At 39.9% G+C, this 72,089-nt stretch overlaps 2 protein-coding genes across 4 annotated transcripts; one reads left to right on the top strand and one right to left on the bottom strand.

Annotated features, from left to right (window-relative positions):
• Positions 1-13,280: 13,280 nt before the first annotated feature.
• On the top strand, positions 13,281-15,652 carry prr35 (proline rich 35; the record flags this gene model as incomplete). Its single annotated transcript, XM_083903363.1, has 2 exons — positions 13,281-14,671; positions 14,857-15,652. 2 exons carry the CDS (start codon positions 13,281-13,283, stop codon positions 15,650-15,652), a joined length of 2,187 nt encoding a protein of 728 aa, XP_083759489.1.
• A 16,365-nt stretch (positions 15,653-32,017) lies between these two features.
• Positions 32,018-71,179, bottom strand: LOC310938926 (myosin phosphatase Rho interacting protein). Of its 3 annotated transcripts, XM_083903565.1 has the most exons (15): positions 71,057-71,179; positions 70,592-70,648; positions 70,412-70,480; positions 70,230-70,319; positions 67,804-67,913; positions 47,191-47,866; positions 46,187-46,303; positions 40,722-40,869; positions 39,843-39,948; positions 36,848-37,007; positions 36,652-36,762; positions 36,462-36,548; positions 36,222-36,384; positions 36,018-36,103; positions 32,018-34,727 (listed from the first exon to the last, which is right to left on the bottom strand). In XM_083903565.1, exons 1-15 carry the CDS (start codon positions 71,108-71,110, stop codon positions 34,662-34,664), a joined length of 2,100 nt encoding a protein of 699 aa, XP_083759691.1. In that variant the 5' UTR covers positions 71,111-71,179; the 3' UTR covers positions 32,018-34,661. The 3 variants fall into 3 exon arrangements, with proteins under 3 accessions (XP_083759691.1, XP_083759689.1, XP_083759690.1); XM_083903563.1 differs by lacking the exons at positions 46,187-46,303; positions 47,191-47,866; positions 67,804-67,913; ... (2 more) ...; positions 70,592-70,648; positions 71,057-71,179 and adding an exon at positions 42,175-43,567; XM_083903564.1 differs by lacking the exons at positions 46,187-46,303; positions 47,191-47,866; positions 67,804-67,913; ... (2 more) ...; positions 70,592-70,648; positions 71,057-71,179 and adding an exon at positions 42,175-43,567 and having other exon boundaries at positions 36,652-36,759.
• Between the last annotated feature and the right edge of the window lie 910 nt (positions 71,180-72,089).

Genomic DNA, 72,089 nt, shown 5'->3' with positions numbered 1-72,089 from the left:
TTAATCCCTTGCTTGTTTTGTGTTGTTTTATTTTGCTGTCTGCACTCTGTTTTTGCTCCTGTAACATGAATTTCCCCTTAGAGGGAACAATTACATTTATCTTATCTTATCAACACTTGACTAAGTAACAGGTGTGACAGAACAAGTGACCCAACAACATCATTCAAAACCAAAGATGACGCAATTTTCCTTGAAACAGTAATGCCCTTCCCATCTTAGAGAAGATTAAATCAGTCTGGTCATACCAAGATATGAATTTTGTTTGAGTGACCTGGTCAACTGTTATTCCATCTATGGTCAGGTAAAGGGCAGTTCCATTGACACGAGCATTCTAACAACTACATGTGTAAAAATAATTTGTTAATTTTAACCCATTTAGTGATCAAAAGTAGTTCAGCAGGTAGATTCTCACTCAGCTCAGCAAAATAGATTTCAGTATATGTTACTACACTGGCATTTTTGACAACATGACAGATCTTTTTTTTTTTTTAATAAAAGTGGTCCCAAGCAGCTCACTTAAAAGGAACGCCACAATATATCCTTTAATGTATGAAAAACTGCCAAAAATGTCTGCTGTTTTCAACTAAGCAAGAGCTGCACATGTGAACACATAACATTTGAGGTTCACAAGTGTACTCAATCAATCAATCAAACTTCATTTATAGAGCATAATTATAGATTTTTCAAAAATGTTAAATAAAAAATCTAAAACAATAAAATATACAAAAATATAAAATTGAACATTAGTTAAAAGTGAGTACTTTGAGTACAAAGAAAGAGAGAAAATTACATGGAGAAAAAAAGCTAAACATCAAATACTAACAACATAAAATGCAGATTAACAAGAGGAGCTGTGCATTGGACTGCACTGGAGAATCTTTCTATAAAAATAACAAAAGAAAAGTTTGCTTGTAAGGAACTCATCATACCAGATACCAGACATACAAATCCATTAGCTCCTCTACAATGGTAAATGCTATTGGTTTGAACAGGTAGGTGTTGTCACCTGCTGGGCTCTAGGCCTGCCGCACCTCCACCGTTGGCCATTATGCTCGTTGCGACGTCATCAGCCGGGGACCACCATTCACAAATGTTTCGCCCCTTAACCCAGAACATCTCCTGGTGGCGTGGCAGTGAACAGGGATGTCTCCCAGTCACCCCCCGTAGCTAGCAGGAGTTGCTCACTCCCCACGCCTTGTCCCGCCTCCTTAGCCAAAGCCAGAAACTTGCCTTCTCTGCCTCCTCAGCCAGCTCCTTGGTGGCTTTGTGTAGCCCCTCAGCCCTAGCTCTTTAAGTAGGCGAGTTGTTGAGCTTCCCACAAACCTGCCCACTTCCACTTTGAAGAGTCGTGTGGTCCAACCATTCTCCCTGCATTCTGCTACTAGGTCGGTATAATTCGCCCTCTTCCTCTCATGGGCTCCTTCCACCCCCTTCTCCCATGGCATGGTCAGCTCTAACAGTAGCGCAGACCTCTCTGCCTTGGTCCACAGCACCATATTGGGCCTTAGTGTGGTGCTGCAGATCTCTCCTGGGAAGTGGAACTGCCTGCCCAAGTCCATCTCCATTTTCCAAACCACACCTGGCAAAAGAAGGATGGGTGCTGGTCTCCTACTTGCAGTTTACCCCGCCTCCCCTTCCCTAAGCAACTGGGTCCACTGTTGTATACCCGGCTGGCTCCCATTGCTCGCCTCTTGCCTTTTCCTCTATACCACCTCTGCCATTTTCCTCAACACCTGATCATGTCGCCATCTGTACCTGCCCTAAGAGAGCGCGGTCTTGCATCCTGAAAGGGTTGTTGTAGGGAAGCACTGATCCCACAGAGGTTGCAGACCAGTGCCCAGCCACTGCTGGAGGTTTCGGGGGGAGGGCAGAGTATCATAGGTTGCCCTGAGGAGGAAACTGAGTCGGGCCTGTGGCTGTTTCCAAAAGTCTGCCCAGCTCACCTCCCGACCCACAACCCGCCTCCCACGTTGTCCAGCGTCCCTGCTGCCCCTGTGCCACTGCCTTGACCCTGTACTCTTCCAGTACTCTTAATATTGATATTATATTAATATTAAACCAAGATACATACACACATTAGGTTTGGTGGTGAATAATTGATAATGGCTAAGCCCAATATGAGTGCAGCAGCATCAGCTAGGAGAGGAGCTGTTAGCTATTCCACCGAATTGTCTTTTAATGTGTTTTACTTTCGAATTTGTGTGGTTTCTGCAAACACAAATACAAATGCATGCACACATAGTGATTAAAACTAAATGATTAATGAACTCTTCACTAGGGGGTGCTAAAACTGCACAAACAGGAACTACAGCTTGCTTGGAACCTTGTACTAAAAATAGTACCAGGTAACTGGCACTATCGCTAACGCAAATGCAAAATAACTGCGCAATGCAAATCGAGTAGCGCTACTGGAAGCACACCATGAGAGCAGTTCTTGGCCTGGGATGATGTCTTCTTTTTGCCTGAGTTGGCTCAACAGGCAAATGTTTTACAACCCTTTAGTGCTGGCATTAGCATCTGGCAGGACCAGATAGGCCTTGGTGATGACCCAAAGTTAATCAGTCATTGGCCACTAACCCTAACCCACAGGTGATATGTCTTAAAGAGTAATCAGCAGACTCCAAGTGGGATAAGTCCCTGTACATATGGAATATGTAGGATGGAGAAATATTCTCTCCACTCAGAGAAACTGCGTTACAAACATAACCATGTCAAGAAAACAGACTAAAAGTGTAAATAAATACTTCATGTGAGACAGCTGGAGGCCTGCACAGCACAGAGCAGATATTAATTCACTGGTGTTTTGGAATTATTCTTATTGAAACGCATGGCATAAACTGCACTGATATATCATTACATTTACTTGCATTTTATGTAAATGTACATTCCTGCCATCATATGTCATACATGATTATACACACATACAGTATATATTATATATATCATATATTATATTAGATCCCAAAATCCCTGACTTTTTTGAAGTGTGTGGTATAGATAGACAGACAGACAGACAGATAAATAGACATAACATTCAGTTGAAATAATGGTACAGATAGGTTAGGTGGAGGCATGTCTTTGTAGGGGTTTGGCTGTAGATAAAAAAATGACTTTACTTTACTGTGTGTGTGTGTGTGGGTGGGTGTGTGTGTGTGTGTGTGTGTGTGTGTGTGTGTGTGTGTGTGTTGGGCGGGGCATCTGCACAGCTGGATCTCCCTGGTAGCAGTTCTACTGAAGCCCTGGAGTCTCTTTCTCTGAGTGTTAATTGACTGCTACTGTCAGCCTCCCCAGATGCCATTCCATAAGGTCCAACAATTTTTCCAACTCTTGCCAGGAGAGTTCTGTGTTCAAATTATTCAAAGCAAAATATGCAAACTTTTTTTGTAAGGCTGCATGTATTTGTTAATTTTGGGAGATGTATATTGAGTATATTGAAAAATTTCAGTTAACTGAAACATTTTCACGATCAATGTTCAGAATGTACATACTTTTCCTTATATTTGAGCATTTAACATACATACTGTACATACATACCTATGCATAACCCTTAAAGAGTACAATCTAAGATAAATCATTACTCGTCATTCCATCAATCATTATTTTCACAGATCTCATATTTTTCTAATGTGTATATTTTAAGCTGATTTTTAAAGTGTGCCATACTGTATGTTTGCTCTCTTTGATCTTATCAGGTAAGTTGTTCCACAAATTCACCCCACAGACAGATATGCACATGCTTTTCATTGTTTTCATTGTTTGTTGCCTCAGATTCAGTCTCCCTCTTAAATTACAATCTCCTATGTCACTAAACCATCTTTGAATGTTTCCTGGAAGTGGGTTGATTCTTTATTTATATATCATTTGTAATGTTTTAAAAGTCCATAAACTTTAAAGTTTTTAGCTTGAGAAATAAATGGTTAGTGTGATCATAGTACCCTACAACGATCTGTATTGTTTTTTTTGCATATTGTCTATAGGGGTGCTTTTGTAGGAATTACCCCAAACCTCCATACAAGCTCAAATAAGGGGTAAACAGTGTTCAGTCCAGTGAATAATGTAATCTTGCATTCATTATGTGTCTTACTTTGACTAGTATCCCTACACATCTTGCCAGTTTTGAGTGTACACGAGTAACCTGAGGTTTCCAGCTGAGCTCAAGGTCTATTATTACAGGGTTCTCTAACACCCTTTCTATTTTTATATCATTAATCATTAGCTGAATGGGTGTGTTTGCTTGTGTATTACGTTTACCAAAAACCATGGATTTGGTTTTCTTTATGTTTAGTGATAATTTATTTGTATCAAACCATAATTTCAACTTGGTTTGCTCAGAGACAACCTCCAACAGCTGTTTGAGGTTCTGTCCCTCACAGAATATATTTTTTTCATCAGCAAAAATAAAAAATTGCAGGATCGTAGAAGCATTACTTATATCATTTATATATAATATAAATCGTTTTGGTCCCAATATTGACCCTTGCAGCACACCACAAGTAATATTAATTTGGGAGAACATGTTCTCCCCCATCTGTACAAACTGTTTTCTTTGTTCTATGTAGCTTTTTACTCAGTTAAACCCTCTGATCCAGTTTTTGTAGCAAAATATCATGGTTTGTTGAGTCAAATGCCTTCTTCAGTTCTATGAATTGCATTAATTTTTGCTTGATTTTATATTGTTGATTTTGAATAATTAATTGTTAATTTTAAATTGTTTAATGTTTTAAACTGTTTTAATTTCATAATTGATTCTTGCATGGATTGTGTTTTCATTTCAAATGATTAGAAGTTGTTTGATGTTTTAAATGGTTTTCATTTCTATAATTGATTTTTTAATTGTTTGTGTTTTATTTTAAATGTATTTCCTGCCTGTAAAGCCCTATGAATTGCCTTGTGTCTATACAAATAAACTTGCCTTTCCTATGAAGACCATTATTGCAAACGTTTTGTTATCTATTGTGCTTGTCAGTTCTTCTACTTGGTCCATGATTGCCAATAATGGAGAACAGTTTGTCCTAAAACCATAGTGACTATCTATGAGTAAATTATGTTTGCCTGTCCAAACTAGAAGCAAATATTTTTTCCCAAATTTTGGAAAACTGGGAGAGCAGGGAACTGGTCTGTACTTATTGAAGAGATTTTTGGAATTTGCTCGTTTTCTGCTTTTCTGAATTGGACAGCTTCTATCATATAACATGTAGAAATAATGGTATATAAGCTTCTACTGTGCATTGCATCCATGAATTCCTCTATTGATGTTGCAATCGCCACAGAGGAAAGTTACCTTTTGCTCTGTGTTTGTAGTCATACTCTCCATCACTTCCCTGAACTTCTCTATACTATTTTGTTGGGAGCCCTGTACGCGTAGCTGACAATGACATTTTTCTTTTTCCCCATATCGATTTCAATAGTAATACATTCTCATATATCCTAAATTGCAGCAGTCATACTTTCAACAATCTTGTACTTGAGTCTTCTATCAACATAAAGTGCTACTCCCCCCTCCCCTTTTGCATCTGTTCACATGTCGATTCAATTTCATTACAATTAATCCAGCTCAAAATCCACCCCTTTCTCCAGGCTAATCCAGGGGTCCATTTCACAAAGCAGGTTCAACTCTGAGTCTAAACCTGAAGTTTGTTCAACTCGGAGTAGTTTCACCTGAAGTTAAAGGGATACTTCACCGATTTGAATGTGGATTTGTATTGCTAGAATAGCAGTAGTATTTTTTAGAAAATGTGCTTCCCTCCCTCAGTTTTCCCCCGTTTTGCATCACAGTAGGGCAAATTTTGAAAATGGAAAACAGATTTTTTTACAACTCAGTGAAAAACTGAGGGAGGGAAGCACATTTTCTAAAAATACTACTGCTATTCTAGCAATACAAAGCCACACTCAAATCGGTGAAGTATCCCTTTAAGCACGTGCACCACAAGTATAAAATGACAGCATCAATGGAGCCCCGATTTGACGAGTAGCGGAGGAAGCGGAGGGCTACGTTCTTCACCCACTGGAGCTGTGCTCATATGGTGAGTTTGAGCATGTTTTTAGAAAGAAGTGTAACACCGCTGCAGCAGCAAAAGAGAGGGAGACGGCGTGGGAGAACATTGCTGCTCGAATCAATGCGTAAGTTTGAATGTAGTCCTTTGCACAATCACAATAATATTATAGGGGGAAACTGCTTGAGTGGTAGCCTATTAATTTACTTCATAGTGCAATCCCACGGGGGAGAAGCCCACTTGGCATTAGTTTAAAATGAAAGATAACAACATTGTTCAAACAGGTAACACCGCATAATCTCATGGGATTACCTCATTTTGATCATGTTTTACATTGTAAAGTAAATATGAAGTGGCTGTTTGACTGTGCAGTTGTTTTATCCCCAATATAATGCTGTTTTCACACACATAAATTACTTCTCATTTATATCATGTTCAAGTACTCTGCTTCTTTGACGTTGTAAGTTACCTCTCTCTGTGAAACAGGCTAGAGTTACGCCTCTTTCCGAGGCCTACATTGGGATGGCCAAGAAGCGATGCAAAAGAGAGAGAGCGACAGCAAGCACTATTGATAACCTCAAACTGGAGAGTTTTAACTATGTTCTAACTAGGGGTGTCAAATTATCGCATCTTTACGGATGCCCTGGTACACGCAGTGACAAAAACTTTAAACCATATCTAACTTTAACAAACACAGACATGCTGCATACCCACAGAAAGGTCAGAAACTCAACTAAAAGCTCATATAAACAATTCTTATGTTCACGAAACACAGTTAAAACACCGATGGATCAAACCAGCAGTAGCGGGAAAAAACCGGTCGGCTGGATAGTGGAGACTCCACAGCTTCTAAAGCGAAAGGTGTATAGGGACGATTTGAGCGACACCCTACCAACTAGGACAATTTAGTACAAATATTGCGTTCAGCCGTCTCTGCCAGCAAAAGTAGTTATTATCGGTGTTCTAGACATAATCTGTCATTGTCCAATCAGAATCCTAAGATTCAAGTCCTGCCTCTTTCGGGGGGATTGGACTGACGTGGAGAATCGCCCAACAATTCTCCCATTGACTCTCATGTTTAAAAAGTTTTTTGCAAAAACATACGCTCCAATGCATTTTTAATGAGGATTTATGTGCATGCACAAACGTGCTCACTGGTGGCAGCGCTCTAAGCGAAGCTCACTTTTTTAAAGATACACAGAGGATTGTTCTCGTTTAATCGGTCCCAGCATGACCTGATAAGTACACGTAGTTTGACCAGTGCCACAGAGTTAACGCTTTCATACGTGTTAGCTGTTTATGGCTCGTAGCAGCGGACACAGCAGTCATTTGAAGCTACGTTTCTTTACCTTGTTTGCTAACATTGTTGATGTTTGTATCGCTCAGGGTTTAACTGCAGGTTTAAACTTCACGCAAATCAGACAATCGGACTGTTTTGTGTAAGAGAGTATTCTAAGATATTCTAAGCATTCAGCAACACATCTAAATAATGATTTTGACTGATAATTTGACTGCACTATCTTGTCATATGTTTGTTGTATGTGGTCAAAATTGTGAAAGCTCTTGATCCTCTTGATTCTTGGTCAGTCAATAAATACTTGACTTAATATGCTGCCCCTGTCTTTATGTGGTTGCTGGACACATCTTGTGTCTTGTTTAGCTATTTTACGTAACACAACATTAGATTCATGTAAATAATTTTTACAGTTTTGGCAGAGCGATCCTGCTCCGTGGTTCTTGATGCTTGGGTCGCACGTTTCGGTACCCTGTCGGACATCATCTCTGACAGAGGCGCTCAGTTTATTTCAGAACTCTGGTCAGGACTGGCAAGGTCTCTGGGCACGTGGGTTCACCGTACTACTGCGTACCATCCTCAGGCTAACGGCGTGTGTGAATGTTTTCACCGGTCTCTTAAGGCGTCGTTGCATGCCCGCTCTCGGATGCTAACTGGGTGGATCGTTTGCCTTGGGTGATGCTCGGGTTGCGCTCTGCTCCTAAAGAGGACCTGGATGCTTCACCCGCGGAGTTGGTCCTCGGTCAGCCGCTCCGTGTCCCGGGGTAGTTTTTGCCTGAGAGTTCGGCCCCCCTTTCATTTCCTGTCACGCGTCTTTCGTCCTAGGCTGCTTTTGCTCCAGTGCCAGTTCACCACTTTACTCCTCAGTCGATTTTTTGAGTTTGACAATAACACAGCAGAATGTAAATTGCTTTGTCAAAAATTACAAAAAATTGGTAATTGGTAATTGGTTACAAACAGTAAGCATGGTAACATTTGCTTAGTGGGACAGAAGAAAGTACTCTCACCGGGGCAGAAGCTTATTTAATGAATTTGACATGTGTTCAGTCAGAGAAATGTGACACATCAGAAAAAAAACAGAAATTCTATGATAATGTACCTGATTACTCCTTCTCAATTTCCATTGTATCCTCAGTGCTTTTCCTAAAACAGTGGATAAACACATGTGTCTTTTTGTAGGGAAAAATTATCCTCCTCCTCTTCAAGTTGCCACATTGATTATGAAAACCTAAGATAGCAGTATCAGGAATGTTTTGATACTATTGTGGTACTTAACTACAAAAAGAAAAACATTTCTATAACACATACTTTTTGTGGTAACGGCGTTACAGTAAATTCACCGGTTGAGGTTGGTGAAAATGGTAGAAAATGGTAGAAAAAATAAAGTAGTGAATATGTTGCTGTGTGACATTCACATCTGTGTGAAACCATGTCAGCCATATTTTCTCACATCTAACCAAGTAGTAATATTTTGCTTCAACTCAATTACCTCTCAGTGTCATGACAGAGGCTCTGATGAAAACCCTCCTTCCAATTCACAGTTTAGGATTAAAATGCCTGGATATCATTTTAGTAATTTTACTGTTTTACTTCAAGGGAACATTATCTGTGAGAGATTGAGATTGTCAGATAAAAAAAATGTATGTATGTTGTCTGTGTATGTTTATTAACAAAATACTTTTTTTTTCTTTTTTCTTTTTTAAACATTTGTGCTAGGTGATATTAATGTAGCATCTGATGTAAACAGACACTGACAGTCATGCTGAATATATAACAATGAACCCTGCAACTGTCGGTTTCACACCACTACTTTTGTGGGTAATACAATATTGATTCATGGATTAGTCCATTATCTGTATTACAGACAGTCAAATGTTCCAATAAAATTAATTTAATCTGATCAGCTCCAAAACTTTTGAATTTCCTAGTATCCTTTATGGCGATTATAACACTGTCAAGTAATCTCGGTTATAAACCCATTTACTTGGTCATGGGCTGCCAATTAAAGTTCCACTGCAGTTTTAAGAGAGTCAGGGTGTTCAAGTGTAAAGGCCTTGTACTTGTGTTTTTCCAAACACTTTACACCAGGGCTCTCAAACTCAAATGACCTGGGGGCCAATGCGCATCTATTGTGGTCAAGAGGGGGCCGGCCTAAGTGGGAAAAAAGTGGGGAAAAAAACTACTGTTCACAATATTGCATCATGATATTACACGTACAATTAATAATACTATTTATGATGCAAAATGAATGTATTAACAAGAAACAGACATTTATTTTAAATTACATAAATAATAGTGTGGACAACTGTAATTTAAATTCATACATGATGCCCGCTCTGATTGTTTTCCACTCATCGTCATTTATTCGTTTCTTCGCTCCGCGCTTGATGTCCACGGGAGGGTGCGTAGTCATTTGCATACAAATTATTTCCTGTCCCCCCGATAAATATATATCTACATATGTATATAACTTATTTGCAATCCCGTGAACGTACTTCACTCATAATTAAGACAAAATGTCTTATGTTGATTAAAGAAAAATCATGAACTATTTCTTTGAAATGTATTAATTATCACATTGCAGGGTAAATACCGTGATCGACAGTGCGTGTGTGTGTGTGTGCGTGGGGAGGGGGTGGCTCCGGGCATTGCTCCCAGTCAATATATATGTGCGCACTCACTCCTGCTGCGGTCCCATTTGAGCGCTGCCTGCCCTCTCAGTGCTGCTGCACAGGAGCTCAGCAGCCACACCGGGACGCTCTCCAGGTACGAATTCATTCATTTCGTATCTTACTTTATGTAGTCCATTGCACGCGATCGGGTTGAGGGATTAAGATCAGGCGATATTTTAAAAAGAAATTGGAAAGAGCCCTGATGCACGGAGCCATTCCCTTCACGGGGAAACGGGGATACCTGTAATACGTTTTGTATCTTGAAAACATTAAATCTTAAAGCTGAATTTCTATTTAAAAAAAACAAAAAAACAAACAAACAACAACAACAAAAAACAAGTATCTGAATTATAAAATGTTTATTATTTTATTTTATTTTATTTTGTAGTTTACCTTTGCTTTTATCTTTAATTAAATCAGTTATGTTTTACTAATGGTTCACATTTGCATCATTAAATGTAGTTGTGATGCCTATTGCGTCCATTTTAATTTGGTTAAAAACCTTTTACTTCACATATGCAATAAATGCAAGGCTTTTGTTTGTAAAAAAACAAAAAAACAACAACTAAACTTTATTCTTTTTTTCACCCTGATCTTAACTCATTTAATTCCAGTTATGTGTTTAAAAACCTAAGTGTTTTGCTTTGTGTGCAGTTCTGCATATTGTAAAATGACAGTAGTCTGTCCCAGCTACTGACCCTGCTATACAAAGCGTTTACTTTGGTGAACCTCCTTAATTGCAGCAATAGATGTTCAAGTGGGGAAGTTAGTTCGATCTGGAATCATAAAAGCTTTGGGCTTGTTTAGGGCAAACTGCACAGTAAGAGGAAAGTCCAGTAGATACCAGTGGCCAGGAGACAGTAAAAAAAAAAAAATATATTTATTGATTGCATTGTAACAGCAGATGCTCGGCTCCATTATGAGCTCTAAGCCCAGGCCAGAGCCCTGGGGGCAGACAATTGAGCCATCAAATGACTGGAGAGAAACAGGCCAATTTTGAGGGTCCGGTTTGGAGCGCAGTAGGCAACAGTCAGTGCTCCTGTGTTAGATTAAGTGGGATACGAGGAAAAAGACCTTTATGAGTAAATCACTATAAATTAATAGGTCAACTTTAAGGGATAAAGATAAGATTTCTGTGGTGAAAGTTTTAAATTAGAAATACAAAATAGTATTATATGAAACAAAACTAAAGAGCAAGTCAGGTTTTAGTTTTATACTTCATTACTAGGGAACAAACTGTGAGTCAATTATTATTATTATATTATTAGTAATAGTAGTAGTATTATTGATAGATTTTTTTTTTAGGCTTCTGTGAACCATCTCTAAAATAGTTCTTTTTTATATTAAGTAAGAAAACTGTACAGACAGTTTGGACATTTGAACATGAAGAGGCCAATGTCAATGGTCCGGTTGGGAGAGTTAATATTCTGCCGTTCTATATTTGATTCACCTCATCTGTAGGCTGAGGCTTTTATTGAGGAGATTGTCAGTTGTCATTTGTAAAGCATTTCAGACATTGGCCTCATACGTGAAACCAATTCTCTGATTAGACAAATGCTGGATTGTTGTTAAAAGTGATAATTCAATAAATAATTTAGGAATATTTTAATTTAATAAAAAAATAATTACAAGAAGTTAATCACTGATCAGAGTAAATACAAAAATATTAAAAAGTGGGGTGTGAAAGACATGTCAAGAAATGTTTTTGGAGGATGGATGTCACAATATTGTGAGCAGAGTTATTATAATTAAAATATAATTTTGTTAAGCTAGTTTTTGTATCAATATTTTTTCAGAATCATAGCAAATGTTCCTGCATTGCATCTGCACAGTGCGCAGTGAAAGCTCCACTTTTTTCTTCCAGTGTATGTTGTGTAAAACAAATGTTGGCATAAATAAACTCTTGTATTCCGACGTCAATGATAGACAGCCACAATGTGAAGTGTGTAGAAAACTGCTTAATCCCAGCAGCATGTGGAACCATAATGTGGAAGATAATTATTATGTGATGATGATGACTAAGAGGATTCTCAAGCATGTCTTGAATAAATGTGGTATAATAGACCTTATCCACACCTCATATTTCTTGACATGAAATAGTAGGACAGACAGTCTTTTACAATAAGGTTTCACTCCAGTAGTAGAGACAGGGTCATGTTATTGTTTGAGTCACACTACATACATGACACGTGACTTGGAGAAGCATTATTTTGTCCATGGAAACATTTATTTTAAAACTGCATAATTGTTTACCATATTTTCTAGATGTGTTCCAAATAAGTATACTGTTTTGTCATTATAGCTTTGCTAAAACAACAATTCTTATGGTTGCCTCAGACTTTTGCAAAATAATGTAGTTATGTTGAGAAAGAGTTTTGTGTAGCAATGGGCATCTTGGGGACAGGGATGTTTTCAGAAAGTTGTCATATTCTGGGGACAGAATGTTTCCAAAATATGGAAATATGTTGTAATATAAGTACAGGCGATTAGTTGAAGTTATGCACCATGTCCTGACCCAGATCCAGCAGGCCTGGCACTAATGATGCCCTCTAGGTATGATGCCAGGCACTCATTAGGAACCAGGCCTCAAACCCCCAACTCTCTCTCTTCCCCACCCGCTTCCATGCAATCCTAAGCCTGGCCACTGCCTGTAGCCGACCTCCAAGGGTCCAACCACTAAGCTCATGTAGGCCTAAAAGTGTTGTCAGGACCCCCTGCACAGGTGCACAATCCCCTGTGATGTCTCCAAGAGCTCTTCAGCCCTGGGCCTTGCAAGCGCCCTGCACTGCACTGGAACTAATGAGTAGTGGCAGGTAGAGTGAGAACACAGCAGCATGTGCCTCCATGCAGTTAGGTTAGTGGAAACCCTCCGCTTAAGCACACAACAAATGTGCTCTCATAATATATACACGTATATAATGATCCATATTTCAGTGCATTCACAACTTTATCTTAGACATTTTTGATTTCAGACAGTGCTTTTCATTTCTTCAAGGTGTCTTTTTTTCATCAGTTCAATTGAGGAAGTGGAAAATATGTGATACATGCAATGTGATACGAAGATTAAATATCTAATGTTTTATCTGTTTTTTTTTTATCAGTTGTTGCTTTGTAGTTTCACTCAAAAATACTATCTTATTTGTTTCACAGATTTGGCTTCACTTTTAACACGAAAATGCTTTTTCAACCCTCTCCCCGAAGAGAATTGATAAAAAGTCCATGCACATTAAATGCGATGTACAGGCACACAAAATAGTCTAGACTGACCTTGAATTAATTACTTCAAAGACAGGCCAAAAAATCTAATACCAAGACTCAATCATGTCCAAGGATGAAACTTGCAAAGTGACGTCTGCCAACAAACACAAGGAGCGCAAGCCTAAGAAGCCTCACTATATTCCTCGACCATGGGGCAAACCATACAACTACAAATGCTTCCAGTGCCCCTTCACGTGCATGGAGAAATCGCACCTATATAACCATATGAAGTATAGCCTATGTAAGAACTCTTTATCTCTGCTAATAGAGTCTGACTGGCCTTATAAAAAAGGCAACATCCTGCACTCAGACCAGCTTCAACCCTTTAAGCAGGCACACAATTTCCATGCTTCTGGAAAAGATGAACTACAGGCAACACAGAATGAAGAGAGACAGGGGCAACAGAGGAACTTAGATGAGGAAACAGAGGACAGGGAAAAACAGGGACAAGAAAATGAAGAAAACCGAGGTCGAGGTGAGCGAGGGGATTTTGCTAGGCTGGCAACAGAAAGTCTTAGTAACAATAGGAGCACAGGAGACACTGCAGATCCCTCTGCCAAGAACATCAAACAACCAGAATCAGTACTTCTGATGTCTGACATGCTCTCCCTAGAAGACCACCTGTTACGAGCACATTCATTAGAAGTAGAGGATCAGCTTAAACATTATAAACTATCCAAGAATTGTCTAACAGCCCCTGAGCTGCTCACTGAACAGTGGCGACGGTTAACATCTGGCCACACTAAAACCAAATCAGAAGGATCACTGCCCAGAGTGAGTTCTATTCCCTGTTACCCTCCTCCCCAAAACCTAATTGACTACCAGGATCCCTCTGGGCTCAATCTCTCAGTGCTTGGGGTGGGGTATCCCATCAGCCCCAGCCTCCCTTCCTACATGAACTCAGTTCTTTCAACTCCTGCCACAGTTGTGACCGCCCAGACCCATGCACAGCTCACGCAGCTTCCCTTCCTGGCATCAGCAGCTCAACTGATGCACCCAGCTTCCACCATGCACACAGACAGAGCACTAATCCCTCCTCGCCTGTACTACCCATTCCTATGTGAACACACATTCAGACCAGCCTCCTGCCAGAGTGAAGCCAGCAAAACTCTGAAATCATCAAGAAACAATCCCCAATCTACCTTCCAGCCTAAAGTCAGTCTGTGGAAGGTGCCAGCTTTGCGACCAGGGACGACTGCTGGCTCCCCTACTGACTGGGTGTCACCACAGAGGAACTCCCTTGACCAGACCTACAGGCTCGGTGATAAACTGCAGGTTACAGCCAAGGAAGGCAAAGCAAGCTTGGATCTAAAGAGGACAGGGCCTCCACTGGGAAACCACGAGGCACCCATGGAGAAGAAGCCAGCCATGGGCTATTCTTTGGATGTCCTGAAGAATATTGAGACTCTATCTACACTTAATGTGGCAGCAGAAAATCTTCCCTTCCAGAACAGGTATTTTTTTCTATTAGATATTTTGCTTTACTTATTCTTATGTGTCCTCATTACTTGTCCTCTCTGAAGTGCAGGTTGTCCAAATTGTTATTATTATTATTTTTTCTCATAATAGGTTTCTAGTTTAAACATGTACTGTTTTTTTGTTGTTGTTGTTTTTTTAAATATTTGTCCTATATTCCCAGTTTACCAGATGTGCAGCTTCCGCCCTGGCCCACTGAACTGTGGTACAGTGATCCTCTCACCAGTCCCAAAAGTGAAATATCCTCTGTGTCAATTGGAAGACCCAATAGCCACGAGTTGACTGCTGTCCGGACAATTGGAGATGGTGCCTCAGAGTCAGTGGGAGCTCTCTTAAGCAACCTGTCCAAGGCCTTAGAGGAGTACCATGATGCTGAGCAGAAAATGTCCAACCTGGAAAAGGAGGATCTTTCTGCTCAGCACCACCTCTGGGATCACCTGAGCAAAATCCGAAGTGAATTGTCCCACATAAACCAAGCGCTGGAGAGGACAACTCACCAGAGTGATGGGCCTCTTGACCTATCAGTCAAGAAGGAATCAATACGCTTTGCTGGACAGGACAGCAGTCTGAAGGACAATGGCACAGAGACAGAGGATGAAAATGAAGAGCTGGAGGAGAGAAAAGAAGAAGAGGAGCATGAGAGTAAAAAGAAGGCAATGAAGGCTTCATTAGAGAGTCGTAAAAAGTCATTGGACATTTTGATTAAAATGAGTCAGGCATCCATGGTAAACACAGATATTCTCTCTCCTGGTGGTCTTGCCATCAGTCCAGCTGAGGCCTTATGGCCAAACAGAACCACAAAGTGTGAGGCAGACTCCAGCGTCCTTCTCTGTCCTGATGGCCGATCAGTGGTGTTCACTGACATCCCTGCTTCCACTAAAACATCAACTAAACCCCTGTCCATACAGCATCTAGAAGCTCAGTGTCCTCCAACCCCTTTGACAGCTACTGACAACTGACAACTTCTGTTCTTCTGACTGTAAATTAATTGATTCTATATTGTCCTCAAATGCAGTTATGCTTATTATCACTGGCATGCCTTTGATTTTCAGTGGCTGGAATGGACTGCCACACCCCATTTACCTTGACAAATGTTTCAAACATTTGCCACATTATAAATAAACATGAACATATGGATTTATTATCTACAAACTGAATGTCAGTATTCTTCATTTGATACTAGCACGTAGTGAATTCAATCAGGATAATTTGAACAAAGAAGTCAATTAATAGTATGAAGAAAGACAATACTTTTAATTGAATTGTTAATGGTGTAATTAAAATAAATGTAAGTAAAATATTTTATAAGGATTGTATGTGGACATTGTCATGCTCTCATTTCACTTTAAATTAAAATAAAATGTGTTATACATGATATTCTTTGAACAAACAGAGTAAGAAGTGTTTCTGTTTATTGTTTTTTTTTTTTTTTTTTTTTAAATCAAATGAGAACAGTGGACAATTATAATAATATATAATAATAGTGATTTTTGATTATATTGTGTAAAGTGAAAACATTTTTGTTTGAACAAGAATTCATCACCTTGCTATTTTGTCCTTTTTCTTGAGATGATGGTCATTATTATCATTTAGAGTCTAGTTAAGAGACATAACAGTTTCCACGTGGCAGCTCCTGACTGTCCTGTTTAGCCTGAAATAGCTGGGTGACAATGGTAAAAGTGAAGTAGCTCCCTGAGCTTAGACCTTGAGGTACCAATACCTTTGTCTATCAAACTCCACCCTCCAGAATTCAGATAGTCCAGAAAACAGCTGCCTATCAAAGACCAAATCTGTCATAATTATAAATAAATAAATAAATAAATAAATAAATAAAACTATATACATACATTTATAAACATGCAACTTGAATACAATTGATTTACTTTGTATATTACTTTTTTGGAAGCTATTCTTTTCTCTTTATAACATTTTCTGGGGTGGGAAGAGATGCAATGTGTGCTAATGAACAGCCTGAGCTGATCAGACCCTCACACAGGGCCATTCTTCAGCTCTTAATAGCAAGGTTATAGAACGCATATCTACTTTCAACATTCAATCGAAAACTATTAATCTTGCTGTGCTCTACTGAATTTAACAGAGCTATTATTTCTATGGAGCCACACATCACGTGTGACCGTGCACTCTTGCCTCTCTCTTTAGCACATTTCTTGAAAGTTCCTTAAGCTTGTCTTCTTTAAACACTGCACTGCCCATGCAGTGGGTCCCCCTTCACATGGGCTCACCAATTGTGGGAGGTGCCAAGGAGAGTGGACTATGAGATGGGTGGTGGCCGAAGGCGGGGGACCTTGGTGGGCCGACCCTCGGCTGCAGAAGCTGGCTTAGGGATGTGGAACATCCCTTCTCTGGCAGAGAAGGAATCTGAGCTGGTGCACGATCAGTCGAGAGGTCGGGCTCGCCTTGACACACAGATTGGCCTCTGGAACCAGTCTCCTTGAGAGGGGTTGGACTATTCCTCTGTTCACCTAGCCAAGAGGCATGATGGTAGTAACACTACTGTGCATGCTCAATGGGCCGCACAACCTGGAAATAAATCTGAAAGTCAGAAAACTTTTTGTGTAAAGTATGTGCTGGGTGAGCAGCTTCGTAGGAATGAACAGCACCAAAGGTTAAGTGCTCTATCCAGTTCTGTAATACATCCATGATGAATGACCAACTTTTGCCTTTTTTAAATATCGGCTCCCTCTAGTGTGGTCATCAAATAACCTGTGACTTTAGTTGCCAATCAAAATGCAACACATTATGATGGTGCATGACGTGATGCACTCAAGTCGTCAATACACATGTGCTTGGGGATGAGTAGGCAAAATATTAATTTCAATACAGAAGAGACAAAACAACCTCTGCATTTGGGCACAGGGAAAAACATACAGTATATGTACATACAGTGTTATGCAAAAGTTTGGGCACCCCACTAAATGTTCATGATTTTCCTTTATAAATCATTGGTTGTTTGGATAAGAAATTTCAGTTAAATATAACATATAGGAGACAAACAGAGTGATATTGTGAAATAAAGTTTATACGATTTACAGAAAGTGTGCAAGAATTATTTAAACAAAATTAGGCATGTGCATAAATTTAGCCACCCTTGTCATTTTATTGATTTCAATACCTTTAGCAATAATTTCTGCAAAAGGAGGATGCACAAAATGTTCCTTTTGTGGTGTCTAAACATATGCACATGCCTAATTTTGTTTAAATAATTCTTGCTCACATTCTGTAAATCATATAAACTTAATTTAACTTCTCAATTATCACTGTGTTTGTATCCTATATGATATATTTAACTGAAATTTCTTACTCAAACAACCAATGTTTTATAAAGGAAAATCATGAAAATGTACAGGGGTGCCCAAACTTTTGCATACCATTGTAGCATGTTTATGTATGTGTATTGTTTTTGGCTCAAGCCGTCTCAATATATTGGCAGATATCAGCATAAAGTCCAATATCATGCATCCCCATTGCTCGCAAAATTGCACACTGCTATTCATCCTAACCCCAAAATGTATCCTGATGAGGGTTAGAAATATGTGATTAATTATGCAGTATACAATTCTTGGATGATACTTTTTAGCATGTGCGTAGCCAGCAATGGGCCTAGGCGGCACTGGCCCACCCAGCAAAGTATGATAAAAATGTATTATGTTACAAAAAAAATAAAAACATGTATGGAAAGGAAATACATTCAAAATTGTATTTATGGTTTTAATTTGTCTTCTGATTAAAACGGAACTGATGTTGTCCGACAGGTGGTTCCGACAGTGTAGACTGGCTGCTTTCTAGCTTGTTAGCTGATATAGCTAATATTATCACCACAGCAATGGCTAAACAAAGTTCATTAATGTGTTACTTTAAGTAAGCAAGAGTTGAGGAAGAAGACAGGCCACTGCCTCTACCAACCAGCCATCCCTATTCTTCAGATTCAGAATCTGTCACGCTACGCTCTCGGCTTGGATCCATGGGCACGAGTCTGACAGTCTTTTAAGAACTCTTTATTTGTTCTTCAGGCAAATAACAAAACCACAACCAATCTACAGCTAGACGTGAAAAACCCTAAGATAATCTAAAAACAAAAAAAAACTCACGTTCAAACATGGAATTACAATGACGAATAACAAAACGGGAGATGGTTAGCTCAACATAAATCTATCTACAACTAGAGAAAAACTTAGATGATCTAATATCAAAACTCACAAAGAAACGTGGACTATCGATGACGTGATTCAATACTTGTACAGCTCTGGCAAGACATGGAAGACGCACTGGCACATGACAAGGGGAGAGGGGAGTATAGGAAAGGTAAATAAAAAAAATGGCCAGGTGCAAACACTCAGGAAATCACCACAGGTGCAGACACTCAGGGATAATGAGACGAGACAAGGACAAGGTAGACATAAGGATAAGCCGTGAACCGAGGAGAGAAAACAACCCTTTGAGAGCGTAAAATGCACAAGGCTCCGGTGAGTAAGCACACAGTTAGCTTCCAGTTCGGTAGCCGTTCGGGAAAAATTTATTTATTGTGTCATGAACTTGGTTTAAGTTGCTTAGAATAAACCATATGATGCCTTTCAATGTTTCTCTGTAACTTTTGTGCCATTTCTATCGTAGTTTATTGTTTATAAAAGAAAAACCGCTAGCTTGAAAAGCTAATGCTACTAGTAACCGCGACATGCTAACCGCTAGCGAGGATTGCTATTCAGTCCATTGTTTATGATTAATCATGCTAATTGCTAAGCTAAATTGAAGTTCCATGTGGTTTTATAATGAGAAGATGCAGGTTATTTATTTTTTGTGCACTGCAGTTCAAACTGCTTATTTGTGTTACTAACCACTGCTAATGGTAACAGCACCATTCTAGGTGTAGTATATTTAATTTTTTTGGTTAAGAAATTGCACTTTTGTGTATAAAAACTGTAACTTGAGGTTAAGAAGATGCTTAAACTATATGTCTGTTAAAATAAATATTGTTTTTGATATAATTCACGAGTAGTTGATTATAGTTATGGTTAGAACTAATTGTTTTGATTCATAATAATTCATTTATTGTGTTTAATGTATTTCCTTGATTTTTGGTGATATTTTTTTCATGGTTGAACTGAGAAAATGATGAGATCTCATGAGATAAAGAGACAGAATCAGATTAAGTTTCTTACAACTATGCACTCTGTGTGTAGGTTGTTTTTTTGTCCTGTGCTATTCTGAACTACTGTCATGGATGTCTAATATGAACTGGATAGAGCTCTGCCCCCTCTGCCTTGAAGACAATGTTTGCATGGTGGCCACTGTGGGTACTGCAACAAAAAAATCCCATGGAGTCCAAAAAGCAATTTTCCCATTGACCGCAATAGTAAAAGAGACGCGTGTAAAAGTGTCTACAGGACACCTCGAGACATGGACACGGGCTTTTATAAATCTTTATATTATGTATTTTTAGTTCATGGAGTTTCATGTTAGAAAAACATTCCTAAAGGCCATAAAAAGCCCAGACAAATCTTATTTCTTAGAGTGACGTCACAGCTGTGTATACGAGCACAGCCAAGCGCGGTCATGTGGCGTCTCAGGAACAGCGCTGCTGTCGAGACGGGTATGGCTGCAGCCCGGAGCCTCCAGTTGCGAGCCCTCCCGTTGCGAGCCCTCCAGTCTCAGGCCTGGGCGTGTACAACCCAGAGTGTACAGCAAGCACACGCAGTCTAAAATACAATTTGCGAATTAGATCTCAGGGAGATTTACCGTTAGGTGGCGGTATTCCACTAACCTAAGCAATAGTGACAACCAAAAGAAAAGAAAGAAGAAGTTAATCTTTCGTGATGACAGAGAGGATGACGGAGTCACAGGTAAGTTTGTGAGCTTGTTTTCTGCAGTTAATTTCAAAACATGTTAACTCTTAAAGTAACGTTTTTTATGTCCATATAGTTAGCAGATTTCTGGACTATATAGTTACATATATATTTGTTTATTTGAGGAAACATGCGATTCCTTAGCCATTCGAAACGGCATCAGCATTTGTCAGTGAATATCAGATAAAGTTAGTTTAATGGTCGCATAACTTGATGGTTTGTTTGTATGATTTTCCTTAAGCTACACACCAGTGTATTTAAGAGGAGCAGCCCACCGCAGGTGACGAGGTGCACAGTGTGCTGTTCGCACTTTCACTGCCCGCTATGTCCTACTGACATATACAAGCCTCTGTATTTTATACTATGCTTTGAAACAGAGTGGCTGTTTGTCACTTTTTTGCAAAAAAAAAGACATTGTCATAAGATGGTAGATCACAAGTATGCTTTTGTTTTGTTTTTGCCATACCCACAGGGTATGTTGGAAGAGGAAGGCAAGGGGAGTTGCGGGGGATCTACTCCGAAGATCCCCACCCTGGATTCTGCAGCCAGTTCTGCCGGAATGAACTCATTGGCTGCCGTTTAAAATGGCTGGCAGTATAAAAACACAAAATAAATAAAGCAATTTAATCCAACTCTAATAGTATGTGATTTTTTTTAATGATATTTTACGCACAAACGGTGTTCTGTATTCTGTGTAAGAATGACTTCCCACGACTCTTATGTTACTTCCAATGATGTGGTTATCTGATATAGATGTTGAACAATACATACAATACAATACATTTTTTTTTGCACTATTTACTATTCATTTTATGTTCTGTATATTTTTCCATTCCATTTTTTCGTCTGGTATTTTTATAAGTATTAGTATACGTATATACTAATAAGTATTAGCATGATTACTTTTACCCTTTGGTTAAAACACAATTATTAACAATACCGGACGCGAGCTTTTATTTTGAAATTATAAAATAAGCTGCAGCTCGTTGGCACGAGACGAGAGGCTCCAGACTGCAGCCACACTTTGGCTTTTACTGAGGCATATCCAGGCAGGTTAAAGTGTGGAGCATACATCTCAGGTTGAACAATACATTTTATACAATTTACCAGTGTCATTTTATGTTTATGGCAACAGACGAGCGGTTCCCGACGCGAGCTTTTATTTTGAAAATGATTTTCCTTGGGGGCGTGGATATTCGCTCCAATCGGGAGGGCTCGCAACGGGAGGGCTCGAAACGAGGGGCTCCGGTCTGCAGCCATACACTCTTGCTGCTGTCAGTGAACCGTACGATATGAAAACTTCATGAGAAATGTGAATAAATGAAGACAATGAGGGGGTTTAGTTTATATTTTTTTTAAAATATTATGACAAAGCAGGTTTTAGTTGTTTTTTCGGCGCTCATTAACATTTATTTTCAAACGTTTTATCGATGTATTAACGAGCTGTTTTGTGGGTTCATTGAGGAGAGGAGACTGACATGCTGCACTTTATCACTGTGTTCAGTCCCGGACATCGTGACACTGATGACGGTGTGGACTGTGGAGCTGTGACCGTGTGATGCACTGAGACCTGCGGTCACTTCACCACTGATTCCCGGGGAGGATGTTTGTCTTATCGTCACTATCGGTTCATAAAGTTACTGTTAAATGTGATGAACACGCAAATTATAGTTGAATATAAACGTGTTGAGTGAAATAATCGGGAGTTATAAAACTACTTTAACACGTTGTTATTTTTCGTAATAATAATTATACAATTATATAAGGGAAATCAGACAAAAACAACATGATTCCTGTAACACATATAAAGTAATAGCCACGGTCCTAACCCAAATAAACCGATCTGAAATTCCCACCCTGCTGAGGTCCTTGAACGCACCATAGACATGCTGCGCACTGTGCGCAGCTCAGAGCAAGCATCGGCTGTGCGATCTCTGCGGTGTGTGTGCGTCGATGGAACTGTAAGTTACAATGTTTTGCTTGTGTATTGCACTCTGTTAGTGTTTATGTTTGCCCATGGGTCGCTTTTGATGACTTGGCAGTGGTTTTTCGCCAGCTGTTTTGTGGTGTGAATAATTGGCTGCTAATGAGTGAAGTGTAGCTCACTGCTAACTAGCAACAATCAAAGTTTCAGTTGTTCCATTGCAAATCCCTTTTGTCTACACTCATGCTAATTGACCATTAACAGTGAATGTTCCCTTTATGTTGCATTCAATTCTGCATATTAATGCTCATTCAGTTTGTTGGATTGATGCTGATTTTGAATTTACAGTTAACCTGGAGCTGTATTTCAGTTGTTGTGTGACTAGCCCAGTGTACTCTTATGTTTAAGTTGTTTATTATTTCTAATCACTTGATATTGTTGTGCTTGTATTGCAATAACCACACACACATTCACACTCTAACGTCGATAAACAGCTTGAACTTTATTAAAGGACTCTGCCTCTCATTAACGCACCCATCAGAACTGTACAACAGTGTCCTGACCCGACACCCTGAAGCGATTGCTGCCACCTGAGATCCCCCATACAGGCGGTTATACAATCTGACTGCATCCACATAATCGAGGAACAAAAAAGAGAGCTTTGCTCGGTGTAGAGATAATTCAAACTGTGATTTTGAACAAGTCATGAAGCTAACAGAAGAACTGATGGAAGAGAATTAAATCACAGCTGGTACCAGAGGGCAAAGGCTCCTGGAAAGGAGTCGCGGGACATGTGGTCACAACAAGTCTGGGAAAAGCAACAAGTGTGAGAATGATGATGACTTAAGACACATCTGGAATGATATCCTTGACAGACAGCTGACAGAACTAGATAGTTGTTTCCAGGAGGATCAGTATGGCTTAATGAGGGCAGCAGCAACATTTCTGCCACAGTCTACGACATTTAGCATCACTTCACTGGCTGCCCTTCCATTTTAGAATTCATTTTAAAATTCTTTTATTTGCTTTTAAAGTCCTGAATGGACTTGCCCCACCTTACCTCACTGAGCTCCTGCAGCCCTACTTGCCTAGCCGATCTCTCAGGTCAGCTGACCAGCTGCTCCTGTCAGTGCCTAAGGCTCGGCTCAAGCTCAGAGGGGACCAAGCCTTTTCGATTGCAGCCCCGAGTCTTTGGAACGCGCTGCCGCTCCATATTAGAAAGGCCACTTCTTTGTCCCATTTTAAAATTCTTCTTAAAACCCACCTCTTTTCTTTGGCTTTTAACACTACGTAGAGTGTTGATTTTATGTGTTTTATGTTTTTATGTGTTTTTATGTGTTTTTTATGTGTTTTTATGTGTTTTTATGTGACTGTATTTGTTTTGTTGTGTCACATTTTCGATTTTATCTTTCTATTTTATTTCAGTTTTTATTTTATGTTTGTTTTACGTATTGTGCAGCACTTTGGTAACAGTTTGTTTGTTTAAACTCGTGCTTTATAAATAAAGTGGATTGGATTGGATTGGATTTGCCCAGAAGGAGTCTCCGAGTGACCAATATAACATAGTAGTTGAGGATGCTGAATTAACGGAATTCATTGAGCAACTGCGTCCGAAAGTAGCCAATGGACTGGAATTTCCATCCCTCATGGAAGTATTGGATATTTGTGCAGCTGATATTTTTCCAAATATCAACAAACTACTTTGAGTCATAATCACACTTCCCATGACTTCTTGTGGTGTTGAGAGACTGTTCTCCACCGTAGGTCGGATTAAAACGGACCTCAGAGCGTCCATGAGTACAACCCGTCTCAACAAGCTGGCCCTCCTGTCGTTTCAAAAGGCTCTTTGGACTACAATGAGAACATCCCTGTATTCAATGCTCAACCCAGGCGTTTGCTCTTAGTTTTAGGTCATGAAAGAAGCAAAGGTAGGCCAGTTTTTTACAAATTTTTCACTGCTTCATATCTTCTTGTGAAGGAATTTAATTTAATTTAATTTCATTGTTTTGAGTAGCTCATTTTTTTTAGCACAGAAGTCAAATTTCATCCAGACTTCAATTTAATAGAAATTAAAGATGTGTTATACTTTCATTATTCATACATCACCACAGTGTTTTCATTATTTGCTTTGATTTTCAAGCAAATTTGTATTACCTGCGCATTTTCTGTTACTCATGAGCTGACCGTGGTGCTGAAGCAGTGTGCTGTTCAAATTTTCTGTTAATAGTTAATGTTAATCTGTTGCCATCATAGTAAATGTGAGAATTCTGTCTGATGTAGGCTTATGTTGTAATGTTTGTAACTGTTTGGGTTTACTGGCACTTCTTCTCACGTGTTCAATAAAATGATTAATTGTGTCATGCAATAGAGTTCTTTTTTGGGGGCAAAGATGGCTGACCCACTTTTGTACTGGCCCACATAAAATTATTTCTGCCTACGCCATTGCTTTTTAGGCATGCAGCATTAAAGATCCGGATGCTTGATAGAGCTGCGCAGATTTACTCTGCAAGGGAGGGGCTTGAAATAATCCACCTGTTGCATTACTATTTATAATTATTTCTAAAATATACTCAAGGGGACGCATAGGACAGGTTGAGACGCAAACTCAGGGTAGGTCACAAGGTCATTTTGTGTACCTTAATTTATCTCTTCATGTCTCTTTTAAACTTTAAATATGGCAATCTGCGTCAGCCAGTCAACTATAGGAATGTCTGGTGAGTTTGAAATAAAAAAACATTACTTGTTCATTCAATATTTGTTTCTTGTACCTACAATACACCAGAAATATATGTCTTAGTTTTTGTTCTCTCTGAGAAAAAAAATCTCTGACCACATTGTCACTTTAGATGACATCACCATGGCTTCCAGTTCCACTGTGAGGAACCTTGGAGTTATTTTTGACCCGGCCGTGTTATTTGATTCACAAAAATTCAGATTCACTGAAAAACTAGTTCATGTCTTTGTCACATCTAGACTAGATTACTGTAATGCCTTATTATCAGGATGTTCCAACAAGTCTGTTTAAAACCTTTAGTTAATTCAAAATGCTGCAGCACGAGTAAAAAAGAGGCCTTGGCGGACCTCTCTGAGATATGGGGTCATTCACCCGGCTACACTTTTGATCACAAAAACAATATACTTCGGTCTTGTATTGTTTTGACTGGCTTAAGATTCAATGTGTCATTATCATGGTTGAACTTTGTCTGCTTGGCTGTTATTGCCTACAATACTATTGTACGGAGATCTTTTTACTGTATTTTTTATGTTTGCAGCCACTTTGAATGTCATGGCATTAATGAGGTGAAAGTTTTTAGCTATGGCCTCTGATTTTCAGTTCACGTCCTGGAATTTAAGAGGACTAAACAAGATTGTCAAGCTTAAACAGGTTATGAACATGCTCCGACAGCTTAAAGCCTAAATAATTTTTCTCCAAGAGACTCATTTGACCACAGAAGATGTAAAAAGGGTGAGGAGAAGATGGCCTGGTCAGGTGTTTTCAGCCTCCTTTAGTTCTAACTCAAACAGGGTAATAACTCTTATACACAAAACTGTGCCCTTTAAGCTCATATGTGTCACCGAAGATCGATTGGGCTGGTACCTTATTCTTGAATGTGAACTTCTTTCAGTAAAAGTACATTTGGTTAATGAATACGGGACAAATATAGATAATATTCTATTTTAAAAGTCTGGCCTCCCTGACCTCTCTATCCTGTCACTGGACGCAGAGAAGGCCTTCGACAGGTTAGAGTGGCAATACCTTTTTGATGTCCTGTGTAGATTTGGTGTGGGTGTGGGTTTTCTCAGATGGGTCCAGCTTTTGTACTAACTAAATACTAACTAATGGGCTTGTGTCAGCTCCATTTAGGCTTAACAGAGGAACAAGACAGGGTTGCCCCCTCTCTCCCTAACTCTTCGTCCTGGGTATTGAGCCACTTGCCATGGCAATTCGCAATCATGCTGACATTACAGGAATAAAATTCGGAGACATAGAACATCGTATCTCATTGTACGCCCATGATGTCATTTTATTTAGTTCCAGATTGGAGAGAACATTACCTATAGTCTGCTGACTTTGTTGAGAGTATTTGGTACCCTTTCAGGATATAAAACAAACAATAGTAAATCAGTGATAATGTTTCTGACAGAAAATGAGAGAAATAGTTCCCCAATCCCTTCACCATTTACTGTGTCAAAGCAGGGATTTACTTATTTAGGTAAGTAAATTTCCCCTACTATTGACATAATTATTGCAGCTAATTATGACCCCCTTGTACATAACGTCACACAATTGATAAATAGAACCAAATTACCCATATCCTTAATCGGACGCATTAACGTCCTAAAATGTCAATTTTAAGTAAATTCTTATACCTCTTCCAGTCAGTTCTACTCTCTCCAGCTCCATCCTTCTTTAAATTGGTGAACAAAACATTCACAAATTTCATCTGGAATAACAAACGACTTTCCTTGTTATATTTGCCATATGACAGAGGTAGGCAATTTCTGAATTTCTTATGGTACTTTTGTGCAGCGCAAATTAGGGCTGGTATGTTTTATTTTGAATAAATCCCAGGAATCCCAGAATATCATTATGCCATTACAGTTGTACATTTATTTGGCAGATAAAAAAAGCTTCTTAATAATACCAAAAATTCGTTATTGAAAATACAATAGTGATTTGGCATAATGCCAATGCTTACTGGGGTACAACAAAAAGGCCTTCCCAATTCTCATCCATTTTTGGCAACGATGATTTTCACCCAGGCAGGGCAGACCCGGGTTTTAAACTTTGGTCCTCCAAAGGTCTAGCTAATATATCTGATTTGTATAATGAAAAGGAATGTATGTCATTTGAAGTTCAAATATGGCATTTCTAAAAACATTTTTAAATATCTTCACATCAGAGATGATGTTCTATCTAAACAGTGTAATAGCCTAGCCCTCCCTCCCTTGTCTATTTTAGAAGACATCGCTTTAAAATATTTAAGAGCTAGGGGACAGGTGTCTGTGCTTTATAATCTGTTTGTTGGCAGATCTATAATTCTTCAAATAATATTTTATGAGCTTGGAATGTGGATTTAGATGAAAATGTATCGGGGAAGAATGGTCTGAAGTCTGCTCTTTGGTGAAAACACAATCTGTTAACACACATTCTATACTGTTACATTATAAATGGCTGAGTAGACAATACATTTCTTCTATGAAACTACACAATTTTAACCCCAATATTCCCAACACGTGCATTAAATGTAGCCATCAGAAGGGGTCACTGTTTCACTGTATGTGGAGCTGTCCACAGGTTGCACGCTTCTGGAGAGAAGTACTGAACATTATTGGTTCAAATTCTTGGCAGGGTGAGGCCTACTGATCCTAAGTTATGTATCCTAAATATCTACCCTGTTAATTTTGCGGTAACTAATGATAAAAAAATCTTTAATTGTTAAGTGCCTTTTGTAGGCTAAAAGGTGCATTGCTCGGTCATGGAAAAAAACAACTATCTGTGGCGTTTCTGAATGGTTGAACGGAGTGACTTCCTATCTGGCACTGGAAAATATAAGTTTTTTCACAAAAAACAAGATCGATAGGTTTTGTAGTATTTGGAAAGTTTTTTATAATTTCTTGGAAAATGGAGGGATACGGAACTATGGAGGGAGTGACAAACTGATTTGGTTGAACTGGTGAACTGATGTACTGAATTGATTGTGATTGTGCCTGTTATTTTCTTTTGTTTTTTTATTGAATATATATATCACTATTTATTTATTTATTTTATTATTATATTATTATTATTATTATTATAATATTATTACTATTATTTTTTGTGTTTATTCATGATTGTGTTATTAAATTACAGCTCAATGAAATCACACTCAAAGCCAAATGATCTGTTCAGGTTAACAACAGAATCATTTGGATGTATAAGCCATAGCAGGTGAAGTAATATTTCAGTAATGTGTGCTTTTATCACAATTAATTATGTTGTGTTTCTTACTGACATAATGTCTATTCCAGGAACATCTGCCTCCCTGTCCAGACCACCTGCTGACAACAAACGTGAACAGCACAAGTCACTAGAAGATGGTAATTAATATTTTTTCTCCATCTTCAATACATTCATGTTAATAAGTTGTTTGTACTGGAAAAATCATTCACCATTCTTGTCATCTGTCCTTATAGTTTGTACATCACCCACAGTGAAGAGACCTTTACCTCTTCCTTCTGAGCTACAATGTCTGGTGAAAAAACTGACTGGTCCCCAGCACAACAGTGTCTGCACCAGGTGTGTCACACAGATATATACATGAAGTTTTATTTTTCTCCTAAGCAGGGTCCACACTGTGCACTGGCAACAAATATAGTAAATAAGTGAATGAATGCATGGTGTAACTGTTTTCTTGTACCTATGTGCCTATAATATACAGTCTTTAATAAGAAAAATAAAAACTGTATATATGACATATGACTGATCGACTTCTCCTTTTTCATAATTGTTCTCTCAGCGGGGCCCTATGAAATCCATTTTTTTTTTTTCAAAATTTCGTTTTATTTTTTTCCAAATTCCATTTTTTCTGTTTGTAATCTTTTAGAATTCCAATTTTTCCGTAAATTTTTTTTTTAAGTCTGTTTTTTTTTTTACCTTTTACACTTACTTTACCATCTGAGCAAATATTATGACATTCTATTTTTGTTCACCATTTCAAGTTTGTGCATTTATATTTTTGTTGAGTATACATGAGGCATGATACGATGGGTCCAGGATGAAGTAGCCTCCAGTAGCTTCATAAACCCTCCAGCATCTCTGACAGTGGTAGGATCAAACCCGCCTGGGTCCCTGATGTTCTCAAAACACTGCTTTACGTAAACATTATCTTTGTGTCCATACATCGTATTCACAGCACGGCTGTAGAAGGTCCCAAGTCTGTATGCTACTATCTTGTCAAGCACACTGGTTCTCGTTGGAGATCTTGAAAAAAAAGCCAGAGAATACAGCTACATCAAAAAAGAACTGCCTGACTTTTATGATCTGTGATGTTGCCTGCTGCATGACCAGGTTCAGCTGGTGGGCATAACAGTGGACATAGTGTGCATTTTCGTGCACATCTTGCACCTTCTTCTGCACACCACCTCTGGTCTCTCATCATCATCATCATCATCTCACCATCATAAGTATTAGATATCAGTTTAACCTTCTTGTTACTGGGGACAATTGAGCCCAGCTTATCCAGGAGTGATCTGGAGATGGAATCATATGAGAGGCCGTTTGAGAAATGCGCTCACATTTTACATCATAGTCTCTCACAAACACTAATATAGTCACTTACATTTACTATCATACTCTCTTTCACGCTACTATGGATGCAACAACATGATAGTGAATGTATGAGAGAATGATATGCAGTGTATGCGAGTATACTGGTATGTGTGATAGAGTTTGATTGAATTTCCAGTTTGCATCTGTTGTTGCATCCATAATAGCGTGAAAGAGAGTATGATAGTAAATGTATGTGACTATAGTAGTGTTTGTGAGAGACCATGATAGTGTTTGTAAGAGACTATGATAATGTTTGTGAGAGACTATGATAGTGTTTGTGAGAGACTATGATAGTGTTTGTAAGAGACTATGATAGTGTTTGTGAGAGATTATGATAGTGTTTGTGAGAGAGTATAATAGTAAGTGTGCGCAACTATATTAGTGTTTGTGAGAGACTATGATAGTGTTTGTGAGAGAGTATGATAATAAATGTATGTGACTATGATATTGTTTGTGAGAGAGTATGATTGAGTTTGTAAGAGAGTATGAGTATGATAGTGTTTGTGAGAGATTATGATGTAACATGAGCACAAGACTGAATTATTTCTCAAACGGCCTCTCACAGAAGCAACTGTTGCACTGTGTAGAGGTACAAATTCTCTTGTACATTGTGGTCCGTATCATTCTAGCGGAGCACAGTCACAAGCTGACACTGAGTGGAAATATCCATGGTTTCATCAGCCTGGTAGTTAACAGCATTGCTGATCTCATTAATGATCTCATTCCTCAGAACTGATAGCATGCAGTCAAGGAGCTCATTTTGCACTGTCTTTAAATACAGTAGCAGTCTGTTTCCAGGGATCCAACAAAGTCCACCAGTCCTCTGAAAATGCCAGGATTTTCTGACTGTACACTTTCAACATGGCCACTTAGTGCTAATTCAAATGCCCCACAGAATGTTACAGTCTATTATCTTAGACAAAATGTGTTAATTTCTGTCAACCTCCTCATTGTGTCGTCGATCCCCTATCCTGTAGGCGTCGTCAAGCTGTTCAGCGATATTGACATGGCCGAACATTTCAAGACATTACATGTCTTAATCCAGTCTTGTGCTGTGGCTGGCACCTGAAAAAGGAGGCAGGGAAAACAAAACATGGCACCTGTCTGAGGATGACCAGTAAACCAGTTACCCCTTCTCAGCAGCTCCTGAAGAAAGACCGAGTGTAATCCCTCCCTCTGCCATTTGCTGCTCTATAGAGGTTTTTCACAGCGTCATTAAACTGGAAGTCGCCATGTTGGAGGTACTCGGAGGCTGCTCGGAGGTTTAAACTGCGATGGATAAATGTCAAAAACCACAAAAAAGCTCCTCAAAATGCGTTACAGATGCAATGACATACAGGGAAGGACTTGGTCCGCAGGAAAGGGCAAGATGTTTGGAAAAGTTACGGTTTGTTGGTGGTGCAGATCCATACGAGTTGGCTCCATCGTCTTGGATCAATGACAACCCGGTGAGTCTTCCGTCTATTGCGTATGCTGATATCGTCAACAGGTCTTTATTCAACCTAACCATAACTATATGATATCATACCCAAGGTGTAACATTAGCCAAGAGTCTTTCATTTCAAGGACCTACAGTTTGATATGCCTTAGTACACAGACCACCGTCTATATTTATATACACTGTACACTATATGAATTATATTATTATCATCGCATTAAAAAATTAGTTAAACCCTTTTACAACCACAGGGATCACCGGTACCGGTAATACACAGGCTCCGTGGCATGTGTATTTCAAATTACCAACGCTACTTTGTGCGATTTTAATCATTCAAACTGCCCCTAGAGGTATATAAATATATCTTTATCTAAAATCTAAAAGGGATATGACCTGCTGCTATCACTGACCTGACAAGAAATGGGCCAAACTAATTTGGATGTTGTCCAGATTTCTCTTAGATCCTGCTTGAGAACAACAGTGTGTCCTCCCCTACGCTCTCTAACTATGGCCTATTTTGGAAGAAGAAAAAGGGTCAGTTGTGTTTATGAGCACCTACTGCAGCACATTTGATGATATTGGGATGGGGTACTTTTACACAGTAATCTAAAGCAAGGAGCCATAAACTTGAGTGGTATACATTTTGGAATTAATGTTGAAATGAGGCTACTGTCACCACGGTCAGATTAGAGTCACCACTGTCAGTGGGAGTTTTATTTGTTTTAAATGAATATGCTTACAATATGTTTTTTCAGTACTGTTGATATATTAAAGTAATAGTCTCTTTTAATACAAAATGTGTTTAAAAAAACATAACTTTTTTCTATTTAGGCTTAAAGTACATTCTATGATGTTAGATCTTTTAAAGGAGTACACAGTAATGAAACAGTACAAAAGAAATGAACAAAAGTGAATATTCAACATTTAAGAGCATATAATATATGCTCTTAAAGGCTAAAAACAAAACACAAGTCTAAACACACACAAGGCTTGACTTGAATATTATGCAGTGTTTATCCATACCTGCATGTGTTTGATGAATGTTTATATTCACTCAGTTGAGGACAAGATTTTAGTGATAGGTGAGGAACTGGACCAAGTGCTTCAAGCCTGACATTTACAGTAAAACATAACCACACCTAAAGAGTCGGAGTTACAGTGTTAAAAGTTAACAGCGAGAAATTCCACACAACCTTATCCATCCATCTGCTTACTGCTTTATCCTCCACCTGAGGGTCGTGGGCAGTGCTGTGCCAATCTCAGCTGACAGAGGGTGATAGGCGGGGTACACCCTGGACAGTTCGCCTGTCCATCACAGGATCACATACAGAAACTCTCACATTCACACCTACTACGGTCAATTTAGAGTGACCAATTTAACTCATCCCCAATTTGCATGTTTTTCGGACTGTGGGAAGTGTTGACTAAATAGTTTATAGAGGATTAGATGATTGGCTGCACTGCAATGATTAACTCAATTCCACTACACCAGTTTGAGCTTATGAAATCCCAATTCCTAACACAGACACTTTTTAACTCTCACAGATAGGAAGTTAAGCATCACAGTTTTCCACTTCCACTCAAACAATAGCACAGTAATATAGCAGATGCAACATTTAACAGCAAAACACACTCCATACCATACTTATATATATCCAGTAGTTACAGTGGTATGCAAAAGTGTGGGCACCCCTGTAAATTTTCAGGATTTTCCTTTATAAATCATTGGTTGTTTGAGGTTGTTTGTTCAGTTAAATATATCACATAGGAGACAAACACAGTGATATTTGAGAAGTGAAATAAAGCCTCTAAACGCTTCCTATAGCTTCCAATTAGAGTCTGGATTCTGGCGGAAGGTATTTTGGACCATTCTTCTTTACAAAACATCTCCAGTTCAGTCAGGTTTGATGGTTTCCAAGCATGGACAGTAAATCACTCCACAAATATATTCATAATATTCAGGTCTGGGGACTGAGATGGTCATTCCAGAACGTTGTATTTGTTCCTCTGCATGAATGCCTTAGTAGATTTTGAGCAGTGTTTAGGGTCGTTGTCTTGTTGAAAGATCCAGCCCCAGCGTAACTTCAGCTTTGTCACTGATTCCTGGACATTGTTCTCCAGAATCTGCTGATATTGAGTGGAATCCATGTGACACCAACTTTAACAAGATTCCCAGTCCCTGCACTGGCCACACAGCCCCACAGCATGATGGAACCGCCACCAAATTTTACTGTAGGGAGCAAGTGTTTTTCTTGGAATACGGTGTATATTTTCCACCATGCATAACACCCCTTGTTTTGCCCAAATAACTCTATTTTAGTTTCATCAGTCCACAGCACCTTATTCCAAATGTCCAAATACCTCAAGCAACTCTGTTTGTGGTGGGTGCAGAGAAAAGGGTTTTTCTGCATTACTCTTCCATACAGCATCTCCTTGTGTAAAGTGCACTGAATAGTTGAACGATGCACAGTGACACCATCTGCAGCAAGATGATGTTGTAGGTCTTTGCAGCTGGTCTGTGGATTGACTGTGACTGTTCTCACCATCCTTCGCCTCTGCTTATCTGAGATTTTTCTTGGTCTGCCACTTCGGGCCTTAACTAGAACTGTGCCTGTGGTCTTCCAATTCCTCACAATGTTCCTCACAGTTGAAACAGAACTGTCCAGAGTGTACCCCTCCTATCGCCCAATGTCTGCTGAGATAGGCACAGCACCCCCCGTGACCCTCTGGTGGAGGAAAAGCGGTAGATAATGGATGGATGATTGGATTCACCTGTGTATGGAGGTCAAGGGTCACTGAGGCTACCAAACCAATTTTGAGTTACAATAATTAGTGCCAAAGATATTGACATCAATAAAATGACAAGTGTGCCTACATTTATGCACATGATTTTGTTTAAATAATTCTTGCACACTTTCTGTAAATCATATATACTTTATTTCACTTATCAAATATCACTGTGTTTGTCTCCTATATGATATATTTAACTGAAATGTATAATCCAAACAGCCAATGGTTTATAAAGGAAAATCATGAACATTTACAGGGGTGCCCAAACTTTTGCATGCCACTGTATGTACAACTGCAAAGGTGCAAGGTTAAACACATAAGAAATGAATAGATATGGAAAATGTACCAAGAAATACAGCATACAATTCATATTGTGAAATATACATTATTCATTCTGTGCTGTTGTTTGTTTGGCAATTTCAGAGCATTAATAGAAATGCTCCAATAAATCCCTTTTACAGCATATAGATTTCCAGGTTGAACAAATGAATCCTCTATTTAAAAGAGATGTAGTGAAACAACATGGAAGCGGCAAGCCAAAACTGAGCATTGTAACTTTTTCTTCAGTAAATAATAATAAGCCACGAGCAAATGCTTCTTGATTGTACCACCAGGAAGGCCACTAAAGACAAAAGACAACATTTTAAATTGTTGATATTAAAATGTTTTGCTTCGTGCACTCCTGCAGAGTTAGTCCCTCCTTCAGACTCTGTTAAAAGAAAGAGATAAAGTATTATTATTATTATCATTTATTTTTTAACTATCATCATGCAAAGGCAAGAAACTGATACACCACAGTTGTGTTTTATATCAGCCACCCGTTGTTGACATAGGTATTTGTTCTCTTAATGAAAATTTAATTCAATCCATGATACACAGCAAAAATAGTGGTTATGCAGGAATATCATCATGGACACCAACAAAAAGCTGAATAGGTTCAGTCATGTTTCTTTCACAGATTCAAGACAAGAATCATAAGAAGTCTCATTCCTCAAAAATCCAAAAGATCCTGAAAGACCAAGTCATGTGATTGTGTCATCTGTGGAATCTACTTCTACTAATTCATTTGGACCAAAAAACAAATGTCTCTCAATAAATCAACCCAATTGTCTTAAGACAGAAAAAAAAAATACTCAAAAACACTCAACTTTAAGGATGTTACAAAATATTACAGAACTACAATTTACATCAATAGACCAAATATTTGGTGTGAGCAGGAACAGGTCTCCCAAGGAGCATTCATATTAAATGTGAATCAGTCTGAATGAAGCAAAACTTTAGAGGCGAAATAGAGGTCCTGGAAGGTCCTGTTTTTAAAAAAAAAAAAAAAAACCTCTTTCTCCACTTTCTTCCTTTCCACTCTAAATACTATGCTAAGCTGACTTGTGGCTAAACCTTTGTTTAAACTGAACATATTTTATGATCAAGTTCTCTAAATCAAACAGCAATGGCACACATGCTCCCTCTAGTGATACTTGGAGCTCTCACATCATCAGGGTGCATTAAAGATCTCCTCCACAGAGATATTCTCTTTCTGACCCACTGCAGTATTTTATACTTATTGTCACCAGCACAGTATAAACACTGACCATCACATTTGTTTTTGATTTAGATAAAAATCCTAAGATTCCATGAGTTCAGAGGAACTGCAGACTTACTCTTACCATAACTGATTACTACTGGCCTAATCCTGACGTTAACCTTAACCTCACCCATGGGGACTTGATTTTTTGTCCCCATAATGTGATCCTGTAAACAGATTTGGGTCTCCACAAAGCAAGGAATACCAGGTACACACAAACACACACGCATGCTGGTCAGAGTTTCTTTATCCGTATCCTGTGGGGAAAATTGTCTTGGAATTGTCTTGTCTTGTGCTGCAGTACACAAGATATTGATCATAATAGATAAACATAAACCACACTTGCAAAGCATGCAGTGCATAAAAACATACATACAAAAAAGAAAAAGAAAAAAATGTGTTCAAATGAACACTTACCTTCGACCTTATTCTTCTCAATTGTTTGGAGGTTGTTGCTTTATCTTTTTTAATAAAATCTGGATTACTTTTTGACTTCATGATGTCTAAAAAAGGGGACATTGTAATTATTGGTCTCATTTCTGACACAAATTGGTGAACAAATAAAATTAATTTAACTTTAGTCCAATAATTTAATTATTAAGAAATGAACTTGCTGTATACCATATCCAGATGTCATGGCTTCATCGACACTCCTTCCATCTAAAGCTTCTGTGGCTATCAGTAATTTCTCCTTAAGTTTGCTGATGTCAAACTCAGCTTTTGCTTTCACAACACTGAGCTCTGTATACATGTCCTTATATTTGTCTGTGGCATATTTCTTGTCCTGGTGAAATGTAAATCATTTTGTTTAATTTTCTGTTTAAAGGCATGGTATTGGCATTACCTTTTGGGTTTTCTTACCGTTAAAGCAGACTGTAATTCATCTTTCAAAGAGTGGATTTCCTGTTTCAGATACTGGATCTCTGACTCCTTAATGCGCAGCAACACCTTCATGACGTAAACAGAAATGCACAAGATCATAGTCCAAATCATTACTGTGTGTATACTGTGTGTATACTGTATGTCTGTGCGTGTTGTGTGATCACACTACCTCCAATTCATACACATCTTTGCCCTGGGTAAGTGAGGACAAAGTTGTTTCCCCAGTTAAACATGAATGCATCTGTGTGATCTCTGCAGTCAGTCGATTATTTAATTCCTGCTGGACAGAATAGACTTATACTGGATTACTTTGGACAGAATGTGTTTGTATGTACTGTATTATGTGCCTGGGTGAACATTCAAACCTGGTTGTCAGCATTCAGTTCCTGGTTATATCTCTGACACTGCCTGAGGGCCTGCCTTTCAGCCTCCAGTGCCTGAGCAAGGTGAGCATTCTCCAGACATTTCTGAGAATACTGCTCTGACAACATGTCCAGTTCTCTCTGGATGGACTGTAGTTCATCTCTACACAATCATGGAATCAAAAGAGCAGATATCAGAGAGCAGCTTTTGATGTATCTCAACCACAAAAGAGAATGGACTTTTCATCTTGTTAGGGACTTTTCTAAATAGCCATTATGAAATTATATCCCTGAGCAAAAAAATAATTCAAGATACATAAATGAATAAAAATGTATTCTTTTTGCAATTAAGTTGAGCAACATAATTGATGCAGCTGGATTTCCTTGAGTTCATGAAAGAAACCACACCATCCAAAGAAGAAGAAGAATAAGCCACCACACAATATGCTGCTCTTCGCTCAGCTTTACTAAGGATGAATCTGGACAATGAAAATATCATGCCATCAAACTGTTTGATAGATGTAGTAACAAAACAAAAGTAATGTAAACAGTTTGCAAAGCTGAATTTCATGACCACACAAGTACCTCAAACTCCTGCCAAACTCCTGTCAATCACCATGTTAAGACTCACTGGTCTAAGATACAGTGTGCATTATTTGAGGGATAATATAAACTCTACAGAGGAAACAGGTGAAGGTAGCTCAGTGGTAGAGTGAGTTGTCTTTCAACTTGAAGGTTGTGGGTTTGAATCCCAGCTTCGCTAGTCTACATGCCGATGTGTCCTGAATCCACTTTTAAAAGATTTCAGGGTCAGTTCAGCCATACTCAAGCCATTTTATTTTATTTGCTTTATGTTGCCGTGTTCTTCCTGAGTGCAGCAATGGATTGTGCAGGCCGTCATAACATCTAAAAACTGCTACACTGAAGAAACACGGACAGAGTTGTGTGGAGTTGCAAGACTTTTTCAGCATCGTGTGAACTCCCCTGGCAATAGCTTGAAAAGATCAATCAAAAAAGTGAAATGACCAAGCTTTTTTTTTTTGTTAATTTTGGACATGTTTGTCAGCTTGATGATGAGCAGCATTACTCCAAATCTAGTGGTTTTAAAGCTCACAGAGTGGTCACTTGTTTGTTTTAGGGATGCAACGGTATTCAGCATTTTACCGAACCGGTTCGGTTCAATTCGCAACGGCAAACAACGGTATTTCGGTACGTTTCGGTCCGTCACACAATGCTGTGTGATTAGATCCTCTCAGGAGCAGAGACATGAGCACTGTGCTGCACAGCTCTGCTCATGCCGCCTTCAGAGTCAATCAGCACTACACATAACAATGGCGAGTGAACGAGACTCTGAAAAAAGGAAGCTTGAAGCGGCACCGTCTTCATATAAGTCCACTGTGTGAGATCATTTAGGATTCAGCGTATACGATGAGAATGAGAAAATGAATGTCAACAAACAAACCACGGTGTGCAAGCATCTGTTATGCAGCGCAGTGAAGTTGGTTTGAAGTTGGATATTGGACAAACACTCGCTCTACAGCGCCACCCAGAGCAAGCCTCTCATTTACATCGTCATCACCCGTCTCTTTCACTTGGAGCAGCATGGTGTATTTGTAGTTGTAGTTTCTGTTCGGTTAAAATGTTGTTTATTTTTGTTGGATAGCACTAAACTTTATTTATTTTTAATTGGTGTGGTTTGACGTTTGCTGTTTCATTTGATCTGATAGTACACTATTGTTAAAATAAAGTTTGTGGCTTGATTATGTCTGTGCTTTTGATTATTTTTACCTTTTTTATTTGACCTATTTTGCCTTTGCTAGTCTGAGCAGTTTTATATTAAAGCGGAACTAGACCGGAAGTTCAAATTAACACTGTTTTTTAGTGTGTATCTGCGTCATTACCTTGTTTATGAAGCCCTGAAGGTTCAAAAAACAAACAGTTCAGCCACTGCTGAGAACGATGTGTTGTATTGTAATCTCGGGCTCAGCGAGATCTCTGAAAAAACCCGGTCCGGTTACGTAAACAACGGTTCTCCTGAACAGCAGATCGTCCTGCTCCGGGCACTAGTCCGGGCACTAGTCCGGGCACATCCGGTTGCGTACATTGAACAGCAGAAGAAGAAGAACGTCCGTTGTGGAGGTGTTTCACGACGCTGTTCCTGAGTCGTGATATTTCAGAGTGAACTCTCACCCCCAGAAGACAGAGTCTTGTGATTGGCCAATACTATTCAGCACACCTGCTCTCAGAAGCACAGCTCCCCCCTCTGGAACGGTGGATGCAAAATAGCTTCGTCATGACAAACGATTAATCTAGCGATAATTTTTTCGATTAGAGTGTGTGTGTGTATGTATGTGCGCGCCTGCGTGTTTGTCTGTGTGACTCTCTATTGAACGGGATCAATAACTAGAAAACAGCTGTCTAACGTAGCGTTTATCTTTGGTTTACTACTGCCACTGCTTGATAAACGAACATTTCAGGGCGGGTAAGGGGGAAAATCAACAGAGTGTACGGAGTTTTGCTGCCATCCTGAAACAGCGCTCCAGGGTTTTTTTGTTTCAAATGCTCGTGCATTGCTGTTGTACTGCTGTGGACCACATTGTTAGAAGGGTTAAGGGTAACAAAATTCCCACACTTTTGAAGACCATAGACGTGTTTTTTTTTTGCTGTTTGTTCCTCGGTGTTCCCGCTACAGCTTGCCGCTGCCATTGTTATGAATTCTTCTTCTTCTGTTTTAAACTCAGGCGTCTACGTGAGTGTCGACAAGCGTTCTAGTGGATATTTACTGCCACCACTGGACTGGAGTGAGAGTTCATCAAGTAGGTTGTTTGGAACAAAATAAAATCGTTGACGCAAAATCATCATCATGTCATCAATCATGTCGACGAATTTTTGAAGTCGACTACGTCAACTAGTCGTCCCAGCTCTAGTATTGACACTATTGGAAACTGAGTGACGGTGGATGTTTGTGCCCTTTTAATGTGTTACCAAGATATCATACTCATATTGTAAGTGAAGCTCATCAATGTCAGAGTTCAGTCCACTCAGTTGGGAGCGCTGGGACTTCTCCATTTTCTCCTTGTGAGCATTTTTCATAGCTTCAATAGCTGCAGTAAAAGACAGATAACCCATATTTAGTAATATTCTGATACTAGCATTATTATTATTATTATGCCTATATAGGGCTGGGTTAAAAATTAAGTTTTTCTGATTCAAATAGTTTTTTGTTTGGAATATTGACTTGTAAAATCATTAGATCGATCTTTTAACCTGTTTCTCATGAGAAGATTGTGGTCACGCGAGACTTGACCATGATAGTCTCACATTACCACTTTTCAGATGCTTTGGTGTCATGATTGTCCAATCAGGTGGACATTTTTGTTTGTTTGTGTCCTCAAATGTCACCACAGAACATTACTTTTGTCATCTGATGAGCAAAAAGGGCATGGATGTAGGCCAAGCTGCACTCACAGCACCCTCTTGTGGACAACTTGTCAATTACTTTAAGTGGCAATAGGATTTGCTGTAGAATTTTGAACTTAAACAGGTTTGGCATTTGAATTATCATCTAGAACTGTACTGTAGAATTGCAGTGTGGTCATGAGGGTACATTTGTTATGGACACATTTAGAGAATGTTATACAATTTGCATTAGTTTTGTGATTCTATGTCTTTCATAGCCAAGAAAAATTGCTATGCAAACTGAAATATCTAGAATTGATAAATTAATTAAATGAAATCAAAAATTGAAATCGAAGCAGGATCTCATGAATTTAAACAATTCAGGAAAATTAGCAGCACAGGAGTACCCAGCCCTCAGTCTATACTATGATAATCTTATTTGAAGTCCAACAATTACAAGTAAAATACATTTCATTACCCGCAATTGTTGCAGCAGTTTCCTCAGCCAGTAGTCTTTGACGCTCCTCCAAAAGTTTGGAAATCTCTCTCTGATGGTGCCTCTGGAGGTCTTCTATCACTCTTTGGTGTGTTTCTTCCATTGTCGCAAACCCACGTTCGCATGTCGACTTCAGAGGGAAAGACATCATTCTGTCATTGCATAGTTACATTACACTTTAGCACCAATATTACATTTTGTAACAGTTCTGTGCCATGTCTAATACTAGCTCACTCATTGTGTCATGCAAAGTCAGTGATAGAGCCAAGCAATATTTGAATTACAGTTTTTCTCGATTGTTTACACACATTTTCTGAAACCTTGCCTCATGCTCTCAGAACTCTACACACAAAATCCAAAAACACACACACAATGGGCAAATTCTCCTGCAAAATGAAACTTAACATTCAAAACAATGTTATTTCTTCTCAAAATGGTATTTTGTTTTCAAATGACACACACAAACCATCATATCAATAGACATTAATAAGAACCAGTTGAACACTGATGTGCTCAATGTAAAACACTATGATGAATGGAAAACACTTCTTCTCCATTGATCATAATGACTTAGGCCTTTTTTAGTGTTTAGTGTTACACTTACTACAGACAGTACATACATAACTGTGTAAAGTATTTTAGAATATTGTTTTTATAGGCCCTGTGATGGACTGGCAAACTGTCCAGGGTGTGACCCCGCCGATCGCCATATGTCACCCTGCGACCCTCCACTGGAGGATGAAGCGGATTATTTTTATACTCAAAACACACAAATACACAATAACAAATATATTGTATTCCTATATATTTCCCACAAAAACAATGTGCACAGTGTCCATCCCAACCAACACAAAGTTGCACAGTGGTCCACATACAAAACAGAACCCTTTTATGCTAACCCACTGATTGCAAATGGTAAACCTGTGTGACAGGTGTTTTCCCATGTGATGACTCAGTTTGCATAGTAGGAAAATTAACTTTAGAATTTTGAATGACAGTGTGTTCCTTGTGAAAACAAGAGATTTTCTCCATTAAAATTGTGCCAAATGCAGAGAATTGTGTGTAATGTTTTGAAAAAAGTGTGTTTTACAACTGCAATTTGAGTGTAAAGCAGGAATTGTGCTTGTAGTTTAGCAGAGTTGGTTCAGGGGGTTGGTTCATGAGTTACCCATTGTGGTCATTGTGTCTCAAGTACCAGAATTTGTGTGTAAACAATTGAGAAAAACTGTAAACACATGTTAAAAGCCACAGAGTTCAAAATTAGTCTTTGCATTACATTTTGTATACAGGTGTTCTGAAATACCACCATTTCCCAAATCCAAATTATCAGTAAATATGAACAAAATAAACCTGTAATTTGTATATGTCACTACTTATTTACTATCTCTGTCTGACACACATAGCTTCATTAGTGTAATAGTGAAAGAGCAAACACCTTAAGACTGTCAATGTCTCCCTGGTATTTCTCTCTCAGGCTGGCCACATCTCCTTCCAGGTGGTTGTTCTCCATTTCGATCTGCATCATGTTCATCTCTGTCTCCAGGTCCTGGATCTGTTCCTTCAGAAACCCTATCAAGTCCATCTTTGACATATATTGTGCATCATTGCCTTTCCCCTGCTCTTCTTCTTCCATTGTTATTAAGGCCTGATCACATATTAGCAATTGTAAAGCCTCAACACCTTTGTTGTCCTGTAGGACCTCTTTACTGCAAGGATTGGTTCCCACAAACTCAGATTGTAATTTTTCTAACTCTTTTTTAGGATTGTGCTGAAGCTCACAGATCCATTGTTCAAAGTGCTCCTCCAGTTTTTTCACATGATTCTTGTGTCGCTTCTTCACAGTATCGATGTCTATCAGCAGTACCTCCAACTTTTGTTGGCCATCAGCAACTATATCCATGATATTCATCTCTGTCAAAGCTTGGTGAAGCTGTTTATTGTGCATCTGCTTCATCTCTTCAGGGTCCTTCTCGTTATGCTCCTCCAGGAGGGCCAGCTGCTCCTGCTGCTGGTAGAGCCGGTTCACAAGTTTGCAGATCTCACTCTTAAGTGTTTGAATCTCTATTTGTAGAGTGGTCACCATCTGTGAGAACCTCAGACGTCCCTCCTGTAAAGTGCCTTGATATTTCTCTAGAATTGCACGCTGAACAACAACATCCATGTTCTGACTTGTGTGTTTGCACCAACCCAAATCGTGTTCATGTGTGGCCTGTAATCTGCATGCAACATAGGCCACCTGTGCATGAATAAGAGCTTCACGCAAATACAGAGTGGTGCTTAAATAAGGATGTGAAATGTGGTGCCTGAAAAGATCATGGGTCATTTTAACCTGTCCAGGATGGTTTACACCACTTTCTATCTCTTGAGCATATTTATGGAGGATTGCTGCTTGCCTCTGAATCTCTTTTGCAAGGTTATCATGTTCATTTTGGAGTAGCTCAATAGAGTCATCACCAAAAGGGAGAATTCCTACAGCCAAGTGTCTGCCTACAGTGTCCCAAGCCAAGTCTCGAGCTGCTTCCATTTTAATCTGCTCCATGTAAGGAGCAACTTCAGGGGGGTGAATGTCAGCTAACTTTTGTTTACTCGAGAAAAACTTATTTTCAACTTCCTTCATTACAGTTTTCAAAGCAGGGCTTTTGGAAGCTTGAATGATTGCTCTCAGAGCAATTACGGTTTGATATAAGTTACTGTGAGCTTCAGTTAACTCTCTTTTCAGTACTTTGAATTTCTCTTCAAAGCAAAGTTCAATATTTTGAATTGAGTATACAAGCTCTGCTTTAATTAAAGCGTTCAAGATAGTGGCATCAACCTCTGTATTAGCGGACACACTGTTTTTGGATTTTGCATCATCTGTTTCAAATGTCTCCATTTCTTTCCAGAGTGCACTCTCTGGAACCTCTGAAGTTTGATTTTGGACAACTGCTATGTGCTCTTGCATCATTTGTCCTTGTTGGATGTGCAGTGATGCATTGAACAAATCCTTTTCTATATCTGACAGTGAATGTAGTAGTGAATCAGCAAGAGAGCCAACAAGAAAAGCTCTGACTTTCTTACGACTATTTTCCACACACACCAAAGCATTCATATAGTGGTTTTTGGCAGCACTACTTTGTATCATACTACCACAACTAAACTCTTTTCCTGTGTAATAGTAATTTCCTTTTGTCTTCCTGAAATCAGTCTTTGTCACGTCATCTACCTGGGTAGATCGCTGCTCTTCTAAATTGCGTGTCATATTTCTTAGCTTATCCTCAGTGGCCAGCAGTTTAGTTTCTAAGGCATGTATAATGGAGATAAACTTCTCCATGTCATTTGTATGTGGCATATCAGAAGAGATATTAGCTGCAGTCAAAGCACTGCCCACATGGCCTCTGACCAGGCCCTCTAAGTTGATGATTTTTTGACTCTGAATTGTGGAAAAACATTTACTTGACTTCTTATTTTGTGACTCCTTATCATCTGGGGGTTCCTCTGTCTTGGATGTATGCTCTGTGTTCAGTGATAAGGAGGTTGATGTATTAAGTCTTCCCCTCTTGCTCTGTTCTGGAGTTTGCTGTCTTTCCATGTGAAGATCAGCATAGCCCAACTGCAGGACATTTAGATGCTGCTCTAGCTCTGCGTTATAGTCCACTGCAACCACACGCATGGATTGCAGATTCTTTTCACCACTACGGGGCTCTGAGAGACGTTGACTCATTTGGCAGAAAAGCTCCTCCTTAGCTTGCAACTTCTGCTCTGTTTGCTCCAAGCTGTTGCTAAGAACGGTCATTTTAATAAGTGCCTCTTTTAAGTCCCTTTCCTTGTGTTTCACCAGCCTCTCATATATCTCTTTAGTCTGTTGGATCTCTTCTTCTTTTTCTCCAAGGAAGTGGCTCACTTTTTCAAACTCCAGGGTAGCCCTCTCACATGAGTGCTGCAGTGTGTAGTATTCAGCTTTTTCATATTCTGGATATTTGCAGAATCCATTCACCTCACAGTCTGTGTCTGCAATCTGGTTGAGAAGCTCCTGACAGTGAGAAGTGAGATGGCATTTCTCTTCTACCCTAGGCATACTCTCTCTGTGTGTTTCAACTATGTCCTTGTATGTGATTCCTTGTGAGTTCTGCATACCTCTAAGCAAAGCCCTTACCTGATGCTCAGCTTCCAGCACTCTGTTCTCTATCTCTTTTTGTACCATGTCAGCCTGAGCTAATCTTCGACAAAGACTCTGTCTTTCCCTGTCATGACTTTCTTGCATGCTGTGCTGCTCCTTCCTCAGGCACTCTGCCCTCACAGCCTGGCTCTCTTCAGTGGCAGTCACATCTTGAGACTTCTCATCCAACCCTTGTACCTCTCTCATGTGGTCTCTTTGCAGTGTCTGTCTGTGTTCAAGATGCCTAAGGGCCTGGTTCCTCTCCAATAGGCAGGCGTCTAATTCATGTTGTCTGTCCTCGCTGTCTTTTAGCTGGGCACATAGGGTGGTTTCACTTTGTCTATATTCCACTTGTTCCCTTGAATGCTCCTGTTCTAACTTGTGCATATTGTGCATTTGAGTCACAGTCCGTTCACAAGCCAAGATTTGAGCCATCAAAAATGTTATTTCATGCTGCAGAGCCTGAATATCTGTCACATGGTGGTCTAAAGCATCTTGAGAATTCTTGCTTCTGTTTGATCTCCGGATCTGCTGCTGAGCATGGTCTTGCTTGTGCTTTTGGGTTTCCAAATCACCCTGCAAATCTTGATTAAGTTTGTGCAAGTGCTGCCATGGTACTCTGTGTGATGAAGATGAAGAGGGTGGTGTAGTCTTGAAAAAGATTGATGAGACAGTTTCATTAATGATATACAGTTACTTTCCCTGTCATACATGGGTGGACCACATCTCAGAGCTTACCACTACGCTATGAATGGATGCTATAATAATCTTTTTTTTTTTTTTTTTAAACTAAAATGATTGTTCACAAAATTGAGAGGGTTATTGACAATTGCAGACAATTAATAAAAACAGAAAGTTTATGTATGCACTTCTGAAACACAAAAAGGCATGCGAATATTAAGTTTGGACTTGACATACAGTCAAAGCAGAGATGGGAGGGGGAGGAGAAAAAAGCACAGTGCAGGGCCTATTGATTGAGTTTGTTACCTTTAGCACATGAAGTAAAATCAATGGTTTTCAATAGAAGATGTGGAACTCATAAAAACAGTTAGTGAATTATCATGCCAAAAACACACATGCTTGAAAGTGTGAGAATAAGCACCCACATCTGTTTATTATGTATTTGCTGCAACTTGTAAAATTATCATGAGGCTGAATAATAAATCAGGTACTGCTGCACCAGTATGTGAATACTATGTTGTTAACCTCATAATACTATTCTGTACATTTTAAAGATCAATGTTCTTTTGTCAAAACATGGTGCTATTCCCTTTCTGTGTAGAAATGGCCGTGTTATGGATGACTGTAGTACCTGCAATACATAGCCTTCTCTGGCACTCAGTTCGCTTCGAAGTGCATCTTCCAGCTTCTCTTTCAGAATATTGTTCTGCTTCTGAAGTTGATCCAGCTCATTCTGCTTCTGTCCCAACTAAACAAAAATATGAATCAAAGAAAGACACAAGCTGGTCTGATAAACAAATATAATATATTATACATGGCCACATTCAGTAAACATTAGGGATGCAACGATATTCTGTATTTTACCAAACAGTTGGGTACACCCTGTTCGCTTCAATACGCAACGGCAAACAACGGTATTTCGGTATGTTTCATCTGGTCAAAATGTATTAAAATACACAATGCTGCGTGATTAGATCCACTCAGGAGCAGAGACATGAGAGCAGCGCTGTTCATGTCTCCTCAAAGCCAATAGTGCTACTATGCAAATATTGAGCTGCTGTCTGAACTGTGCATAAACAATGGCGAGTGAACGAGACTCTGAAAAAAGGAAGTTTGAAGTGGCACCGTCTTCGTATAAGTTCGCTGTGTGAGATCATTTAGGATTCAGCGTAGACTATGATGAGAATGAGAAAATGGATGTCAACAACAAGTATCTCTTATGCAGTGCAGTGAAGTTGGTTTGAAGTTGGATATTGGACAGACACTCGCTCTACAGCGCCACCCAGAGCAAGACTCTCATTTACATCGTCATTACTCGTCTCTTTCACTTGGAGCAGCATGGTGTATTTGTAGTTGTAGTTTCTGTGAGTGGGTTAAAATGTTGTTTATTTTTATTGGATAGCACTAAACTTTATTTTTAATATGTGTATTTTTATGTTGTACTTTTGTTTAAATAAAGTTTGTGGTGTGATTATATCCGTGCTTTTCATTATTCTTACGATGCAATATTGCCTTTGCTAGTCTGAGCAGTTTTATATTAGATAGATTAAGATATCGAACCATACCGTAGCACCAAAACCGTCATGCATACCGAACAGTGGGAAAACTGTACCGTAGCAACGCTAGTTAACACACCTCTTTGTCTAGCAGCACAACAAGCTCATGGGTAGGTAGTCTGTCAGAGGTTGGTAAGACTGTGGTGATGGGCACTTGCTTCTTTTCTCTCAAGGGTGTTGACTTCACCCGATGCCATCGCTGCTCAATCTCTTCATAGACAACTGAGGGTCTGTTGTCCTTTTCTTCATCAATATGAGGGAGGGATGTAGGGTGGTGCGCTTCCTTTTTTCCTTGTTCTTGGATTTCAGGTAAAGATATCATGTTATTCAGAGTTGATGTCACTGTAACAGCAGCATTATTTGGCATGTTTGCACAACTTCCCCTCCTGACGTTCTCCCTTCCTGTTGTTGAAAGTGGGTGAGCAACTGATACAGAAGTTTGGAAGGAGGTAGAGACAGGAGAGGATCCTTGCGAGAAAGAGGAAGGAGAGGAGGGAGAACAAGATGAGGAGGTTGTAGAGCTGAGGTCAACTGTGTCTCCTTGTGCCTCCACAGGCTTTTCTGTCTGTTCCATCTTAAAGTCAAAGCAATCATAGGTCTCAGAGTATCCCTCTTGTTTGCGCTCACAGACTCCAGTTTTACAGCGCTCAGAGGAAAGCACAGACTTGGGGTCCTCTGGGATGAGGCTCTGCTCAAGGGTCACCTGGAGACACGGCTTCAACATCATTTGGGTTTTTATCTTCTCAGAGAGTGATCTAAATAAAGACAGCATATATAAAAGTTATATAGCCATACTTACACATAACTTGACATTTATTTTCAATGGCTACACCACCTTAAGCTATTTTACATAAATCTCTGATCATGCAGCACCAGTGTATTTGCAGGGTACACTCTTAGAAAATCTTAGAAATAAGGTTTCCAAAAGTGTTCTTCTACAAGGGCTGAGGTTCTATGTGGAACCATTTGTTTTTCAAGGGTTCTTGGTAACACTAATGGTTCCAGTAAGATCCATTTTGATCCAGAAAACCCTTTAAAACCCCTTTCCTGAATAAAGGGTTTTAAAAGGGTTCTTGGTAACACTAAGGGTTCCAGGTGTAACCTTTATAAAAGGTTCTATCTCAAACCAAAAAGGGTTCCCCTATGAAGCCAAAGAACCTTATATGGCTCTACTTGGCATTTTTATTTCTAAGAGTGAATGTTCACAGCTCACCCAGTTGGCATAGTTTGATGAAAGGTTTGTTTTCCTGGAAAAATCTTGTTCATATTTTTAGTGTAATTGTATTCCTTGTCCTTTACAGGAGAAACATGGTTTCAGTCTTGAAGAAAATCTTCACACCACACACCATCCAGTGTCTGCTCCTCTTCACCAGAGTCCTCCAGCTGTGTCACATCAGAGTCCGTCACCGCTCTACATGTTTCATTATTTATTTTTTGTTTGCATATTTTGTTAGACATGTTTTTAGATGTGGCTCCTTGTTTGTTTGAATTTGTACCCTTGAATATGATGGTAAAACATTTTCCTTTGGGAATAATAAAGTTTTTTGTTTTTTTTCACCTTACCCTGCATTCATGTGTACACCACAGTTCAACAGACAACGGCAGTATGTGCGGCTGGAGCCAGAGCGCCGGTTTACATTCTGGGAATTAAGTCTTGTCCCCTTTTGGGTAAGTCTAAAAAGTGCAGAACTAGCGTTGTAGTTTCAAGCCTTGAACCGACGTTTGCCATACTGTGAGTAAAATATGGCAAATTTGGAAAAGGCAAAAATTATTTTTTACAACTCAGTGGAAAACTGAGGGAGGAAGCACATTTAAAAAAAAATAAAAATACTACTGCTCTTCTAGCAATACAAAGCAACATGCAAATTGGTGAAGTATCTCTTTAAAGCTCACATAGAGTGGTCCTGTTGCACATATATGTTAGTTATGGAGGTCTACTTACATACATTAACTTGTTTTTATGGTCAAAAACCTCCTAGTTGCTGTAAACGAGCAGATATAAATCCTCTTTTCTGACGGTGTTTCCCAGCCGCGAGATACAAGACTCAAGTCTCACACCCAGAAGACAGAGTCTTGTGTTTGGCCAGTACCCGGAAGTACACCCGCTCTCAGAAGCGCAGCTCACCCCTCTGGAACGGTGGATGCACTGCTACTCATTATCAAAACATTGTTTTAACAATGTTTAAAAATAGCTTCTTCACGACTCCCCGCCGCAGTCCCTTTTATGACTTTGACCCGGAGTTAGACCCAGAGTCAGAAGACACTGTCGCTCGTGAAACACCTCCACAATGGACGTTATTCCTCTTCTGCGGTTCAATGTACGCAACCGGATGTGCCCGGACTAGTGCCCGGAGCAGGACGATCTGCTGTTCAGGAGAACCGGTGTTTGCATAACCGGACCGGGTTTTTTCAGAGATCTCGGGCTCAGCGAGATCTCTGAAAAAACCTAATAAGACACAGCGTTCTCAGCAGTGGCTGAACTGTTTGTTTAGAACCTTCAGGGCTTCTTAAACGAGGTAATGACGCAGATACAAACTAAAAAACAGCGTTAATGTGAACTTCCGGTCTAGGTCCGCTTTAAAGAAACACTCCTCACCGCTGAGCAAGAGAGGAGATCATGGAAATCCTTTATACAGGAGTTCCTGTTCACATGTGGTGCAACTCCACACAGCACCACAGGGGTGTCACAACCACAAGCTCATGATGATACGCACAAAAGTAAACATTGTCCCAGCGAGCAAATACACAATGCTGCTAAAAAAAGCAGCTGCACAATTGTGTCACCGGTAAACAGGATGCCTCAAAAGAATACACCGATGTTAAAAGAGGTGCACAGGTGCTAAGGATCAAAGAAGGAAGCCTGGTCAGAGCGAGGAAACCATTCCATGTTAAAAAAGGACTGTCAAAGGCACCTGTCAGGGTGATGTGGAAAGCAGACGGACATGGAACACTTCTCATCTCTCTCTGGTCCCAGACGGTACAAAGGACAACATCACAGGCACAACTGCTGTTTCACCCCTGAGCCAGAGCTTGCACGTTTACCAGATGATACCCGGACAGACCCACCAGGATTAGAAAAAAGCCTGCTTGGCTTGACAATTATAAACAGTAATCGTTTTGTAATGTGGGGGGAAAAAAAATCAAAACATGCTCAACAATGTGAAATGACCGTTTGACATAAAATGAATTATAAGTTGAAGCAACCTTGGTTTATTATGGAGTTAGATTTGTGTCTTTATTATTCAATCAAAAAAACTTTGCTTCAATCAAAAAAAAACGTTTTCGATCAAAAAAACATTCACTTCAATCAAAAAAAAACTTTTCAATCAAAGAAAAAAATTGTTTGAATGCAAAAATATATTTGAGACTCAAAAAAATGCATTTGAACACTGTTTTTCTTTGATTGAAAATGTTTTCTTTGATCGAAGTGAAGGTTTTTTTGGTTAGAAGCAAATTTTTGATTGAAGTAATGCTGTTTTGCGTTTGGGCCATATTATGGGTAGGACATTTGTGTCTTTATAACTCAATCAAAGAAGAAGTTGCTTCAAACAAAAAAAATATATTTTCTATTAAAAGAAATCACTTCAATAAAAAAAATCATTTTCAATCAAAGAAAAAAAGTGTTTGATTGCAAAAAATATTTGAGACTCAAAAAATGTCATTTGAACACTTTTTTTCTTTGATTGAAAATGTTTTTTTTTGATTGAATTGAAAAAAGTTTTGAAGTCGTTTTTTTTTTGTTTGAATCATTTTGACACAAACTTTCCGCAGTGGGCGGGTGCTTCCCCATTGGTCAGACATGTTTGAGTGACAAGTGTCTACACCAACTGTTGCACGCAGCCCTGCCTGTAAGGTAGGGTCCAGTGTGCGGAGAGAGCTCCCTCGCAGGGTCTTCTTCGCCACCGGCTGTCGGCTGGCCCCCGCGGCGCGACCGGCTCTAGGTCGGCTTGGAAAGGCTCGGGGCGAAGGTGGCAGGCGGCTCCGGCCGTCTGCTTTACAGCGCCCCCCCCACCCGGACCTCGCCGCTTCCCTGGGCCGCGAACATGTGTACTCGTCTCGCTGCGCCTTCTCTCGCCCCCGCTGGCCGCCTCCTCCTCACCGGGGGGAGGTTCGTCGTTCCCATACGGAACGGCATATGTATGTCCCGCTCTCAAAATAAAAGCACCTGCCTCTGTCTATGAGCGTTTGATGGTGGGGAGACCACTACCCGTGAACGCGCGTGCGAGAGAGAGAGAGAGAGAGAGAGAGAGAGAGAGAGAGAGCGAGATAGTCAAACAGCTGTACTGTGGGCTGTGTGAGAAGACAGGGTCTGCATTACCTGTTGCTGCTAAACAGGCAGGGCTGCGGGCAACAGTTGGCCTGTGGACTGTTGTTTGACCACTAATTACGTTACTTATTATAACATAACATAGCACTAGCACATAGCAAGCCTCTGTACTTAAGTAAAATAAACAATTCATTCAGTGTGCAGAGCCATGGGCTAACGTTATCAGCTAGCCGTTCGTGCACTATGACGGCGTGAGATATCTAACACCAAGCTTTATGTTTAATCGAAATATTAAACAGAGTGGGATAATAACACGACACAAATCATTTTAATACTGTTTTGCCACTGCACTGCGACCTGACTTGCTGACGACCATGACTTGCTTGTCAGAAAGACATCATTGGTGTAAACACTTGTCACTCAAACATGTCTGACCAATGGGGAAGCACCCACCCACTGTGGAACGTTTGTGTCTTTATTATTCAATCAAAAAAAAAACGACTTCAAAACTTTTTTCACTTCAAATCGAAAAAAAAACATTTTCAATAAAAAACAACCACACTTATTTTTTTTCTTTGATTGAAAATATTTTTTTTGATTGAAGCAACTTTTTTTGCGATTGAATAATTAAGACACAACTGTCCTACCCATAATATGGCCCAAACGCAAAACAGCATTACTTCAATCAAAAACTTGCTTCAAACCAAAAAACCTTCACTTCGATCAAAGAAAACATTTTCAATCAAAGAAAAACAGTGTTCAAATGCATTTTTTTGAGTCTCAAATATATTTTTGCATCCAAACAATTTTTTTCTTTGATTAAAAAGTTTTTTTTTTGATTGAAGTGAATGTTTTTTTGATTGAAAACATTTTTTTTGATTGAAGCAAACTTTTTTTTGATTGAATAATAAAGACACAAATCTAACTCCATAGTTGATTATGTGTTAGAAACCTGTGCATATGTCAGTGGAATAAGAGTTGGTTTTACTCATATTTAAGTTACAGCAAAGTGACATGATAAAGTTAAGTTGTTACTGTAGAAGAGATTAGCACTACAGACTGTTCAATGATTATTGAATGCAAGTACTGAGAAAACTGTTTTGCGACTGGTAAACAATGTTGAGAAGTTGGCACTATTTTTTACAGCCAGTGATTTGATTTAAGGTACTACTGTATTTACTGTTTACCAGTAAGCTTCTTAAACAAAATAAATATGTTGTATATACAGTTGCTACTCCACAGCTCTAGGGGTCGCTGTTGGTCAAGTAATGCAATATTGACTGTGTGCTGTATGTCTTTGTTAGCAAGTTGTTGCTGAACAGTAAAAAAAAAAAACTCAAAAAACAAAAGTAAAGCTCACGTCTGAGTCTGCCGTCTATGTGACTACTAATAATTACTACTACTGCTGATTACATGAGCATACAACAGTGTGCAAAAGTGAGCAGGTGTGCACCATGCAGGTTTGGTGGGTTAGTGGTGATTGACAATATACTCACTACAGTAGGCCACACTACACCAGTGTAGTACAGTAGTATTCACTGTATTGTATAGTAGTTTCATATTTTCAACAGTTATACTTGAGTTATAGTTATTGAATTGCATACTGAACTTGAAATTGCCATTCATTTTGTTTATTTTGTGTTTGTATGATGCCCTATATGCCATATAACCACTAAATATAGGTCAGGATTTATCCATTGATTTATCCATTGACTAGGCTGGGACTGCAGAGGCTACTGTGCTTTGGGAGGGGATCCTGGCAACACCCACTGCTTGTTAACTGCAGCAGAGTGATACGTGCTTTCACGCGAGAGTCTCCAAACACCACAAAAAGTCGGCAGATTTAGCGACAAAGTCGCCACGTTGGCAACCCTGCTGTCAGAGATGCACAGCAGTCGGCGAGGCGCGTGACAGATGACAGACAGGTGGCTTAGCCAATTATTTTATTTGGTCCCAATAATTTCAATGGTCATACTTTTATCATAATATGAGAATTAGTAGGGAGGTTAAGTGACTTTTGACTTCAAGTCATGATGCAAAGGTCCCCTTTGGTATGGAAGTACCTTAGGGCCATACAAATAAATTTATCCTAAGACACAAGTGAGATCACACTTGTATTGGAAATAAACACTTTTTTTCAAAAATGGCCGCCAATGCGCCGAAAAAATACTCTTGAGCCCATATCTTTGCTTCTGTTTTAGCTATAATGACAAATTTGGTGTCAAAGTGTACATTTTGGGGGTCAAGGAATCTAATAAAATTGGTTTCAAGTTTAAGAAACCAACAGTTTTCCCATTATTATGACAATTGGGGGTAAAAACGAACATTTCACATTGTGTCATCGAACTGTGTCATCAAAGTGACTTTATTTATCTTTTCCTTTAAAATCATTAATTTTGTATTCAAGCAGTGAAGCTACTTCTGTACATTACATTTGTCCTAAGTAGCATGAGATTTTGACCAGTCAGGAGTAGCTTATGCATTAGTTCCTGACACATCCCATCTGCATCAGGGGCTGTGACAGCTGTTCAAGGTCTGAGGTGAAAGGTTAACACTTTGAGGGACACATTATTTACCCATTGAATAGAAAAATGTGTTTAATGTTATATAACTAATAACTAGCTAACTAGTTAGCTTGGGTAAGGGTTACCCTACAGATGGAAAAAACATTAGATCCCTCTTCATCATTCAAGCTGCGAAATAATCCTGAAAGATTGCAATCGTGTAACAAAGAAGCTGTCGACAACATCCAGGAGCTGAAGGCATTAGGGGATCTGCCTGAGTTTATAGTGGACATTAGTGGTGGTAGTCAGGATGTAGTTCAGCTGATTCAAGCTGATTGTTTATCCTCAATGAGTTGCTTGAATACGTAGAGGACTATAGTTGCTCAGGGGAATCACTGGTGATGTGTGACTTGACAGCCTTCTATGACAAGCACATTTCTAATCTCCGATTTATAAACATTAAATGCAACACCACATGCCTTCGAGAGGATATTGAACGCCTCATTCCTGACATCAGATCAGTCTTAATTGTGTCTGGTCCCTTGTATTTGATGATGACCTGAGCAGAGCTGTTGTTGACATGAAAACACATCTACTGATCTCCGTTCTCCATCATCTTCCAAGCAGCCAAAATCCTTCGGCAAGAGTATCTCCCCATGAAGCATGCTTTTACAGGTTCAACTTCATGTGAAGCTGATTCTATCCCTCCCATGCTGAGATCATTCTTACACATGCTTCTTGATGGATCGGGTACTGATCAGCCACCTCCTGGACCTGAGAAGTCCCAGGATGCAACTTCCATTGGGCAGCAAATAATATTCAACTCTGCAAGATGCAGCTCAGAAACCAGCTTCGCTATATCTGGCAATGAAACTACACCAGCAAAGTGGTACTAGATATCTGGTGGAGACCATGCATAAAAGAGGAATATGTGTGTCATATGACCGCTGGAAAACATTCAGCATAGAGTTAGCGAATTCAGTGATCAGTCACTGGAGCAGATTGGTGTTGTGGTCCCACCTCAGGCAGTCAAGGTTATCAATGGTGGTTTTGATAACATTGACCACAGCCCATCATCAACAATAGCAACATCAGCCCTCCATGGTACATGCATCAGCATCATTCAACATCACTTCTCTTTAGACAGTCAACAGACTGAGAATCTGACTGACATCCTCGATCCAGCTGAAATGGGGAAGAAGCATGTGAAATCCTTGCCACCTCACTAAACAACAATGGATCTGGATGTGTCACTGCCACCTGATGAGGTTTTGTATGTTCCTGTCCTGAATACAAACAGTCATCCTCATCCAGCCTCCCGTCCTCTCATCAGTGTGATTTAAGAAGGTTAAAGAGAGGTTAGTGGTTAGAGAGAGTCAGAAACCTTATTGTGAAAGAGAACCTTCAAGCCGGAGAATGGATCTCATGGGCTGCATATTATGCCAGCATCACAGAGGCTACTTCAGCCCCTAATAAAAGTCCTCAGACAAACAATCAGCTACATTTAGTCCAGGTCAGAAACCAGTAATGGTAGCTGATCAACCACTCCTCACACTGGCCAAGTAACTTCAGTGGAAGTTTCCCCAGACAAAGCTTGGGGAGGATTCCTTTCTGGTAACATTGGGGCCAATGCATACAGAGAAGATGCTGTGGAGTGTGTCTGGTGACTGACTGGATGGCAGTGGGTGAACCACAGCTCTTACTTAAAGTGGCATCTCGATTCGTGTTAACTAGGGATGCACCTATTGCCATTTTTTGGGCCAATTGCAATTTCCGGGGCCCACGGTTGGTGTAGTGGTTAGCACTCTTGCCTTTGCAGCAAGAAGACCCGGGTTCCTGGGTTCGAGCCCCATTTGGAACAACTTCGGAACAAGGGCCTTTCTGCAAGGAGTTTGCATGTTCTCCCAGTGTGTGCGTGGGTTTTCTCTGGGTTCTCAGGCTTCCTCCCACAGTCCAAAAACATGCGATATGGGGATTAGGTGAATTGGTTACACTAAATTGACCATAGGTGTGAGAGTGTGAGTGAATGGTTGTTTGTCTCTATATGTGGCCCTGTGATGGACTGGCGATCTGTCAGTACCCCGTACCCCGCCTATCGCCCAATGTCAGCTGAGATAGGCACAGCACCCCCTGCGACCCTCTGGTGGAGGATAAAGCAGTAGATAATGGATGGATGGATGAATGGATGCAATTTCCGGTTATTCAGGGAGTTTGACCTGCCGATACCGATTTTAACTTCTCTTTCTGTCGACTCTCTGAGTTAACTTGCTATCCTGTTAGCCTCTCCACCTGCACCAGCTCATATCTCAACGTGTGTTGCTGTTGAGGCGCGATGTTGATCATGTGGCGTGCACATGCATTTGACCGCCATATCTCTGTCTGACCGGCCGGTCGCCGTTCATGGACGATCACGTGAAAATTGAAGAGGGATCTAATTTTGGTTTCCATCTGTAGGGTAACCCTTACCCAAGCTAACTAGTTAGCTAGTTATAAGTTATATAACATTAAACACATTTTTCTATTCAATGGGTAAATAATGTGTCCCTCAAAGTGTTAACCTTTCACCTCAGACCTTGAACAGTTGTCACAGCCCCTGATGCAGATGGGATGTGTCAGGAACTAATGCATAAGCTACTCCTGACTGGTAAAACTCTCATGCTACTTAGGACAAATGTAATGTACAGAAGTAGCTGCACTGCTTGAATACAAAATTAATGATTTTGAAGGAAAAGATAAATAAAGTCACTTTGATGACACAGTTCGATGACACAATGTGAAATGTTCGTTTTTACCCCCAATTGTCATAATAAGGGGAAAACTGTGGTTTCTTAAACTTGAAACCAATTTTATTATATTCCTTGACCCCCAAAATGTACTCTTTGACACCAAATTTGTCATTATAGCTATAACAGAAGCAAATGGCGGCCATTTTTGAAAAAACGTGTTTATTTCCAATACAAAGTGTGATCTCACTTGTGTCTTAGGATACATTTATTTGTATGACCCTAAGGTACTTCCATACCAAAGGGGACCTTTGCATCATGACTTGAAGTCAAAGGCCTATTTTTTGGCCTTAACCTCCCTACTAAATTACATAATGATGAATTTCGAAACCTGATGGGTTTATCTTACGTTTTAGAGTGCCATACGCTTATTAGGAGCAATTTAAGATAACCAAAGAAAAGTGTAAAATGCAAGAAAGGTAAATATAGCTTTAATTGGAAACCCCGGCTGACACGTTTTTCTTTTGTTTTCATAATTACGCTAACCCTGGATTTCCACTGGACGCGGAACGGCAGCGGCGCGGTTCTGCTTCGTCCTCTGCCCAGCGGCAATCCCCACCGGGCGCGTTACGGCAGCGGCGCGGAGCCTTGGGAGCCGGCGGTATTCACGGAAGATCGCGCGATAATCTCGAACGGACGCGAGTTCGCGAGATCCAGCGATAGATTGTGTGTATAAAGTAAACAACAACAACACAGCTTCTTTTCATTCTCCGACGTGGAAGAACTGTTGATCTGGTGTCATAAATGATTTTATGTTTCTCCACTTCAACAATCAGTCTCTCGTCGTACATTATGACTCTCCGAGACGCTCTGATTAATTGACTGTTTACCTGGCAGCACCGGTGACGACGTAATGTTGATGTGAAGTTGATTGTGTTTTATTTTGAAAGGGGGGCGGAAATGTTTTACTTTGATTCTGTGTCGCTTTTCCTGTCTGGTGCGATCTGCTTCGTTGAAATTTACGAGGTTCAGCAACGGAAAAAATAGAACTGATTCCTATCGATAGCGCTGCGGCGCGGCGAGCCGCTTCTGGGCCGCTGCAGAGACGCTCCGCAGCGCGGCCGGTGGGAATGCTCTCATTGATTAGAATGGAAGCGATTTGCAACGGCGACCGCGCCGCTGCCGTTCCGCGGCCGTTCCGCGTCCAGTGGAAATCCAGGGTGACGCTCCGGTGCCGCTTTTCAATGTGTGTGCTGTAACGTTTTTTTTTCCCGCTCTTGCTGGTTTGATCCATTGGTGTTTTTAACTGTGTTTTGTGAAAATAAGAATGTTTTTTTCTGACCTTTCTGTGTGTAAGCAGCTGTCTGTTAGTGATGGGAATTCCGGCTCTTTTTAGAGAACCGGCTCTTTCGGCTCGGCTCACTAAAAAGAACTGGCTCTTTCGGCTCCCAAACGGCTCTTCAGGTTGTTTTATTGCTTTCATTAATTTATCAACAACAATATAAAATTATGCACAAAATTAATTACTAAGTAAAAAAACGTGCTTTTTATTCATATATATGTTATATATGATATATGTGTTTATTATATAAATATGCTTTTATTTATACACTCCACAGAAAATGTAAAAAACAACTATTTACAATTCAACTTTTAACTATTTCAATTTTCAACTTTTTCCTTTTAAACAAATTTAAAGTGAAACAACACAAAACACTGCAAACCACAATATAATAAAATATAGATTAAAATATGCAAAATAAAAAGAAAAAAAATGAACACCCAGATCTTTAATTAAGGTCGAGGTTGGCATTAAGAAATACCAAGTGCCTCAGCTGTGCAGGTTGTTTGTGGAGCCGGCTCTGTAGGATATTCTTTTCTTGCAGACTACACTCTGCCACTGTGTTGTCAACAAAATTGAAATGGTTCCAGATTTTGCTTCTTTTCCTGGTGTCACTCATTTTCTTACTATGGTAAAGGTATCTACTATACCTTTACTAATGTGTCAATGTTGTCTCTTCTTAAGTTCTCCCTCCTGCTCTGTTCGTGTGTTACTGCTGCGAGTGTAACTACCGCCCCTCCCCCCGCTGCTCAGCGCAAACACAAGGCACACACGCATATACAAGGCACACACGCATATTGACCAATCACGTGCGGTGCGAAGAGAAAAAAAGTGAGAGAGAGAGAGAGAGAGAGAGAGAGAGAGAGAGAGAGAGAGAGAGAGAGCAGCGCTGAGCAGCGGGGGGAGGGGCGGTAGTTACACTCGCAGCAGTAATACACGAACAGAGCAGGAGAGAGAAAGAAGAGACAACATCGACACATTAGAAAAGGTATAGTAGATACCTTTACCATAGTGAGAAAATGAGAGAGGGAGAGAGAGAGAGAGAGAGAGAGTGACAAAAAAAAAAAAAAAAAAAACACGGCTCCCAAGAAAGAGCCGGCTCCCGTCGTTCACTTCAAAGAGCCGGCTCTAAGAGCCGTTTCATTCGCGACCGACCCATCACTACTGTCTGTGTTTATTAAAGTTAGACATGGTTTCATGATGTTTTTGTCGCTGCATGTGACGCTGCCCCCAGCACCGGGGGAAACCAGGAAGAAGAGGGTTATAAATTAACTGAATATGGAATATCAAATAAAATGTACCTTCTTGTTTTTAATGTAATATTTCCCATGAACTTCTTTATGAAATTCCTTAACGTATGAGTATCTTTTTAAAAATCTATTGAAATTAAATTCATAACATCCTCAGTCCTGATTAACTATTCATGGTTCATCTAAATATCTAAAGAATACAGTCCCTGAAGAAGCACAAACTGCACATGAATGAACAAGACCATCACAGCCTGGAAACAGCTTTCAATCCTTCCTAGATTCCAGGACTGCCTCAGGGCGTTATCCTCCCTGATGAGTACAATGTCTCCAACCATCAGTGGTAAGAGCTACGGTGTGTGCCAGTGGTGGGCTGACTTCAAGTTCAGCAAATAATCCTTTCGCCAACCATTCCAAAAGCAGGTCATGAGTGCTTGTCTGTATCTGCATCTCCAGGTCATTCCTTGTTCGGTGTCGGATGGTGAGAATCAGCAGGAACTGGCTTGGGGGCATGCAGGTGAGTCTCTGACCAACCAAGAAGTGAGCTGGCGTCAGTGGTTGAGGTTCATTCACGTCATCGTGCACATAGGTGAGAGGCCAGGTTTTCCCCCAGTGTATTATAAGCCTGGCGTTGCTTGTTTTTTTATTTAAATAGATTTTTTTTATACACCACGGCTTTTTCTATACCAGGAAACAAGAGCGCATGCATCCCCATGTAATCAGCGTATCGCACGCTTGTCCAGGTTCCGATTGAAACCCATGTCACACTATAAAGTGCGTCATTAATACAGTTCGCTCTTGTCAATAAATATGTTATATTGAGGGATGCACCGACGATTCGGTGGTCGAAACACAGCTAGAACACTGTGGAACCTGTTAAACGCTGGAAAGTCTCTGCGCAAAAGCGAAACTTGGCTGCGTGCGTCACAGATTATGAACTCTGCGACATTCACTTCACACCAGAGAACATTCTCTCTTTGAGCAGTTAACTAAAGACATCAGCTCATCGGATGCATCTGTTATTCCCTTAATTGCAGCGTTAAAGCGTCTTCTTTCACAAAGATTAAGACCACGGAGTAAAAACGATGAAAAGTGCGCTCTGCTCTTCAGAGTCTGTCACGTTTAACTCAGATCTACTTGGATCACCTGCACTTCATCGTGACTGTATTCCATCCTCGTCATAAAGATCATTATTTTTATGTGGGGATGAAGCACGTAGAGAAATGATCCAGTCTGCTTTAGATATGAAATGACCGCTTGGAGACGCAGAACCGCAGAGGTTTAGCGCAGAGGTTTCTTTATTTTACTTTTACATGTATCCATTGCATGGCTTGTTTAAGATTCACTGGCCCATTACTTAATTAATATTTAACTTAAGTGAAAAAAATTTATATTATTTATTTAATTTCAAGAGTGTCTTTTTGTAAGACTCTATAGTTGGTGTATTGTTAATAAATGTCTATAAATGTCTAACAAGACACTTACAAGACATATAATAGTCATAATTAAAAATTTCCTGTGAACTTTTAATTTAATTTAATTTTTTTACAAAAACGCTGTGGGCTGCCGGTGGGCCCGAGAGTTACCACCGGGCTTAGCAGGTTTTCTGGGGGAAACCCTGGAGACCTTAATAATCCTCTTCTTGCGATAAACCTTTTCAAGGTTGGCAGGAAATTCTCCATCGACTGATCAGCTCCAGGTGTACTGCTCTTGTAACTGCACAAGTAAAAAAAACGAAAAGGCTCCTTTCTTTGATAAATAGCACAACATTAGGTATTCAGTTGTTTAAGTGTCATGATCTGTTAGATTAATAAATACATGATAAAAAAAAAAGAAAAATGCAAATTATCTATCTGTCCACAGTATTTGTAAGCAAACTCTATGGCTGTGGAGTCCAAGTCGACTGGTCAATTTATTGGTCGACGCGTTCTGGCCCGACCAAAATTCAGAAGTGCTAACAGGGGTGTTTTCCGAGCACTGCTGTTCAATAGGTAAGAGCGTGTCTTCAGAAACCCCTGTTGTTTTCACTATTTTGGTTTAGCCCAACCCATGGGACAGAGAGAGAAGAGGTGGCGCACAGCGCACACAGGAAAAAAAAAACACGCTTTGTTTCAGACTGAAATCTCACACCCAGAAGACAGACTGTGTTGTGATTGGCCAGCCAACAACAGCTTTCCCAACTGTCTTGTGATTGGCCAATACCTGGAAGTGAGGAAATCAGCACACCAGCTCTCAGAAGTGCAGCTCCCCCCTCTGGAACGGTGGATGCACTGCTACTCATTATCAAAACACTGTTTTAACAGTGTTTAAAAAACGACTGCGTCACGACTCCCCACTGCAGTCCCGTTTACGACTTTGACCCGGAGTCAGACCCAGAGTCAGAAGACACTCGTGAAACACCTCCACAACAGACGTTCTTCTTCTTCTTTGGTACAATGTACGCAAATATGTACGCTGGATATTAAGAGCCATGTGTTTTCTCTGTGACCGTCAGCTGAACAAAACCTCTGGAATGTGATATTGCCACACCCTAACTAGGAATCGATTCACAGCGATCAATAGGGATGCAATGGTACAGTTTTCCCACGGTTCGGTATGCATCACGGTTTTGGGGCCACGGTATCAGTACGGTTTCGATATCTTAATATAAAACTACTCAGACTAGCAAAAGCAATATTACATTGTAAAAATAAATAAAAGCACAGATCTAATCAGGTGCACCAGATCAAATTAAACAGCAAACGTGTTGGGCCTAGCCATTGTCATCTGTTGAGGCCTACTGGAAGTCATAAAGCCTGGTGAAAAGTTTGGGGTCATAAAAGGCCTCATGGTTGAGAACAAAGGAACAAACCATCTCACCAGGGGTCCAGTCTGTAAAGGGACCCCTCCCCACTAGCCAGGGCGGCATATGACGTCCACGGCAGGCAGCCGTTCACCCATTGGTGGAGATTCTTGGGGGTCGTGCCCCCAGGAGAAGCCTTTAAAAGCTCCATTTTTGGTATTTTCCTTTTTTTTTGTTTTCTTTTATTTTTGATCCAAGGACTCCGTGAATGACCCCTGCGAGTTGTTCACCGTTATTCCTGCAGAAGAGGAGACCGTGCTCCTAAATCACTGTCTACCAGCTGTCCCTGTCGTGAGTGGTGAACCACGTATTACACAGCCCCAGAGCCGCGTAACGAGACGCCCGCTCTCGTTCTCCAATACCGGTATACTGACCGAAGAACGGATTGAACCACGGATTGAACCACGTGAATTGAATCCCGGACCCCTGTTTACTCGTTGGAAGGCAACTCATAGTAAGCGGAAATTGTGTCTGGGCAAATAGCTTATTTAAAGCTTATTAGAAACACGGGAGTGCACCCCGTAGTTTCATTGTGTTTTTATTGTTTATGTGCTTTTTCTTTTCTTTCATCGTCACCATGTGCGTCTCACACACGGCTGTAACTTGTCAGAATGATACTTGTGAGCTAAGCTAGCGGACCGTTTAGCGGAAACACCGCGGCGCCGTCTGCCCAGATGGTCGATTGTTTATTATTCTTTGTGCCTTTCGCAAGGCAAGTATGTAATGACGGAGCCGTCTGAGCCAGCGGATCATTTCATCAGGACAGGCCGAGGTAACGCTGCTCTGTGCCGCACTGTGAGCACCGAGCGTCCGCCGAGGCAGTGCTGATAACCTCCGACAGCGCCGCTGTCATACTATAAATACATCATATCTTATTACACAAACCAATTGTTTGGATTCTAAAGGACAAATTTCTCGCCTCAAATGATTTCAAAACTGCGTTCCGGGACACAGAAAAATATTTATCTCAGGTTTATATTTGTATTTTTTCCTGCTATGTTCCGCCGTAATGCATTCTGGGATATATGGCTTTCCCAAGTACGCTCAAGTCACCACCCGATGCATACTTGGTAAAATGGGCGGAGCGAGATCACTTCCGGGTATGAGAACCGTACTCGCTGCTCGCGTTCTTGAGAAATGGAACAGAACTTGGACTGAGGCTGATGACGTTTTCACAAGTACGGGAGTACGCAAGTACAGACAAGTATGGATATTGAGAAACGGCCAAACTCTCGCTAATCTGTGTGGTCGAATTCGGTTTCTATTTCTCCTCACGTGTCTCCCCTTTTATTGCTCTGATTTGTCCCTGTGTCGCGATCCTGTGTCCTTAACACAGCCCGTGATCACTTATTGAGAGGGAAACTTCCGTGATCTGTAAAAACCACAGTTTAAGCCGGTCAGCGCCGGATAGACTGCGTGATTACAGAAGTTTTCTGATCAGACCCGTTCCTTTGTCTACTTCACTTCCCGCCGCCATTCCCTTTAAATTTTCCAAGTCACTGCTGACTTCATTTCCTCCTTCAACTCTCCTCTTTTACTCAGCGCTTCCGCTGGTGAAAGACGGAAGAGCTGAGTGAAGAAATCAGAGCACGAGCGCCATCTCGCGTCGCCTCACGGTAATAGCAAGTGATGCCATTTTTACGTGACGTAGCGGCCACCTTTTGGTAACCCGGAAGTGGGAGGCGCGTCGCCATGACTACCGTCACGTCAGAGACCCCTCCTTCTTTTACCTTTTGGCTTTGTTTTGTTTACTTCCTGTTTCCCACTGCCCAAGTGACACGTCCCCTTCACACACACACACACACACACACACTCCTGCACTCATATTCATGCCCCCCTTTTCTGCACACTTTATCAGTAGTTATTTTAGATTAAGGGAGAGACACTTGAAGGTCGTTAGGTGACAGTCTTTCTGTCATTCTCCTCGCCTTAAGAGGAGTGGTGCCCCGTTTTTAAGAAATTAATAACAAAATTAATTATTAAAAATAATTAATAATTTGTATTAATATTTTCTCACAAATTACTTAAAGGGACACTGTGTAGTATTTATGGGTTTATATGACCCGAAATCCACTTTTTTATACATTATGTGCTCCTGCATTGTCTAGTCGCTGTATAATAGTTTGTGTTTCATTTTCGTAGTGTTTCAAAAAGTCATGTAAAATAACATGGTCGCGGACCACTACTGCATTGCCACGACGCCATGTTTCTACGGGAGCCTGTAAGGACAAACGCAAGAGAACAAATCAATCGTCGCTTTACTTGTAGCGGAAGTCCCGCCTCCACTCTCTCTGCTTCGTCTGCTACGGCCACGGTAGCTCGCCCTCTCCCTCGCCTCACGAACCTCATCTGCTGACACGGAGAAAGACGACGAGGACGACATTTGACCTGTTGAGGATACCGTAGCGCTCAGGGATGGGAGGGGGTGAGCAGAGGAGCAGTTCTTTGTTGTAAATTTCAGCCTCTCCTCTAGATGGCATTATAAACTACTTACTTCACCTTTAAGTTGAATCACAACACATGAAACCACACAAATTGAAAACTAAAAAAAGGTTTAGTGCTATCCAATAAAAATAAACAACATTTTAACCCACTCACAGAAACTATAACTACAAATACACCATGCTGCTCCAAGTGAACGAGACGGGTGATGATGATGTAAATGAGAGGCTTGCTCTGGGTGGCGCTGTAGAACAAGGGTCTGTCCAATATCCAACTTCAAACCAACTTCACTGCGCTGCATAACAGATGCTTGCACACCGTGGTTTGTTTGTTGACATTCATTTTCATGATCTCACACAGCGGACTTAAACGAAGACGATGCCGCTTCAAACTTCCTTTTTTCAGAGTCTCATTCACTCGCGCTGATTGGCTCTGAAGGCGGCATGTGCACTCATGTCTTTGCTCCGCCTGAGTGGATCTAATCACGCAGCATTGTGTATTTTAATACATTTTGACCGGCTAAAGCGTACCGAAATACCGTCGTTTGCCATTGCGTATTGAACCGAATAGGGTGTTCTCGGTACGGTAAAATACCGAATATCGTTGCATCCCTAGCGATCAAACAACCCTAATTCAAATACAAAGTTTATGGTTTTAAGACCCACAATACTGTGATTTGAAGCATGTAGTGGCTTCTTTGAAACTTCAACTTTCAAAATTAAATAAAAAAAAAAAAAAATCCCTCATTTTGAGAAAAAAAAATTTCTTTGTTCACTCGGTTTGCACTGGGCCGACTTGTTCCCTCTGTTGCTGTGGCGGGCCACATATACAAACTTCTCCCTCTTTATTACTGTGAATAGCAGTCCCATACTGGCTCCAAAACTTCTGCCACAAACTATCTCCACTGAGCTTTTCAAATATCAGCTTTGGCAGACGGGCAGCTGGCAGCCGATTGTCATTACTCACGGTCTTGTGGGATTTGATAATTCAATGGTGTTGTGTCTTCATCCCGATGATTTGTTCCTTATAATCCTCTGTGAGTTCAATCTCTACCCCCACTTCTGTCAGCAGTATGCTTTCCTCCAGTGAATATATGGGTTTACCCTTGGTAATTCACCATCCATCAGATTTAGTAATCTCGTGGTAGAACGGTGGATAGTTTGTCGCTTTCTTTTCAGTCTTTCCACAGGTTGCTCCTTGGTGTCTATTTATGCTCCAGTGTCTCTATCTTTGCTCATCATACTTCCTGGAGAGTTTTGGCACTAAAAATGTTAAATCCAACTGTGTCCAAAATGACAAGACAGGACAACATTTAACTAAACTATACTGACTGAATGAATGAAAGGAAAGTGAGTTTACATGCGTGGGAAAGGAGAATAGTTTCTCTGCCAACTTCTGCTAAACAAAAAGACATCATAACATATACAGCAAATACTGCTCTCAGGCTGCAAAACATTATGGGTGTTGAGCTGAATCAGAGTGCTCTGTAAAAACTACAGTTCCCAGAGTGCACCAGCAGTAGCAAAATGGCTACCTGTCACCAGATCAGACTGATTTAGAGCACCTGTGAGGACATGGAGGGCACTCATTCAAACAAACACAACCTCAGAGGGAAGACACTCAGTTCACTGATAGTTTCTGTCCAAAGACGCCAATGGTTGGTGAAAATTTTTATTTACTTCCATGGTGTTTCAAATACTGCTTGAAATGTTCAAGTGTATGTTACCTGCTGTGTAGATTAATTGATTTTGTGTTAAATTAGTTTTCTGAAAAATATTTCATTTTGAGTTGAGAAATTAAAGGTATAAGACACAAAAGAATAGTGCAAAAGTAAATGATAAAACTTTACTAAATAAATTTGGAAAAATAATTAAATTAGATTTTCTTTATTCGATTTAATAGGCCCAGTGGTTAATTAATTTAAAGTCTTTAATTAAATGTTTAAATGTATAATGCATTAAAATGTTTAATTGGAATGTTTAGATTCATTTAAAATGGATTAAAGATGTTTAATTAAAATGTTAATTCATTTAAAATGCATAAAAGATGTTTAGTTAAAATGTTTAAATTAATTTTAAATGCATGAAAATGTTTAATTAGAATGTTTAAATAAGTTTAAAGTGCATTCCAATGTTTAATTCAAATGTAAAAAAAAATTCAAATTGTAACTTTTTGTTTTTATCTTTAAATATCTTTAAAATAAATCTCCGGTCTTAACCGGGGAACATAGGTACGACCCCTCCTTGAACCACAATCTGCAGACCAAGGTAAGCCCATACCAGTACAAACACACATTTCTCCTCTGGATATCTATATTTAATTTATTCAGATATACCAAATAAGAAATGAATGTGCGTCATCTGTGAACACGTAGTTGAACATGCTCTGGAAAAGCATAATTTCCTGATTTACAAATATAATATAACTATAAATAACCGCAGCCATGTGTGCGCACCGCTGTGCCAGTTAAGACCTGCCTTTCAAACGTGCTAAATATAGATGCAAAAATAAGCACCGCAATCAGTTTCAGGTTTTCAAAGCATGCTGGAAAGTGTAGTTCTTCTTTAGAAGTGGTTTTGTTCCGGTGGAAATAACTTGTTTTGATAAACAGGAAAGGTAAGACAACATTTCTGCTTGTATTTCTTGAAAGTCAGTTGTTTTGCTCTTATTTTGGGGCTGGATCCATGAATCTTGGTCGTAGAGTGATAAAAATGGTACCGCTGGAATCTATGGGATTTCCGCTGTCCAGCCAACACGTGTTTTTGTTGTTTACATAATCACAGCGCTTTTCAATGTGTGCGCTGTAACAAGTTTTTTCGCTCCTGCTGGTTTGATCCGTCGGTGTTTTAACTGTGTTTTTCGTGAACATAAGAATGGTTTATATGAGCTTTTAGCTGAGTTTCTGACCTTCTGACGGGGGCAACCGTGATGAAAAGGTTAATGTGTTGCTGGTGGTTTTTTGTGAGTTGGGCAGAGGGAGACTTTGTGAGACAAATTCACATCCACATCACAATGATGATAAAAATCAGTCTCCATTACTGATGAATGCAGATTGCTTGGATTATTCTAGTTTGTTGTGCAGCAGTGGAACACCTGAGAGGAACACGAGACTTAATCACCTGACATAGGGTACGGTGACAAACGCATTGTGCTGATGAAGGGAGATATTTAACCGATAAGTATTCCAAGCTGGGCTTCATACAGATAGTTTCAGAAACAAACTAATCTGTAGATCAATTGAAGAGAAAGAATTGAAGAAATGGAGGAGAGAGAAATTCAAACGAGTAACTAAGAGGTTGAAGTGGTAATTCTGTTTGGGCATTACCGGGTGATGCCGGGGGCGACAGTAGGTTGCACATTCTTCATAATGGCCTGAATCCAGTTGAGACGGATTCCAGAGGTCATAGCTGACAGTGTGCATGCTCCCTCTTGGTACTGAAAGAGGACAGTCAGGACATTAAAATCATTAACATTGGCTAAGAAAACATGGAGATTGAAGTTCTTTTTTGATACAAGATCAATGTAAGCATGTCTGTTTGTTGATGAGAGGTTGCACGACTATATGTTTAATTTTTTGGGGGACCACACCTGAGGACGGACTGCTATTTAAAACTGCAATAACAGGTGGCCCTATAGTATGGAAAACCTCCTTAAATAGTCGAAGAGGGACAGCATCATTTGGCGAACCTGAGGGCTTCAGTTGACCAACAACCTCCTGTAAATAGGACAAAGTCGCAGGCTCAAACTGGTCATAAACAGCAGTGCAGGACACTTGAGGGGTCATATGCAGGAGGCGAGATACGAGCCCTAAGATTTTGTCAATAAAACAGACCAAGAACCAAGTTAATGGTGGCAAACAAAACAAGGCTTGTAACTGTTTGACAGGGTAATGTCAGATAGATGACTTCTTTTAGCATATTTCACAGTTGTCTGATAATGACGCCAGCATTCTCTTAATGTTTGGAAAGACACCTGCAGTTTGTACTTCTTCCACTTGCGCACTGCTCTACGGCACTCGCGTCTGACAGCATGAGTCCTTTCATTTAGCCAGGGATCAGACTTAGCTTTAGGCTGCCTGGTTTTTAATGGAGCCACAGCATCCAAAACAGTTTGGCAGGAGCTCAGCTCCTCTGTATTGCACACAGACTCAGGAAAAACACATTCCTGATTAAAAGCAGCCAAGAACTGAACAGCAGTGGAAGGGTTAAAAATACGACAGTGACGAGCAGCAGCGGCGCCAGTTTTATCCATGTTACAGGCAAGAGCTATCTCAAATATCACAGGCATGTCGGAACACACTGCATCACAAATCTCAAGGTTAAAAACAGGTACAGACTGCACAAGATTAAAAGAGTCAATGAGGTTCAGGAAGTCCTTAGCCATTGGTTTATCAGGACAATACACACGAAAATCTCCAACAATAAGGACACAGTGATATCAGGGTTTCCCCCAGTGCATCATAAGTTTGACGGGCCGCCAGGCTTTACTTGCACCCCTGCCAGGCTTAGCGTTGCTTGAATTTTTTTATACACCACAGATTTTTCTATACCGGGTCACTCCCCGCAACATTCACTTCGCTTGAAAATAATGAGTATTCTTGGTTGAGGTCGTTGCCTGGCAGCGCGTATGAAGCTAGCTGCATCAAATGTCGTAAAAAATTTCCACTTTTGATATGTATTTCCATTGTAAGTTTGATCTAAAATTTCATTTAGAGGTGGTATTAAAAGGTCGTAAAAATTCTTACATTTTACCTTTATACCTGTGGACACCCTGGTCCAGTAAAAGCGAGATACAACACGTCCTGGACCAGCGAGCAAAACTCCTCTGAATGATGGACCAAAGTCAATGATGCAACACTTCCCAGTCAGATGACAGAGAACAGACAGTGGATGTAAATACTGAGGTATTAATATCTCAACACTGAGCCCATGTTGTCCTCAGACGAATAAACAACAATTCCGTTGACTACTCTATTTCAGTCTACCTGCAGAAAATAGCCATCAGAGGTGCTTCAAGCTCATATAAAACAAACAAAGGAAATGACCTCACAGCTACTGTCCTGCTTTCATAGATTTAGTTTGGTATGGCAAGATTAAATATGTAGCAGAAACAAATCCCCCACTGACATCACATGGACAATGACTTGCATTGCATATGATATACGAGATGTCCGTTAAGTGCTAAAAATGTTTGATAGATAAAAGAATATTCAAAGAAAGCTCATAATGTTTATATTAGGATTCATATAACTGCATGTGTCCTGTGATGGACAGGTGACCTGTCCAGGGTGTGATCCCACCTTGGATGGATGGATGGATAACTACATGTATGGTGTGCCATTAGGGTTCAGTTTAAAACTGCTATGTCCATAAATGGGTTTTAAAATGTAAATGTTGCTAAATATATGTGTACAAGGAGAGAGATTAAAGCAAGAGGTAAATACGCTGTGAAGGATGACAGGCTCAAGGAGTCACAAGCAGAGTTGGCAATAACTGAAGCAGTTTTAAACCACTATGATGTCAGCCTTTCACAGAGATGACGGATGGAAAGTCTAATGACATATTTCAAGTTAGAATGATTGTTTCAAAAGAAGAAATGCGGAAATCTGATACCTAGAGTTGAATCACATGCTTGGTATCTAAGGCTGTTTATAGCCTGGCAGGAAGCAACAGAGTGAGATAATGAGTGTTATGTTTACTGGTGATTAATGACACATCAATGAAATCAATGAAATGACGAATCAACACTCACCAGGATTTGGAAGCCATAATTTCTTTGGACTGGGAATGTTTTGACATCATAACATGTGGAAAGGTCAATCTCACCATCTAAGTCTGAAGCCTATGGGAAAATAAACATTGCACAGAAATGTTAACAATCCTTAAAATTAGTTTAAAAAGAAAAATTACAATGACTTGGAAGATCATTCCCACCTCCTCAGCTACCGAGTCCTTGTAGTACCTCAGACACTGGTCTGTCAGGACAAACCAATGTTTCTTCCACTGAATGGAAAAAAGAGAGAACACCACAACAACAGTGTGTTTGTCATGTAACATTATTTAGTTGGAAAGAGAAATAGATGGTAATTTATCATATTAAAGATAACTTATTACCACTCCACCGTCATACAGCTTGGTCATCCATCCTTTCTTGAAGTTCAGTCGATCTGGCTGGACGGGAGACAAACCACAGTAAAGTGATCATATTTACAGAAGAAGATTTACTGTTTTCCCAAACAATAATGTGAAATTCAGTTACCATATGATGTGCTAACAAAGAGAACAACAATAATAAGGAAAAAACAGCAATGTGTTTTATTACACACACATTTATACAAAATAGTTTTGCCCTGAATTAGATGTCACTATTTAGTAAATATTCATATCTACAAATATGTGCACTTGTTTATACCACTTCAGGTCAAACAGTACGGTACATGGCTCAAGCTGGAGACCGACTGGCAGGAGCAGGACTTTCCCTGTGAAACACAAACTGCTGCACAAACCAAGTCAAGTCTGTTTATAGACTCTAAAGTAAACCATTCATCCAAACTTGACATATGCTTTACTCAACAATACCTTGTTTTTGTTGAGCTTCATCAGGTGTGGTGTTACTGTCTGGCAGAGAGTCATTGCTACGGCCTTTACTAACCAGTCTGTTTGTTTTCTTCGGTCCCGGGGACAAACACACGACTGTGGCCGATTCTGTGCTGGCTATTTATAAGTAACAGCAGCAGTAGCGTCTACGTGAATGTGTGTGTGAGTGGGTGGGGGATCTCGCAGCTGCAGCTTGCCCTGAGAAACCAACCACAGACTGAATAATGTCAGCAGCACATGACTTTAGACAAGTAGAATATTTAGGCTGGAATCAGACTTATTACTTAAAGATACAATATGTAAAAATGTCTGCATTAAAGCATCTAAAAACAAGGCTATATATTTTTGAACAGTGTACATACATCAGCCAAAATGTTTCCAAAATGCTTTCAATCGATAGAAATAACAAACCATTTAATTCAGAGCACCTTTTAATGAGGCCATATGCAGTACATTGTAGAACTGCTGCAATGTTTAACATAGGGTCTGCCTTTGAAAATCGCCACAAATAATACACTTTAAATGCTCCTCTGTATGTAATAAAATGTGCCAGGACTCTTCAGTATAAAGCTACATATCTGTAAATATTATTAACACTGTAAATATTAGGTCCATTTTATGTAGCTTGTGGTTACTTAATGTATATATTGCACAGTCTATTCTATTTTTTATCATTTCAATAGTCAATACTAGGGATGTCACAATTACTTGACTTTACTTGAGCCACCCGGCTCTGTACGTCAGAGTAAAGGTTAACACACAGTAACTGGGTTTTATTATGTTAATGTTCAACTAACGTAACATTGAATTAAACGTTAGCATGTCATTTGCAATTAATTATGTGACATGTGTTAGTCTATCAGTGTAACGTGACAAGTTAAACGGCATTCACTTAACGTTACGTTAAACATAATGTGATGTCCATTTCACTTAATACACATTTATTTGTGTCACTGTAATTTAAACAAACCACCATCTGGCCACATACAAATAGAAAAATTATCATAACGATTAA

This window comes from Microchirus variegatus (assembly GCF_963457635.1).
Source record: "Microchirus variegatus genome assembly, chromosome: 17".
Lineage (NCBI taxonomy): Eukaryota > Metazoa > Chordata > Actinopteri > Pleuronectiformes > Soleidae > Microchirus > Microchirus variegatus.
This window is presented reverse-complemented; position numbering and strand designations above follow the sequence as displayed.

Excerpts from the sequence above, each read along its gene's own strand:
- LOC310938926 (XM_083903563.1), bottom strand. The coding sequence starts at position 43,356 with ATGAAGGAAGTTGAAAATAAGTTTTTCTCGAGTAAACAAAAGTTAGCT. Across the intron at positions 39,949-40,721 it reads AACTGCTGCAACAATTGCGG|CTATTGAAGCTATGAAAAAT; the intron begins GTAATGAAATGT and ends CTTTTACTGCAG. Across the intron at positions 36,549-36,651 it reads AAGATGTGTATGAATTGGAG|GTGTTGCTGCGCATTAAGGA; the intron begins GTAGTGTGATCA and ends TACGTCATGAAG.